Source organism: Mesoplodon mirus (assembly GCF_964341445.2).
Source record: "Mesoplodon mirus genome assembly, chromosome: 15".
In the NCBI taxonomy this organism is placed as follows: domain Eukaryota; kingdom Metazoa; phylum Chordata; class Mammalia; order Artiodactyla; family Ziphiidae; genus Mesoplodon; species Mesoplodon mirus.
In genome coordinates, this window is record NC_138991.1 from 5,403,239 (window position 1) to 5,473,208 (window position 69,970).

The 69,970-nt window shown below is 54.9% G+C and overlaps 1 protein-coding gene across 2 annotated transcripts; it reads left to right on the forward strand.

The window, feature by feature from the left end:
• The first annotated feature begins 913 nt into the window (after positions 1 to 913).
• On the forward strand, positions 914 to 59,912 carry PMEPA1 (prostate transmembrane protein, androgen induced 1). 2 transcript variants are annotated; one of them, XM_082643887.1, is made up of 4 exons: positions 914 to 1,107; positions 50,509 to 50,663; positions 55,195 to 55,248; positions 55,723 to 59,912. In XM_082643887.1, exons 2-4 carry the CDS (start codon positions 50,553 to 50,555, stop codon positions 56,269 to 56,271), a joined length of 714 nt encoding a protein of 237 aa, XP_082500013.1. In that variant the 5' UTR covers positions 914 to 1,107; positions 50,509 to 50,552; the 3' UTR covers positions 56,272 to 59,912. The 2 variants fall into 2 exon arrangements, with proteins under 2 accessions (XP_082500013.1, XP_082500012.1); XM_082643886.1 differs by lacking the exon at positions 914 to 1,107 and adding an exon at positions 1,547 to 2,082.
• Positions 59,913 to 69,970: the final 10,058 nt, after the last annotated feature.

Consider the following 69,970-nt stretch of genomic DNA (forward strand, 5'->3'; position numbering starts at 1 on the left):
CCTGCTGGTGAGATCGACCCCTCCTTAAGGTAGGGGCTGAGACTGCCCAGCCCATGGCAGGGGTGCCCTCCACCGTAGGCCCTGAGCGCTTCCCCCCTTCCTGGCCCCTGGGCTTGGCTCCCTCACCAGTCAATCACTCCTGAGCTTGAACCCTCTAGAAAAAGTTTCTGGGCCTGCCCTCCTAAGAAAGCAAGAGGCATCACTGTGCCCCGTTGGGGAAGAGGCCTCACCACTTTTTGGGCTGGCGGCTTTCAGTGAGTTCTGCAAGATACAGCTCTGGTTCCAGTCTATTAAAAGGAAATGCCAATAACTTTTAAAACCTACCCCACCCGAATGCAAAAGTTGTCTCTGCTCATTAGGAAAACTCCAGGCATTACAGGGATATGTAGATATTTAAAGAACTAAAAATATTTGGGCGGGGGCCAGGGTGGGGAACTGACCGGGGTTCAGCTTAGACTCTTCCATTGTGTGACCCTAAGCAAGTGACCCCCTTGGCCACTTTCCGTGTCCGTAAAATGGGAATAATAATATTCCTGCCCCTCAGAGTAGGCGTCAGATTGCGTTCATGTTGGTAAGTTTCTGGCGCACGGTAAATAAGTACTTGTTAAATAAATGGAGACTTCGGGCAGGGTCTAGGAGAGGACACACCGAGTTGCTGAGAGGATGTGGAGATGGGCCAGGGAGGGGGCCTCTTACGTAATATTTTAATATCTTTTTAATTCCAGGAGAATGTGTTCTTGCAGCACTTCTGTAATTAAAACTTGAAATAAAAGTACACCCCCGCACTTCCTCCCCCGTCTTTAGAACTCCCGAGCCGTGCCCCTTCCCCGCCCCCCCCCCACCCAGCCGGTGGCCCCTGGGGCAGCAGACTGTTGGGTGTGGATTTGCTCCGGGCCCCGCCGGCTGGGAAGTTACGAGTCCCGGACACGTATTTACATGACAAGGGCTCCCGGGCGTTTCTCGGAGCCGTCCTGGGCGTGCCTACGCGAGTTCCAGTTTTCCCCAGTCTACCTCCTCTCGGTCGGGTTAAAGTGCGCGGGGGGCGCAGTGGGCTTGGGGCCTCCTGGGGCTGCAGATCTGGAGTCGGGGAGCTTACTGCGAAATCAGGTAATGGGTAACCTGGAGGGCTCCCCTCTTCCCGTAATTTCCCCTGCCCCGAGTCCGAGGGACATCGTGCTTCTCTGGGGGGTGGGGGGCAAGCTTCCCCCGCAAAGCCTCGGTCAAGGACCCCGGGGGCCGGGTTGGGAGGAACGCACCCGCAATGGCTGGGACCCAATCCCGCTGCCCCGGGCCTGGTCTGTGCCGGGCAGAGCTTCCTAACTGACCCCCGTAGGGGAGGGGACGCTGCGCCCTTCCTTCGCCGCGCGGGTCCTGGGTCTACGCGGGCCGCCTTGCTCTGGCCCTTTAAGAGCCCGCCCCCTTCCCCGTCACCCCGCCCCGCGGCCCGGGGAAGGGGTGCGGGGGAACCTCGGCGGGGATTGGCGCAGCGCGCGCCCCCTCCCCGGCCCCCGCGCGGTGGGAACCGGCAGCCCCGTCTAGCGCTGACGTCAGACCGTCTGCCTGCCTCCGACCGCGGTCTCGGAGCGAAACCCGATCTCCTTGGACTTGAATGAGGAGGAGGCGGCGGCGGCGGCGGCGGAGGCGCTCGGCTGGGGGAAGCCAGCAGCGGAGGCTCAGCCCCGGCGGCAGCGCGCGCCCCGGCTGCCAGCCCATTTCCCGGACGCCACCCGCGGGCACTGCCGACGCCCCCGGGGCTGCGGAGGGGCAGCCGGGGGGCGCAGGGGAGCGCGGCCCCGAGCACTGAGTCCCGCGGCGCCCCGGGAACTTGGCGGCGCCCCGAGCCCGGCGAGCCGGGGCGCGCCTTCCCCGCCGCGCGCCTCCTGCATGCGGGGCCCGAGCGCCGGGCGCCGGCCGGAGCCCCCCCCGGCCGCCCCCGAGCCCTCTGCGCCCCGCGCCGCGCCGCCGCGCCGTCCATGCACCGCTTGATGGGGGTCAACAGCACCGCCGCAGCCGCCGCCGGGCAGCCCAATGTCTCCTGCACGTGCAACTGCAAACGCTCTTTGTTCCAGAGCATGGAGATCAGTGAGTGACCCCGAGCCCCCCTCCCCGGAAGCCCCGTCAGGCTCGGACCCCGAGTCGAGGCGCAAATGCGGGCGGGGGCCTGGGCCGTGCGCGCCCCCTCGGGCCGTGCGCCCCGCGCCCCGGCTGCGCCCGCCGCGCCCGGGGCGCGCCCTCCCGGCTCGCGGCAGCTGGCGGCCGTCCCGGCTTTGTCCCGCGGCGCTGCGAGCCTGGCACGGCCCCCGCTGCCCGCGCCCCGCCCGCCAGGACTCGGACCCGGGGCCGAGCTGCGCAGAGGGCGGCGGGGCGCCCGGCGCGGGAGGGCTGGGGCTGGTGGATCCGTGAAGTTTCCATTTTATTTCCCTAAAGGGCAGTCGCGATGGAGCAATTAGGCCGGCTCTTTATCAACTTTGGCTTGGGGGCAGGGGGGTGTCAGGCGTGTGAGACACTGTCTGGCCTGCGCGGTGCCTGGGGCTCCGGGTGTGTGTGTGGAGTGTGCGTGGCTCTGTGGGTCTCGGTCTGTGTGAGTGGGTTTCCGTACGTCTGTGGAGTGTGCGTGTCTGGGTGTCTCGGTCTAGGTCTCGGCGTCCCTCTCTCTATGTCTGTGTGTCTGGCTCGCGGGCTGCCCCAGGAGTGTGTGTGCCCGAGTCTTCTTGGGTCTCTGGGTCTCTCTGTGTCCGGGTCTGGGTGCCTCTCTTGAGGGTGTGCATCTCTCTGGGGGTCTGGGGACCATTTGTGTCCAGGTGTCTGAATCCAGGGCTCAGCGCTGGCGTGTCTGGCGAACGTGGATCCTGAGTGTGTGTCATTGTGTGATTGTCTGTGTCCCCGACGCACCTATAAATAGCCTCTGTCTGGACAGCTTGGCTCAGTCTGGCTGGGACGGTGGTTACAAATGAGTCAAAGTTTGGGGCTGTCTGTGTTTGGGACTGCCTTGCTCTGAAAGGGGGAGGTGGACCAAGGGTGGGGAAGGGAGTGTTTGAAGCTTGGCGCTGACTCGCCCTGTGCTCGGAGAAGTTGAGACAAATACGCCTGGACACCCGTCACACGTAGCCCACCCAGGTGAACACTGGGGTGGATGGGCATTTGACTGGCACCCCCCAGGGGACTGCCTTCTAGCCTATACCCCCTCCCCCAGCCCACCCTTTGGAGACCTCTTGTCTCTCGGAGCTTCAGTGTCCCCATGGTCTCCCCTAATCTCCCCAGGCGAGGGTGGCACACAGCCCTTCCCTGCTGGGGCCAGCCTTCTTCCATCTGGGACCAGGAGTCCAGAGGCAGCCGCCACCGAGCGAGGGCAGTCACTGGGTGACTCATAAGCCAGTTTCCGCAGGCGGCTGCCACAGTTTTCGACCCCATAGCCTGTACAGTGAGGCGCAAGGGGTAAAAATAACCCATGACCGGCCCTGCTGGGGCAGGCTGGCTGGCGTTGGTGGTGGGTCCTTCCATCTGCCGGTCCCCACTCCCTCCAGTCCTGGAACTGAAAGCCTTGCTCTCCCTCACCACCACCCCCACCCCCCCGCAGCTGCCTCTTGCCAGGCCAGCGAGATGCCAGGAGAACCTGCCCAGAGCCAGCGTTTGCGGAATTGAGTTGCATTAAACCAGATTGCTTCCCAAAGGCCCTCTGTGAACTCGGGAGGCTAATGAAATGCAGGAGGATATTATTAAACTATGTTCGCACATGTTTGGAGAGTCTCGCTGGTGCTAAGTGGACTGGTGCTCACGTCCTGTTGGTGCCTTATTCTCCCTCTCCTGTAAAACTGCCTTAGGGAACTCCCCGCACCCCGGTCCACATTGTCAGGCTGAACTTATCCATTATGAGGGCTGCGCGTGGCCGGACATTCTGCTCTTCTTTCTTTGTGTTCAGGACTTTTTAAAAAATTCATTTTTATTTCTGTGCCTTCTTGGGCTAATCAGCCTTGACAATATTTTGACCGACACCAAGAGGCCGTTAAGTCCGATGCCTGTTTTGACCGGTGTGCTTCAGCATCTGAGTGGGACCCTTGAGGTTATTAGTGCCTGGAACCCTGGCCTGCTCCAGCTGGCCCTGAGGTGGCCCATTAGTCATCATGCTCAGTGTATTTTTTACACACGGCCCTCTACTTCCTGGAAGAAAGCCCAGGGCAGGGAGGGAAGCGGTCTTTAAAGCGCAGGTATAATATAACAGTTTGTTGCGAGTGCTAATCAGATTTCCCGGAAACAGTCTGATGAGGACGCTTTAAAGGCCTGGAGTTTCTTTATACAAAAATAAGGAAGGAAGGAGGGAAGGGAAAATGGAAGGAAGAAAAGAAATGGGCAGTGGTCGCTGTGCATTTCTCATGATCTGAGCTGGGGGTTCCAGTAGAACATTAAAAGTTGGATTTGGAGTTGGTCTGCAGGGCAGTGTCCAGGTGGAGTTGGTCTGCAGGGCAGTGTCCAGGTGGCTCCTCTTTTAGAAAAGAAGAGATTGCCCTTGGTAGGTCCGTTAAGCCCCCTGGGCCTCAGTTTCCTCATCTGAAAAACGAGACCGTGATGGTTGAAATAAAAAACTCTACCGTCTTTCAAGACGAGACCTCTGCTCTCCAAAGCCTGGCTGGAGGCATCAGTGCCGGAAATGGCTTCCTGCCCCTTGAATAGTGCTGGGTCCTTGGTGTGGTCTTCAGTGGCCCCAAATATCAGACCTGGGTGGACCGTTGGCAAACTCGGGGTTCATACCCTCGATTTATAGATGAGGGCAAGTGGCAGTGGAAAGCCTTGTCCCAGGTCCCCAAGCGATGCTTGACTCAGACCCAGGGTTATTTCTCATGGAACGCACACACCATCTTGAAAATGGAACAGGGGCCCCAGAGTAGGTCCACCTTGAACTTGGGGGCTGGAGGAAATCAGCAACATCTCCTTTGCACCTGGAAGAATGGGAACTGGGTTGGCCCTGAGGAAGCCAGATACCTGGGATGGTCTTCACTTTGACAAGACACTGCCAAGACTCTCTAGGGGCCCCCATCTTTCCTGAGGGTCGAGGGGTGTGGGCTGCTGTCAGATGGGACTTTGCTGTTCTCAGAACTCACCCCACGGAAAAATACACCATTCTGGAAAAGAGCCAGGGTTCTGGGAATGGAAAACAACCAGCTCAAGTGACAGCCCACCGGAGATGACAGCCAGGGAGTTCGATGTGGCAACTTTTGAGGAAAGGATTCCTCTTGGCACACACATGTGCATTTTTCTTGGCATTCTTTGACCTCTTTTCAGTTCTGCTGCATCTCTTAGAAATTACCCCCTGTCTTTCTCCTTCAGCTTCTGCTTGAGACTTTTGGGGGCAGACAGATGCTAACTGTGCTTTCTGGACAGACCGAATTGTAGGGCCAGACAGCTGTTGGCTCTTGTGGCAGCATTTCTGGAGGGTCCTGGGAGGTGCCCCTGCCCTGGCTGCGCCCTGCACCTCTGCAGACAGTGTCTATGGTGGTGGCTTTGTTTTTTTAACACAACCGGAGCCACTGAGCCTCGGATTCCTCTTCTCCGACCTCTCCTCCGATTCCAAACAAATATCCCCACGCGCTAGAGACTCAGAAACTCATAGGAACCCAATTTTCTGGTGGTTTGTCTGGCACATGTGCTGTGCATGTGTAACACTGGAATCCAGGGTATGTCACCCTTGGCACTAGGACGCCTGGGCCAGATAAGTCCCTGTTGGGAGGGAAGGGAAGGTTGTCTTGTGTGTTGGCTATTTAGCAGCATCCCCGCCTCTACCCTCTAGGTGTCAGGAAGAGGGTTGTACTCCCCCCAGCAAGTTGCAACAACCAAAAATGTCTCCAGACTTTGCCAGATGCCCTCTGAGGGGCACATTGTCCCTGGCTGAGAACTACCGTTTTAATCAGTTACTGGTTTTTCCAAGGGGGTGGGAGGGGGCGGGAGGGGGCGGGAGGGCAGATCTCAGTGGAGAGAAGACGATTCTCCGTTCCTTTCCAAAATCTGTCCCTGTAAACGCCCAAGGTGACACCTGCCACTCATCCACTTAGCCTTTATTGAGCGCCTCTTGTGTGCCACGCAGGGAGGATTGGGGCTCCTTCTTGATGAAATTTCCGGGTTTCGCCTTGGATTTGCATTTATTAGGAGGAAAGACTCGGGCACCCTTGAGAGCTGATATTTCAGGTTTCCGGTTAAACGATGGACATCCAGCCGGCACCAGCGTTTACCCCCGTGGACCCTCTCAGCTGGGACTTTTAACCCACATGTTTTCTGACTGTCCGGGTTTTAGGTTGAGGTGCCGTAGGAGGCTGAGTTTTGACTGGATCTCAGGTCAGGCCGTTGGCCACAGCTTCCCAGGAAGTCTGGGTTAAGCCAGCTACACCGCCCAGCACGTCCTGCGGGCAGGGGTGAGCTTAGTGTTTGTCAAGACACAGAATAACTAATGGCTTTTGTGCACACACGCATACACAGGCACACACATGCGTGTGCACACACACCCATGCCAACACACATGCACACGTATGGGCTCACACACTCAGCTGCTACCCCTTTCTACCTTTCCGGCCAGCTTCTCTTGAGGTTGGGAATGGTTACAGCTTCTTCTGGGCATGTGAGACAAATACAAAGGAAAAAAGTACGCACACACATACTCTCTCCCCTATAAGTTGTGCAAATGTATGCACTCTCCCTTTGAAAGAGAGGAAGGGAGATGGAGCTGTGTGTGAGGCTGCCTGGGAGAGGAGGCTGGCGGGGCGGGATGGCGGGGGCTGCTTACCTTGGGGACAGTGAGATGCACTTGAGCCCCAGTAACCCCAGAGCGGCCAGCTCAGGTGTGCCCAGGTACCACCTCCACGTACCTGCCCCACCTTGTCTCAGGGTTTTTAAACATCCATGGTTTGGTCAGTTGTTAAAACATAAGGAAGTGTTGGAGAGGAGGGCACGGGTGGGGGGCCCCAAGCCAGAGGGCCCGCGTGGCCTTGTCTCCAGGTGTCATCACCCAGAGAGAAGTTGGCAGGCAGCTTGGCACCTGGGGTCCTGCGCAGAGAGAAAGAGCTCTGACGCACTGAGTCTTGGAGACTGTACTCCTGCCAGCCTTGGGCTCTTGTATGGCACACGTGCTGCGGGGAGATCAAGGCCGAGGACACGTTCTGTGCTTTTTAAAAGGTGTCGCGTGCACACCTGCGTGTGTGCGTGTGAAGATGCTTGGTTAGGGGTGGGGCTGGGCGCCACAGGTGCCACGTGCCCCCTCCTCTTTGTGTGCCTGAGGAGCAGAGAGAACGTACCCCACTGCTCCGGGCCTTCCAGAGGCCAGCAGAGCATGGTTCAGGGTGGCAAACTCAGTGTCCTCTGTTTTGGAGGAGGGGGCGATGCAGAGAATGGTGGATGGAAGTCCTGCCTAAAGGGACCACTGCCACTGGGCTTGCCGTTGTCACGTGGGCCCTGTGAGGCCAGACCGCTCAGTTTCAGGGACCTGGACAGCTAGGTTTTGTTGTAGACCTCCTGGATTTTAAGTACTGCAGTTCCTTCTTTTCTCACCTGCTCGCAGGTCCTCTCTCCCGAGGGCTGAAGTGGGTTAAGAGTGTGACCCAGGGCCAGAGGGATGGAAGCTCTTCCCCACTCCCAGACTTGCTGGCTGTGTCACCTTTCACTGTCACTTGACCCACCTGTAGGACAGCAGCTCTGGTGTGCTGGGGTGTCGGGAGGATTCAAAGATGATTCTCGGGGAGTGTGGCCTGGTGTGTGCACGGCTCTGCGTTCATGGGAGTTGGTGGTGACAGTGGGGTGGACTAGGCCCAATGACCCACTTGTCCCGTCCCCTAGCGGTCACACTCTGGCACTCTGCCTGTTGAGAAGGACTTCAGAAGAGGGTTCCTCCACCCTGGGGCTGGGGTGCCGGCACTGGTTGGGGATGTTGGAACGAACAGGCCCATGTGGGTACCATGACCTTGAAAGTGGAGGTCATTGAATATTTGTGTGAGTTTCCTTGTCCCTGGCTGGCAAACCTCCAGCACGTCCACCCTTGGCCCAGGAAGGCCCAGACGTCTCTTAGGGTCCCCCGCTGGGTCACTGGAATCCAGAGCCTGCTTTGGAGGCAGAGACTGGGCTCTGGGGGTGGAGGGTATGTGGCCGTGAAGAAGTCAGCACCACCCTGACATCAGATACCCCACTGGGTCCATTCCTAAGACGGTTGGGAACACACAGCCCAGAAACTCCGAATGGTTTGAGGCTCTCACTTTGAAAATTCATTTCCATTTTTAACAAGTGAGCGTACAAGGGTGGAGGGTGAGCCATCAAAAAGAGACCCTGATCTTTTTTCCCCGGTGGGTTTCCCTTCTCCACCTCTGAGCACCCGCATCTTCGCTCCTGCCCTTCCACCTCCCCAGGTGGGCTGGGCCCTCCATGAAGTCACGTCGACTTCACTTCTCTTTGGGTGGCACCACAAAGCCAAACCCTGACATCGCGGGGTCTTGCCAGGGCCTTGTCAGGCACTGGTAGAGGTGTCTGTCACCAAGCCGGGAAAGGTCCCAGAATGGCTTGCCGAGAGGAGCAGGGCCTTCAGCACCCTGGGGTGGGCTAAGAAAGGTTTGGGGCATCCCCAGGCTTTCCAGGAGCCACAGAACAGCTTCTGTCTTCTGTTTCCAGGGTGACTGCTGGGTTTTTGTTTCCACTCCCTTTCCTAGTTGGATATGAAGAGCTTATTATGTGCCAGGTACTAGTGACGCATTTTTCTCAATCTTCAAAACAACTCTGTGAGAGAGCTGTTGCTATCACCAATTTGCAGATGCAAAAACGGGATCAGAGAGGGCAAGACACTTGCTCCGGGTCACACAGCCAGGAACTGATGCTCTGTTGGGACTCACACCTCCGCTCCCTGACCCCACAGCCCATGCTCCCGTGATTTCTTCCCCATGACACCACACCGACTCCCATTCATCAGGGAAAAGCACTAACAACTCACAGAGCATGCAGTCGGACAGCACACTGGCTGACTTTCAGTGGAAAGGTCTCCCCCAGACATGTGTCCTCGCATCAGGCTGTCTCTGTCTCCTGCTCCTTCCTGTACCCCCAAACCGCCACCATCCGATCCTGGGGCAGGGGCTTGCTAAGTGGCCCAGGGCTGTTCCTGGAGGGACCATAGCTTAGCTTTCCTAGGATTTCCAGGCCGTCCGGGGTCTGAGCACTGCCAGCCTTCTGGCCAGGGTGAGATGATGAAGATCTGGACTTCATGGGGGACCTACGAGGGGCAGAGCATCCCCTAGGGGCTGAGTAATTCAGCACTTCATCCTGCACCGAGGGTGCTGTTCTGGGCACCGCAGAACATCAGGGGACAACTACATAGATAAACCTACCCTCCGAGGGCTGCCGTTCTAGTAAGGACGGGGACAAGAAAGTGAGTTCATTTCGGGGAGGAGGGCGGAGAGGAAACCGAAACAGGGGCGACCTCAAAGCCTCTTTCGGGGAGGCCCCCGGGCTCCCAGACTGGTCATTGTGTTTGGGCTCCAAGAGCACCCTGTGGGTCTCTTTCCAGACCTATCACGTGGCATTGAATATTGTGTAATGAGTTGTGTCGTCTCTCTTCCCTCTGGTCGCTGAGAGGTTGGGGTCCATTTTGTTCATTATATCCCCGAGCCTGGTTGGTACCTTGTGTATGAGGGGCAAGGAAGTGGGCAGGGCGGGCCGGCAGGCTCCTAGAAGACTCCAGGCAGGACAGGAGGTGGTCAGGGTATAGACTTGGAAAACCATCCTTTCGGGGGTCCCTCCTGAGCTTCCCTGCTTGCCCCTCGGCAAAACAGAGAGGACATTAACACCTGCTGCATAGCTTGTCAAGACAATTGCCCAGCAGTGAAGAGCACCTCGGGCACAAAACATTTTGAAAGCTCCAGTGCCGTTTCCACTGTTTGGGGCAGGAAGCTGTGCCTCAGCCTCCTCCCCACCTCCCCCTCGGCGGCAGGTACCGAAACCCACACAGAAGGGGGTCTCTCAGTGTCACTTTAGTGCCACTAAGAGCTTAGAAATGACACAGGTGCATCGCCGGGCCCGCCCCTCGCCCCCAAAAGGGGGATTTCTAGGGCGATTCTTTTCTTCACACAGTTGTTTCAGACTTGGAGTGTTGTTTGATTGCTCTATCCATTTGTCACCCCCAGTGGAGCTGGCGTCTGCTCGGATGTGACAGTGAGACCCACAGTTTGCAAGGAGTTAGGCAGCTACTGTGACTCACCTTCCGAGGTAACCAGGTGGTGATCGGATCTTCTTGACGTTCCGCAAAGTCTGATATGTATTCGTTTTTCACTGGAGTGGGAGGGGGGAGGAAGGGGGTGGTCACTTGGCTTAGAATCGGTGCCTCTGCAATGCACTTGTAGGATGTTGAAAGCATTGGGAAATGTGGAGTCTGATTTTCTTTACCTTCAGATGTATTTTAACTATAGTCATTTATTACTGCATTCGGTGGTTTTGGGAAGTGGTTCTCCTGGCAGAAAAGAGGATTTTAATTATTTGGTAACAAGTGTAAAATCCCAGGGGCTCTGGGATCTGAATGTTGGGTAAAGTTCGCTTCTGGCTTCCTTGAGCCACAGCTCTTAAAGTTACACTGCCCTCTGGAAACGTCTCCTGGTGCCCCACGCCTGGCACCAGCGCTGGGCTCCCCGGGGCTGGACAGATACAACTTAAACCACTGAACAGTCATATGAGTTCAGGACACCAACTTGCCTTTGATGTTTGGAGAAACGGTCCCATATCTTCTATCCCTAATATGGACTTCGGTGGTGATGGGGCTGGGGGCAGCTGTGCCAGGTTCTACTTAGGATGCGTACAACTTTTGCAGGATCTTGGCACAGAGTAGATGTTCAGTAAACAATGAAGCAGTGAGTGAAAGAGTGGATTTATGGTGTTCCTTCATCACCCCCGTGGCTGCTGGGAGCATGCACTGAGGTCCTGTAACTGCTGGCATTTGATCTGTCACCTTCTATCATCGCTGTCACGCTTCAGGGATAGGAGGGTCTCTGTAGGTCCTTAAGGTCTGCAGGAGCTGATGTTTCCATCCCTGGCTTTGCGGTTGCGGGCAAAAGTGACAGATCCAGCTGCGGATCTGTGTGGGTGTCAGTGGTTAAGAATACAGAAATATGTGCTTTAATATGTAAAACCACATATCATTGGGTATAAAAAATACATACATATGTAGACTTATATTTATAATATAAAATATGCAGAATATTTTAAGACGTGTGCATTCCACCCAAGGCTAGGAGACCTCTCTGAGGTCCCCCGACTGGAGGCCACAGCGGGAACCACATCCCCATCCCCCTGCAGGTGTGCTTTGCCCTGGGCTCCCCCAGGGAGGTGAAATCAGGGTTCCCAGGCTCTGTCCTCAGAAGCAATAGAAACGAGCAGCTCAGTCAGTTTTCCTGCATATTTTGGGCAAAGCAAACTGCCTTTTCCCAGAAGAGGTTTTCTCAGCCCCGCTGGTCTTGGGTACCTGGTTGCTGACTGCTCATCTGAAGTAGCTTCCGCAAGACGGCCCCGCCACCCCCCTTGCCTCGCTTTGCCCGAGAGGGTCCAGGCAGCTGCTGGTAAGTGGGGCTGCCCTAGAGCGTCAGCCAGGCGCGAGCTCAGTTTTGTTCTCGCTTATGTCACTTTGCCCACCAGGGTCAGACATTCCTGACGGGGATGCTTTCAGACTGTGCTAAAGCTGCCCTATAATGTTCAAATGCCTGGCCAGCAAGCGTCAGCCAAGCCCTGTGGGGTGATTCGTCCCAGAGGCCACATTTCCACTGGGGAGGCTCAGAATTTGCACGTGGCCATAGCAAGCGCTGTTTCTTCATCTGCCTAAGCTTTATAGCAGGTAGAGTAGCTTTGCTCTGATATCCCCCCAGTGGACGTCAGTTGAGAGATGGTGGAAGAGTCTGGTGGTTGTAGGTAATGTATTTCAAAATCCCGATCACAGAAGGGAGAATCTGTGTGGCCTATTATGGTTGCTGCACTTCAGGAATAAAATATAAAAGTCAATACCAAGACGTTTAGTAAAACTAAGTGCGTACATGCTCACTTCCTTTACATAGCTCACGTGGCTACACAGAAAGACTTCATCAAGGTCTTAAGTAACCCTCGAAAAGGAAGTAGAAAGTGAAGGAGGCAGGGAGGGTCCCTTCAGCCTGGGGAGCCCTGCAGGAATTTGGTATCTGCCCTTGCCCCAGTTTGCGAATTCCCAAGTCTGAGAATTCAGGCTGAGGTCCTGTAGCTGGTCACGGGTCTGATTGCCTTCCTGAAAATAATTTAGTTGGTAATAATTCTGTAAACCTATGAATCAACTTTGAGCAAACACCCTGAGTAATTTCTTTGTTCTTTTCTTTCTACTTTGTAAATTGGTGTCTGTAAAAGCCAAAGGTTTGGTCTTGTGGAAGGCATGATTCATTTATTGGTGTCTGTGCTGCCCCGTTATTGTCCAGTCATTTCAGGACCCAGTCGCGGTGAGCCAGGAATGATTCATACGGGGCTGAGTTGAGCAGCCGATGGGGGTCACAGCCACAGGGGAAACAATTTTTTCTAATCTGTTTATGGTATGGGAGAAAGAGGTGGCTGTATCGACATGATGGAAAGGGTGTCAATTACATCGGTGAGTCTAACCGATGAAATAACACCGACCAGCCCGTTGAACACCCCTCCATTTGCTGCTGTCGGTCGTCCTGATGGACCACAGCTAAATGCACTCCTGTCTCGGGTGTATCTCTCCTGTGTTTGTGGATCCCAATCTCTGAGCAGGCTGACATGTAGGGACACCCCCAGTCAAACCTAGAGCAGAGTTTCAACCCAAAAGCCACAAATGCAGAGAACACTGCCTTTTAAAAAAGTCTATCCACTAGGCTCACCACGGGATAGTTCAAATATCCAGGCTTAAGGGTCAGGGACCACTCCCGTCCCCTCTCATTTCTCTTAGATGTTTGCAGTTGTCAAGTCTCTGCATTAATCTGTAGTGTGTGGGGACTTACACGTGGAGCTGCTAATTTTGTCTAATTTTATTAGTTACTTTTCGCCCTAAATAAAATTGTCACCGTCCTCCCATCTAGAGGGTAATTAGAGTCGCCTGCTACATGGCGCAGAGGTGTAATTATGAGCCCAGCTTCCAATCATCCACATAAATCTAGGCCCTGCCTGCAAGTGCATAATCCAGAAGTTGCTTATGTTTAGTTAAGGAATATTTCTTCCTGTGGCCATTTCCCTTCTGAAGCCTCCTAGTCTGGTTGATTCTCCATCTGTGTGACTTGCTCCACTGTATCCTGTCCTCCACATCACTGAATAAGGTCCTGGCTCGGGTATCTGTGGATCCCCAGCTCCTGTAACTCTTTAGTTAGAGGAGAATTTAGCTGGTACTTATGGAGCCACTTTGTGACTTTCAAAGTGTGGATCAGGGATGAGTGCGTGGCATTTGAGCCAGCACTCCCCTTGCTGCCCGTGACAGACATTGCTAATCGATCCCAGCATGGGACAGTGGCAAGGGCTGCAGAACTCCTGGAAGGGGAGGGACTGCTCCTGCATGCAGCCACCGGGACTCCCCATCTGCTCGTCATGTCACATGGAGGCCCTTGGGCTGCCTGACAAGTCGGGGACAAGTCCCTACTATGAGTTCTAAGGCTGTGCCACCACTTTGATATGACCCAGGCCCCGGCTTCAGCTGTCAGGCCTGGGTCCCTCCCAATCCTCTGGGCTCATTCACCGTGAGATCTGGAGTAAGCCCCCTACCCATGTTACTCTCAGCCCCCCAATATTACTTCATTTGTCTTTCTTTAAAATCGGGGTCACCAACTCAAATGTCACAGAAGCCTCCATTTTTACCTGGGATGCATGTTGCGGCGTTCTTTTGCAGTCTAGTGAGAATGAGCTCTGAACCCTCTCCTGGAATAGACCCAGGTGAGTGGGGGTGGACTTCAGGAAGAAGAGGAAGAAAGGAGAGAAGCTGGGCCGTCAGTATTCGGGCAGTGAGCCCCCAGTGTCCAGCAACTTTGTCTGTTTCCTTGATGATTGCCTTAGTGGCATTGTGGCTTTTCGAACCCCGGCCATTCCTGCCAGCAGTCACAGACGCTCACCAAGCACCGTGTACGCCCTCGGGGCAACCCCGTTGGCACAGGAGGAAGCGGAGCTAAGGCACGTGCCAGGGGGCGGAGATCACCAGCCAGCAGCAGAGCAGGATTTGAACTTGGGCTGCGGGACTCCAAAGTCTGTGCTTTGCCCGCCGTCCCCCTGGCTTCAGAACCGCCTGTCACCCGTGTAAGGCGTGGCCGACTCCAGGCCTCTCCGCCTTTGCCCTCGGGCTTTCGCAGCTGGGCCTGCGTCCTGTTCAGCCCTCCTGCACACGCTCCCCTTGGAATGGTCACCGGCGACGATCCCGGGGCTCCGTGCCAGGGAGAGCAGGAATCCGTCCCGTGTCGGGTTGCAGCCGACGGGAGAAAAGGGTCATGGTGACCTATGGGGCGCTGGGCAGGGCCTGGGCTCCCCAAGAGGGTGCCTCGGGAGAGTGCGCGAGGAGAGGGTCCAGAGAGCATTAGGACTGAGGTCCCTCTCCAGCCTCCTTCTCAACGGCCTTTCTCCATCCTGCTAGACATGGAAGCCCCGGGGGATCTGCAACCCTGACCCTCAGGCGCACCCCAAGGCAGGAGTGGGGCTTCTTAAAGCTCCCCGGCTAATTCCAGGGTGCGGCTGGGGTTAAGCCCCGCTGGGCTGGCCCCCACCCCGTGCCTACAGATGGAGAAACTGAGATTCAGTCGAGGGAAAGGAGGAAATCCGGGCCAGTTTTCAGCCTGGAGCCTTTCTGTGGCTAATCAGAGCGCTGCCACCAATAACGTCGTCATCGTAAGGACAGCAGGCCGGCGGGACTCCGCGCGAGCCAGGCCGGAGCTCACGCTTGCACGCGTCACTGTGCGCTGGGCAGCAGGACCGCGGGGCCCGTGAGCCCTGGCGTCGGCCTCATCTTCCAGCGCCCGCCCTGTCCTTCCAGGCCAGGTGCTCGAGTGGCCGAGCGACCCTTGAGGCCTCTGCCAGCTGCGGTGCAGGGGGATGGCCTGGGGTCTGGTGGGTGGAGTGGCCGCCTGGGGCCTGTAAGTTACCGTCCAGTTCAGGGAATGGTAGGGGCACCCGGTTTCACCAGGATCAGGCTGGGCACCCAGCGTCCTGGCTTCCTCTTCTGCTCGCTGTGGCTGCCGGACACGCCTTAAACCCACCCTTCAGCTTGAGCTGCCCCTACCTTTGCCTTCTGGGTTCTTGGCTACCAACGTGTGGCTTTCTGCTTCACCAGGGGTGGCACGTCTCTTCTTGAAGGGTATCTTTCCAGGGGCTGGAAGGGAGAATCACACAGAGGCGGGAACAGAGGCGGGAATAGGGCACCGGTGGGCTTGCAGTTGAAGGCGGCATGTTCCAGACACAAGATTTTCTCATCACTGAAGCCCCCGATGAGCCCTGCTCCTACCTCTCCCCTGCCATTTCTTTCCTTCCCCTCCCTTCTTAATTTTTTTTTTTTTTTTTTTTTTTTGGCGGTACGCGGGCCTCACTGCTGCGGCCTCTCCCGATGCGGAGCACAGGCTCCGGACGTGCAGGCAGGCTCAGCGGCCACGGCTCACGGGCCCAGCTGCTCCGCGGCATGTGGGATCTTCCCGGACCGGGGCGCGAACCCGTGTGCCCTGCATCGGCAGGCAGACTCTCAACCACTGCGCCACCAGGGAGGCCCCTCCCTTCTTAATTCTGTTCTCTGTAAAGAGGGCTTAATTGAACCCTGAGGCCCTTGTGAGAAGGAAGGCCCGGCAAAGGCCCAGTCAGACCCCACCAGCTGTCCCTTCCCCTCCCTTCAGTCGTTAAACTTCCTCCTGGAACCTGCACTTCCCCTGCTGTGATGTGTCTATTGAGGTATAATTCATAGACAGAAAGTGCACAGACGTCAGGGTGCACTGTGATGAGTTTTGGCACGTGTCTGTGCATGTTACCAGTGCCCAGATAGAGGCAAGGGACCTTCCGTCTCAGCACCCGGCCTGCCGCCCCTCCCAGGCTGTACCTGCCCCACCCTGCCCCTCACCGAGGCAGTCACTGCAGATTCAATCACAGAATCTCAGAGACTGAAATTTAATCTCAGAGATTAAATTTTCTGAGTGGAGAACTTTGCATAAATGGAGTCACGCTGTATGTTCACTCTTTTTTTTTTTTTTTTTTTTTTTTTGCGGTACGCGGGCCTCTCACTGTTGTGGCCTCTCCCGTTGCGGAGCACAGGCTCCGGACGCGCAGGCTCAGCGGCCATGGCTCACGGGCCCAGCTGCTCGGCGGCAATGTGGGATCTTCCCAGACCGGGGCACGAACCCGTGTCCCCTGCATCGGCAGGCGGACTCTCAACCACTGTGCCACCAGGGAAGCCCCTGTATGTTCACTCTTTTTGTTTGGCTTCTTTCACTCAGCCTCCTGACTTTGAGATCCATCCGTGTTGCGTGTCTCAGTAGTGATTCCTTTTTATTTCTGAGCGGCATTCAGTTGTGTGGATGAACCACAGGGCTGCCATTCAAACAGGGAAAAGCCCCGTAAAAGGGGCAAGTGGACCCAGAGGAATGACTATCTAAGGGTGGAATTCCAGGCGCCTTCGTGGGAAAGAGGTTTTATAACCTGAATCTGAGCCCCATAAACGGGCACTTGGGGCCTGGGCATCTGTCCAGCCCTAGCCAGGGAGACTCAGGGTGGTGGCAGAGGCTTTGGAAACTCAGTAGGCTACACCTCTGCCGCCACCTGGCACGGCCCCGCCAGCCACTGATGCCAGCCCGCCAGCCCGCCTCACCTGGCCCACATTCCTTTGCAGGGAATGAGGATGTGGGTGACCCCAGACAGGTATGAATCATGTCTGGGGGAGGTGGTTACTCAAGCAGAGAGCACCCAGGCTGAGTTCCTGCCAGCTGACGGATGGCTTGGACCTCGGGATGGATCTGTATGTCCTGGGGCTTGGGGCATGCCTCACTGGAGAGTGTGGAGCTGGCAGACGGGGTGTCCGACACGGGGACTCGAGCATTCCCTGAAGAAGAAAAGGATACCCACAGAGTGGCTTCAGAGGCAGAGTGCCAGTTCAGAATCGTGGCTACGTCACTTAGCAGCTTTGTGGCCGCCAGGCCTCAGTTCTTCGTCTGTAAAATGGAGATGTTAGTAAGTGTTCTGAATTTTGGGGGCTGTGTGTGACAACACATAGCTCACTCCAGGTATTTAGTGAATGCCAGGCACCGCGCTACATGCAGTTTTGCAGGAGCTGCCGTCACTAGATCTGTTTTTCAGACGGGCAGACTGAGGCTCAGAGGACAGAAGTCACTTGCCCAACGGCACCCGCAGACAATTGGCCAAGCTGGATCTGGAACCCCTTGACACCACTTGGGTCATAACCACCTGACCTTGTAAGTTCAAAGAAATCGACAGACCCAAAGCAAACTGGCAGCCCATGAGAAAATTTTAGATGGCATGTGGATGGGTATTTCATATTTAATAGTTATATTCTTAGGTTAATGTATGTTAAATGTAAATAAGGAAGAACGGAATAAGCAAATACAGCACATCATTGATTTCATGAGTATTGTTTAAAACAAGTGTTTAAAACAAGGCTAAGTAGTAAAACTGAGTCGATTGAATTTTTTTTTTTTTTTTTTTTTTTGCGGTACGCGGGCCTCTCACTGTTGTGGCCTCTCCCGTTGCGGAGCACAGGCTCCAGATGCACAGGCTCAGCGGCCATGGCTCATGGGCTTAGCTGCTCCGTGGCATGTGGGATCTTCCCAGACTGGGGCACGAACCTGTCCCCTGCATCGGCAGGTGGACTCTCAACCACTGCGCCACCAGGGAAGCCCTGAATATTTATTTTTTAAAAATATCAAGGAATTTAAATTCCTTTAACAGGGTATTTGGAAATGGCAAAGGTCAGGAAGGCTGGTTGATGTGATGTTTAAGATGCGCGCCCCAAGGAGTCCTCAGGGGTCTTTAATAAGCAATTACAGACTCACGGCACCTCCTGCAGAGTAGAAGCACTTTGCTCTTTGCCCCTCTAAGGTCACCCGGCCGTTTGAAGGTCGGGGTCAACTCAGTTCTAATGAGATCTAGGTCACGGGGTCGTGTCATGGGCGGGAACCCGAGGGGAAGGTTCATGGGTAGAGAGTTATGGATGGAGGGGAAACTCTCATCCTTCCCCCAGACAGACAGCTCCGAGCAGCTTCCGGCAGGTGACGGGCTCCAGCTTTATCCTCAGGAAGATGCTAGTGGAGAGAAGCAAACCCATTGCCCCACCAGATCTCAGGGCCACCACGTGGTTTGCAAAGGAGTGGCCTGGGGCCGGGGTGTCCACAACCCACCCCGCACAGCTGTGTGTCATCCGGATCTCGGTGTGTGTTTGAATCAAGATTTCTAGGTTCTTTCTTTGTAATGGGAAAAATCTCCTTAACTTAATTGCCCTACGCTGCCTGAAATGATTTGATGTTTTGCAGAATAGATCTGTGATTTATTACGTAGCCTCCTAATGCACGTTTTTGGCTCTGGGGAGAGGGAGACGCAGTGGGAAGAAAGGGAAGCGCAGGGCCTGGTGGGTCCAGCTCCAGCCGGGGCCTCGTGGGGGGTGTGGGTTCCTGATGGGCCCCTGCCATCTGCTAGACACACTGCCCTCTGGCTGAGATGCCCCCAGCATCACCTGGTCACTGCTGGGACACGTCCCATCGTTGGGGGAAGTTCTGCCACCTGTCTGGCTTGGGGTTTGGCAGCGCTGTGCTTATTTCTACTATTTTCCAAAGAGTTTGCATGTGGAAATCCCCTAGCGGTCCAGTGGTTAAGACTCCGCGCTTCCACTGCAGGAGGCGTGGGTTCCATCCCTGGTCGGGGAACCAAGATCCCACCTTGCCACGTGTTGCGCGGCCAAAAAAAAAAAGAAAAAAACCCATCAATCAATCAGTGTTAAAAAAAGAAAAAAAACAGTTTGCATGTGACAGACGGTGGCGGGGGCTGTTTGAAGACCCCACGTGAGACTAGAATTGAGCCTCTTAGTGGTGTCAAGGCTCCCTGGGGGCCCGACCCCGTGAGGCTGCTCTAGCTGGGGTGTGAGCTAGGCTTCTTCCCAGAGAGCCCCTGACTCAGAGACCTTCCCGCACCCGGACCCCAGGTCTCAGATCCTGGGCCTGGGTCTGGTCCTAAAGAACTGAGAGGAAAGGGCAAGCAGGTGGCCCCTTGAACCCACTGACCCGACCCGTGGAGCAGCGGAGAGCACATGGCCCTGGTCCCTGCCTTCCCTGCTCATCTGGGGCCCGCCTCGTCCCTGACTACCTGTCTAGGAATTTTTATTGCAGCCCACAGAGGCATTGCAGCTTGGCTGGAATGTGAAGGATCCTGGCGTTCAGCGGGCGGGCATCCGTACGTCCTGGCCCCTGGGCGGGAACGCAGGGGCGGAGGCACCCGGCCCGCTCACAGGTGAGCACGGCCGGCGTGGTACCGCTGTTTCGGGCCCCATCTGGCCTTTGTGCTGCCTCTTTGGGCCCTGATTCCCCTCTGGGTAGATGTTGCTTTGACCATTTCCCCCGAGACCTCAAACCACAGCAAGGACTAAATCAACAGTTGATTATGACCAAGCGTGAAAGCGGGAAACTAGTGCTAAGAGTTACAGCACTTAGGCAGCCGCACTGTGTCCCCAGGAACGCGGCCCGGGACTCTCCCTGTGATGTGGGATCCTCCCGGCGCCCCTGGCAGGCAGGAGGACGATCATTAGTCCCCGTGTACAGACGCACACGTGCTGAGGTCGAGAGGGCACCGGGCTTCGGGCTTGTGGCTGCTGAGGGGCAGGGCCGGGACCTGAACCTCAGCAGCCTGGCTTCAGCTCCACTTATTTATCCGTGTGGGCTACGGGCTCGGCCAGGGGACAATTATGGCCCCTTGTGGATCTCATCAGCCTTGCTGGTCAGCACTAGGAAGGAGGGATGGTGGCCTGGGGCTCCCAGAGCTTGGCCTTTTCCCTCCACCCTGGAGAGTGTCCAGGTGAGGCGGCAGTGGACAGAGGGGCCCCAGACTCCAGGCTTCCGCAGGCCACCCTGCCAGTGGGTGCCGGGCTAGCGGTGCCAGCCGGCGTGGGAGAGCCGTCCTGCCTCTGCTGCATCTGGCAGCCCCAGCCCTCGAGGAATTCCTCCTGCGGCCAGGAGTGGCCATGTCATGCCCTGCCGGCCACAAGCCAGGTGGAGCCCGGGCTTCTCTGAGCGAGCAGAGGAGGGGGCTTCTGGGGGGCAGGCCCAGGCCCTTTCTCCTGGCCACCCCGTGGTTATCCGCCGCGCCCCCATGATTCCACGGGCACAGCGGATCTGCCCTGAAGCGGCAGCAGCAGCATTTGGAGTCCTCGGTGAGGCCAGGCCCAGCGTGCAGGGAGTGAGTGGTCACTGAGGACCCAGACCCAAGGAGCGGAAGGCGTGGGTCTGACCGCCGCAGCCTAGGAGAGGGTCCTCGGGGCAGCTCCCGCTCTCGGAGCTTCTGCTTCCTCCTCTGCTCGATGGGGGTGGTGAGAGTCACCCACGTTATGGGGTCGTGGTGAGGATTACAGGAGAGAAGACACGCTTAGCCGAGCGATGGGCGCCTCGTAGATGCTTCGGAAATGCAGCCTCTTCTGTGGTTTAAGACGTGGCCAGTATTGAGGGAGAGATGGCTACACCAGCCCCAGGACCTGCCTGTGAGAAGGGAGGGGAGAGTGACGTGGAAGCCCTTGGCTCCGGTGGGAAAAGTTAGACAGGACCTTGAGGCATGAGTAGGAGTTCTACCCAGGGAGAGGTTTCTCCCGTGAGGTACCAGCCCCTCCCAGGCACACTCAGGGTTGTGTTCACCCCATTCGCCAGAGGAAGGAGAGGCACAGTTGTCCGCGGCCGTGCAGTCGGGGCGGCACCAGCGAGGTGAGTCTGGGCCCCTGTGTTGTATGTGTGTCAGGACAAAACCTAGACCAGGAGACGTGGACCTGGCCCCAGCTTGCTGTGCAGCCTCGGGCCGGTTTCTTCCCTGCTCTGGGAGGGTGGAGGGTGTGGGCATCTGCCCATCTCCACTCTGACCTTGTAGTTTTCCACAGCAGAGGAGTGATTTCTTTGGGGGGAAAGTTCGCCCTTCCCCCACCCCTGAGGGGCCAGGAGAGGAGTTCTGGGGGATGGGAGGAGTTGCTGCCTCAAGGGGGGCCTCTCCAGACCCTGCCCGTGGGCCTGCCAGCCTGGGCTCCCCCAGTACCTCCTTCACCTTCGCGCCTACCGGCCCAGAGACCCGTGATGACTCAGCCCTGCAGCACCGCTGGGGACCTTGACCCTCCTGAATCCGCCCCTTCCCCTACAGAGCCTGCCCAGGGCTCCTGACCGGTGCCCCACTCAGGGCATCTGTGGGGCATCCATCTGTGGATGCAAGAGCCCTTGGCCCATCCTAGGGGTGCTGGAAGGCTGGATGGGGTGGGTGTGTCATCTGTAATTTTGTGCTCATTTAGGAACCTTACGGATGGGTAGTTTGCCTGAATATTTCATTCCTTCATTCGTGAATTCATTTGACACATTTACTGAGCACCTACTATATGTTGGGCCTAAAGCTCTGGAAGTTCACAGCCATGAAAAAGGCAGACTCACTTGAGTGGGGCAGACAGGAAGTAAGGAAACCAATGCAAGTGTAACAGCTTTTCCAAAGTCCCACAGGAAAAGGGAGAGGTGGGCCGGGGGGCCGGGACCGTCTTTCTCTGTTTCCTCTGCTTTTCCATCAGCCTTGTAAACTGGGGTTATCCCGTGGGACCAGTGCAGCCCGTTTTATCACATGCATTTGTTCTTAACTCAGATACGGAGCTGAAAAAGAGGAACTTTGCGACTTTCCCTCTGGGGCACTGATCCAGAAACCTGGGGTGGGCCAGGAATCAGCATTTTTATAGGTTTTCTTGTAGGAGATACAGATTCAAGAACGCAGAGTCCTGGATTCTTATCAGCTGGGGCCCCAGCAATGCTGGCATCCAGGGCCCATCCCCAGGGGTTCTAGTGGGTCAAGGCTGGCCTTGAAGCCTTTGTCCCCTCTCTGAGGTTTCCTAGAACAGATAGATGCCAGGCAGTGGAGTCACAGGGCTAACCTGTGTGCTTGTTTTTCAAGCTTCTGCTCGTATTTCCAGAAGGACCCCTCGGAACGCCCAGAGCAATGTATACCAGCCCTAAAGAGATAATGCTGATTTCACAGTGAAAATAGCCTGGTTCTTCTGATAGAAAAACGTGATATGTGCTCCTTATTTAAGAAAAATTCGAAGAATTTGATAAATGACAAAGACAAAAGTGTAAATGCCCGCAGCCCCATCACGTGGAGATGAGTTTACTCCGCAGGTCTGTTTCCAGGCATCTGCACTGCAGGCTGATGAGGGCAGGTAGCAGTGGTTGGAGGGATGGGTGCAGCCCCCTCCCCTGCAGCGGTTTTTGCGAGGGGGAGGGAGACGTCCCCTCCAGCTTGCCTATGCCTCGTCTCCCCCCGAGACATGGGGTCTGAGGCCCGCCTGGGGACCTCCTGCTGATGCTGGCTGCCTGGACAGCAGCCTGCACCTTCACCTCTGTAAAATGGGCTGATGGCCATTGGAGAGGCCGGGCCAGTGCCCGGTGGACCTTAGCTGCTATGGGAGATGCAGCCTCTCACCTCTGGGGCTCACATCGGCCAAATAGTGCTGCTTCTGTATCCATTCGATATCGCAAAGCTCCTGAGTCAGACTTTGATTGAACTGAAGGTCCTTGCTGGTGAAACGTGGTCTGAAAAACCACAGATCTTATTCGAGCCTCTTTTTACAGACAAGGTGTCTCAGAGGCCCAGAGAGGGTGAGCAGGAACCTGGAGTCACACAGCCAGTGTTCACCACCCAGGTGTCCAGGAACACGTCCCCTCTCCTACTCGGAGCAAGGCCTTCCAGATGCCGGAAGGTGCCAGGGTCCCTGCTGGGGACTCTCCACCCTGGTCCCCTCAGCCCAGAATACACATGAAGCTTCTAAACGGATCATGATAAACAACTGACATTTATGGCCACGCCTGGATTCAGGCACTGCTCCGAGGCCTTCCTGTGAATTAGCTCCTTGAGTGAATTAATTTTTTAGTGACAGGCTAAGGAATTCCCTGCATTTAGTTTGGAGATGGCGTGTCCAGCCTTGGCAGCCACCCAGGCTGGATCCTCGGGGCTGGGCTCTGGCCACATCTCCATCCCAGGAGGGACAGGCAGCGAACGTAGGGGACCCGAGAGGTGTCGGGCCCTCCCCACGCCCCAACCTTTCCGCCTGGGAGGCCAGGCCTCCGTCCTGGTCATACAATGCCCCCTTCTCACATTCAGACTGGCGGTCTAGACGCTCACGCTCCCTTTTGTTCTGGAGGGTCAGGGGTTGGGGAGAGGCCCCAGAGAGTGGGATTTGGGCCGAGGCAGGAAGAAATCTTCCCCGAAAGAAGAAAGGGGTGGGGGTGGGTGAAGAGACACCCATTTCAAAGGAGGCAGCCCATTGTCTCCCCTGCTCGGCCAGTGACCAGCCTCCCAGCAAAACATGCACCGATTTATAATGATGGGGGCAGCTCCCGGCAGAGACGCACCATGAAACCCGATGGAGCTACGCCCACTTGGGCCTGTGCGCCTGAAGCTGCCCAGTGGACGCTGTCTAAATAAAGCCCTGTGGCCCATGCCAGGAGATCTGGGCCAGGCTGCCAGCCAGATCCCAAGGGCAGTGCTTGGCCCGGCCTGAGCCCAAGAAACCCCGTGGGAAGAGACACAGCCATACCACATCCCCCAGCCTCCAGCCGCCACCTGCTCGGGGTGCTCCCGATGTCTGGGTGCTTCGTCAAGGGTGGGGCCGACCAAAACATCACTAAGATGGGAGCCCAAAGCCACCTTGTCCTGTGGCCTTTGGTGACAGGAAGCTCGTTGCCTGGGAGCTGGCACTGGCTGAGGAGAGATGCAGAACCTCCAGTTTGAAGCTCAGGTTCTAGGCCTGGTTCTTGGCTAGCAAAGTCTGTAACCACTTAGAGCCTCGGTTGCCTCATCTGTGAAATGGGGCCACACATGAGATAGTCTGCATTCCCTGCCTGGCACCAAGTGAGTGCCATCCCTCTTGCTGTTGGTGATTGTGACATTGTTGGAATGAGCCCCCTCCCCTGGGGAATTCAGAGGCAGGAGGCAGCCTGGGCAGAGGCCATCGCAGTTAGGAAGAGAAGCATCTTCCAGTGGAGGATGGCACTGGGAGGTAGGGGCAACCGTGGAGGCCTGGGGCTGGGGTGGGGGTGACATGCCCAGGATGGGAGTCAGGCCAGTGGGTCTTGGCTCGGGCCAGGACTTGGTGCTGTGTGATGTCGCCAGTCTCTTGCCCTCTCTGAATGGTGTGTTCTCACCAGGAGTCCCCTCCCAGCTCTCCTGTGCTGGGGAGAAGCCCCCAGAATCGGGGTGCCACATGGCGCTCATCACCTACTCAGGCCACAGTACCTGTTGGCCCAGCCTTGGGGAAGGAGAAGCAGGATTTCATCTCAGAGATGAAGATTTCCTGCTGAAGCCAGAAAAAGTGTGCAGTGCCTTTGGGACCTTCAAAGCCGCCATGGTGGCTGGAGCTGATGGGTGAAGGGGGGGCCGTTAGAGCTGGGGGGATGGGGTCTGATCTCACCTGGTTCCAGGGGAGTTTGGGTACTGGGGAGCCCTGCAAGGGTTTAGAGCAGGGGAGGGGGGCGGGTAACAGGGTCCAGTGGACGCCCATCTCCAGCTGCAGAGTGGAGAACGGGCTTGAGGCAGCGGGGGCAGCGAGGGGCGGTCCTGCCAAGGTCCATGATACCAGGGATGACGGTCGGACCGGGTGTAAAGAGAGGGAGGATGGGCTCAAGTTTATGGTGAAGACAGAGGTTACAGAAGGACCTGGACCACTAGGCTGACCTCAAGGTGCTCAGAGCTGAGGGCAAGACAGAGGGACACAGGACCCGGGTTGGTCAGGGACAGAGGCTGTCCCTGAGCCTGATGAGGAGAACTTGGTTTCCGCCCCTGGACACTTTCCTCCACTGGTGGAGAGAGCTGCTCCAGCCTCTCAGGAGCCTTCTGGGAGGCCCTGGGGGTCTGAGATGAGTTTGGGAAAGCAGAACAGCGTGGAGAGAGGCAGGCAGAGTAGGAGCCCGTGTGGGCAAAGGTGTGGAGAGAAGCTGGACACCTCTGTGGATGTTTGTGATGATCCTGGGGGCCCAGCCCATCAGTGGTCCTCCCAGCTGCCCTGGACCTGGTCCTGCAGGAGGTCTCCTAGTTCCTGCCCGTATTTTATCATTTCCTTTCAGGTCAAAGACTCCCCATGACTGTGTTTGGAAAAGAGTTGGCAGAAAACATTTCACTTACTTCCTGGGACGCTGGGGACAGGAGGCTCCCAGAGGCCTGCACTGGGCTCGGGGAATGTGCAGTCATTGATTAGTAATGTCTGCTGTGGTTGCCAGATGAGAGTGGCAGCAGGTGTGTGTAGGAGGGACGCACCAGTGCAGAAGTATCTGGGTTCTTTCAGGTCCTGGCTGGGTCACCTGGGCAAGTCGCATCCCCAGTGGCCCTGGCCTTGGGGCCCAGCTGTTAAAATGGCCGTGCTGACCCAGCCGGCCTCTGCCATCCTTCCAGAGCTTCAGCCCTGTCCCAGGCACAAGGGACCATGGGCTCCCATTTCCCATTGTCTCGGTTGAACCCCTTGACCAAAGGGAATACCGTTCTAAACCCCGGCGTCATATCCCCCGCGGCAGTGGATGTCTTGCAGAACCTCCACATCCGTGTGTCTGGGTGAAACCAGAGATTCTGCCTACAGACGGCGGAGCCTGTGGGCTGTTCACTGTGGGAGAAGCAGCCTCTGGAAAAGCAGTTATTAAAAATGAGTCTGGAAACCAAAACCAAAAAAGGGAGGAAACACTCCATTCATTAGTCCTCTGACATATAGCCCACAATCAATCCCCCCTTTATTTGAGTGGGTCGGGGTCCCTGTAAGGACCAGCGTGGGAGGCTGCTGAGGCTTTATGGCATCGGCATGCTGACCTCCCCAGTGGACAGTGTGGACAGCTTTCATTGGTGAGCATCCCAGTCCTGGCGGTGTTTTGTTTATGGACCGTGCGCCTTGTGTCCTCACTTTCTCTTCCTCCCAGCGTGTGAAGGAGGCCGGTACCCACTTCACATGTGAGGGCAGCGAAGCCCGCACCTGGGACTGGGCCTGCAGGATGCTGGGCCAGTGGCGGGGGCATTTAATCCTCACCACAGCCCTTCTGGGCAGGTGGCCAGGACCCCGCTGCACAGGTGGGGAAACAGGCTCAGAGAAGCAATCTGCTTTGGGCCCTGTAGCCTGAAAGCGGTGGAGCTGGGGTTTGCTCTGTGTCCGTCTGGCTCCTGGGTCTGGACTCCGCACGTTTGAGAGAGGGCACAGAAACCCAGCACCCTGGCAGAGAAGGCAGTGAGGGTTGGTGGAAAGAATGACCCCGTGCTGGGCACCAGTGGGCACCAGGCCTTCCTCTAGAAGTTGGCAAATCTGAATTGAAGAGACCGGAGACCCCATGTCGGGGACCCTCCCCATCTGGCCGCCCCAGGTCCTGCACACGCCCTGGGCTGGAGCCCACGAGCTTGGGTGCGGTTTCTCCTCCTTCTGACGTGACCTGGCCGAGTAGAGGCACATCCTCTGGTTTTGGGGGCGTTTGGGGTACACCGAACGTGTCCAAAGGAGGCACCCCTGAGGCCGGCCCACCCCCAACACCGTCCCTGCCTGGGAAGGGAGGACGTTTTGCCTGTTTTGCTGCGACTCTACAACAGGGGCAAGGGCCGCTCCTGCAAAATGCACGGTTGGAGGTGACACCAAATTCCTCCTCCCCATTTATTCTCGGTGTCTCCCCCCACCCAGAGGCAGGTGGAGACAAGTTCTCATCCCACCCACAGTCCCCGCCCATGCTTTTTAATGTAACCCTGCCCAGCCTGGGTGTTAGCAACATTTTAGCAGCCGGCTTCTTAGAACAGGAAGAGCGAGAATTATGTGCCGGTGGGCCACTTACCGTCCTCTTCTCCAGGCAACCTGGAGGGCGGCCCAATCACAGATGATGTGTTTTCTGTTTCTCCGGGGCGGCCAAGCCCCTCCCCGCCCCGTCCACCGGCAGACCCCCAAACAGACCATTAACTTAGCATTTTCATTGAAGTCCATCTGACAAATGGTTTCGACGGAGAAAGCAATACTGCGTCTTTAAATGGCGACTTTGTCAGCGCGTCTCTGGGCCGCCGTAAAAAGTCCTTTGTTATCTGTGTCTAGACAGCACGCCAGCGGGATATTTGGTCTGCGTGAGGGAGAGAGATCTGACAAGGTTGAATTCATTTACCGGCTTATTTAAAGCAGAATTTCCAAACACTTGCTCATAAACTGTTTTCGGCCCAGACTGCCCCGGCCTCCCCCTCGCCCACGCTGGCTCTTCTTGTTTTTATAATTTTTCTCCGGTTTGGGCAGTGAGCGGGTTGCAGCCGGTGCCCTGGAGAGGGGAGGTGAGGGGTGACGGGGGCTTGCGGCTTTTTTCTTTCTTTAATTGTCCTCTTTATGACTGTCTAGACGCCCTGCAGATGTACGTTCGCAGGGAAATGGCTTTTCCCTCTGGTTACGGGACACTGAGTAGCAAGGTTGCAGAGCTCCCTGCCCCCCACCATCTGACTGCCCTCCCCCTGCCCAGAACCTTCTCCCGCCATCTTCCCTCCCTTAACTTAAGGCACTTCGCCTTCTGGCAGCGTCTTTGTGTTTATAACACATTTACTTGACTGTGCTAATTTTATACCGCCACCAAAAAAAAAGAAAGTGACATCCAGGTTTTCTCCTCTCGGAAGGGTGGGCCGAGACCCCTCCCATCCCTTCCCCCAACTTTCCCCTCTTCTTATCACTCTTCGGCATTCCTTCCCCCGCCCCCGGGGCATAGACTAACAAAAGGAAACATATAGGCATAGACTAATAAAACGAAACACCAGAAGTTAGCTTTTTAAGGATGAAAATATCAGGGCAACTTGAATGGGGTCCTAGGTTTTAGTTATTCGAAATAGATGCATTCATTAACCTCCTTTACATAGCGACTAGGTGATTGTTGCCTCAGTGAACAGCCTGTGCAGCTGGAGGGTCCCCGGCCCCCAGACACCCATCGCCAGCCCTGCAGGACCTGAACCTGCAAACAGGCGTTGTCCTGCCAGGACGCGAGAGTGGGTGCTCTGGGCAGTTTCCCGACCCTGCAGTGCAAGTTGGGCTTGGAGGCGGGGCGCGGGGGTTGGTCCTTCTCGAACTCCCCTCTCCTTGGGGGCAGCCGCGAGGCCCTGGCGTTAGGAAGTCCGAGTTGCGTTGCAGTCCAGCTATACGTTAGGCTTCGGCCTGGAGGGAAGCAGACACCAGACCTCCCGTCTGGAGCGGGGGAATGTAAGACGGAGACGGGGCTGCGCTGCCTCCCTGCCTGCCCCCCCAGCCAAACGCCACAGCGTGCCCCCCAAAAAACTATTGTCATCGCTGTTGACCTGGCTGCAAAAGCCATAAATTTCCACCCTCCGCCCCGCGGTCATCAGTCGGCCCTCTGGGTTTTACATGGTAGGGGGCACAAAAGGTGGGGAGGGGGTGGAGGCGTCCGGCTGACCAGATGCCTCCTGGGATCCCTGAACTGCATCTCATTTCTGCCAGGCCAAGCAAATCCAGCATATCCATCTACTTCCTTGAGTGGTGGGGGGACTGGACATTTCATCCGCAGGAGATGGGAGATAAAGTACTCAAAACACTCCGGGCTTCTCGGCCCGATCCTTTCATTTCTTCCCCCAAACAGACAAAACCCACAGGCAGAGAGGCCTGTGACACTGCTACTCCCATTGTACCCCGGCACTGGTTTATTACCGGCTTTGTGCGGGCCGCTGAACGATGGGCGAAGGAGAACTGGAGTACTGGGGGCTTCCAAGCCTGTCCTGGTCATCACCTTAGCCTGAAATTCTGTTAAGTCCAGATCTATCAGTTCTGATTTGTGACTGAATTGTAATATTTTGAGTTCCACAGTCATTGGGGTCTCTCCCCGCTCCCACATTACTATAACGTACGTCTTGAAGGAGAAAAGTCCAAAGTGAAGGTCAGGGACCTTTTTTAAAACGAAAAGAGAGAGCCCAGGACACCATCGCCAGGTTTGTACTGCGTGCAGATGCACTGCTGACCCTGCTCCCTGCTCCAAGCTCCAGAGCAGGAATGGTCCTTAAGAAGGACGGGCTATTAAATATCCTCAGGCTGGCAGACGTGTCTGTGCTGTAATTGGGTCTGTCTTGGAGTAATTAAAGGAAAATGATTATATTAACCCAGTCACCAAGCCATCGTGGCATAGAGAAACGTGTGCCACCGGTATTGATGTTCACTCCAAAAATTGGCCTTTTTCAGCACATCAAAAATGCACTCTTGGCTTGAGTTTGGGGGGACTTTTTTTTTTTTTGCATTTTTTTTTATACTTGATCATATGTCTCCTGGTCTTCTTTTTCCTTTTAAAGAGCAGCGGGATCCCCATTCCCTCTAATACAAGCAGCTTCAGTTCACACAGGGAGATGTGAGCTTTGAAAGCCGAGCTTAAGGATGTGCGTGGCACAGATGCCCCAAGAGCCTGCAGCTTGAGAGATGAGATTGAAAAGAGTCTCGTGTCTCAGTCTCAAATCTGGGAGGCCTGGCCTTGTTTTTTTCTTCTTGGGGAAGCTGCAGTTTCAAGACGGCCTTGGTGTGCTGCCTTATTTAGGAGGCGATTTGCTGCTCATTTGTCAGGCAAAACAGATGTGGTAGGGAGACAACATCTATTTTCATAATTCGAAACAAATCTGGTGGCTGCCTTCCTTTTCAGTGGGGCCTGCTCATCCAGAGGGCCCAACTCCCCGGCAGCATTTAGCAGAAATATTTATAGCTCATCAATTGAACCTTTCTTCTTCCAGGAGAAGTTGGTTTCTGCTGGCGACTGGGAACACTGACTCTTGCAGGCAGTGGGTGCTTGGCAGGGATTTTTTTAATGGAGGATTGGGGGTGCCAGCCAGTCGGAGCAGCTGTGCTTCACCCCATCAGTGGGTCTTCTCAGAGTGGGCTGTTCGCTAAGGAGCCCTGCTTTCCTGTCACTGTTTGCACCTCTTTGTCAGGAGGGGCAGTTGGAGGCTGGTCTTGGGGGACCCCTCTGGGCAGGCAGCTGGCACCTCCGACACTCCAGGAAGGCCCAGGACCTGGGCCTCTATCAGTGGGGAGTTCGTGCTTAGTTTGCAGGGTAACTTGGGTATCATTTCCCCATTTTATGGATGAGAACACTGAGGCTCAGAGAGAAACAGCTTGCCCAAGATCATGTGATGCATTGATGGTGGCGCTGGTTTCCTGGCTCAGGGGCAGGGTACAGAAATGACCTGGTTTGTTCAGATTCTGCTCAAGCATTCATTCCCAACTGCAGCCTTCCAGGTACCATAACCCCCAGCTAAACATAACACGGTGTCTGCGTACATGCAGTTTATGGAGGGAAAGAGGGTGGCCCCAGGGTTTGGGGAATTGGCTGTGTGTGTTCATCCATCAGATGGTTGAGCTCCTACTGTGTGCCACTGAGGCAGCTGGTGAGGGACAGTGGTGACCAAAAAGGATCTGTGCCAGTCCTTGCGGAGCTCAGGTGCTCAGGGGGGAGCAGACAGTAGTTTCAGGCGCTGGTAATGCCAGGGTCACGTGACTGTGCCTGGGGGCGTGTGCTGGGTGGGAGCTGAGAGGCCTCTCAGAGGGGCTGACACACATGCTGAGATTTGAGGGATGAGACCCAGCCAGCAATGGGAAGATGTGGGGGGGGGCTTCCCTGGTGGCGCAGTGGTTGGGAGCCCGCCTGCCGATGCAGGGGACACGGGTTCGTGCCCTGGTCCGGGAGGATCCCACATGCCATGGAGCAGTTGGGCCCGTGAGCCATGGCCGCTGAGCCTGCGCGTCCGGAGCCTGTGCTCCGCAACGGGAGAGGCCACAACAGTGAGAGGCCCACGTACCGAAAAAAAAAAAAAATGTGGGGTCTGCTGGCCGTGGCACCTGGTGGAAGGAGAGATGGGGTTCAGTCCCCTCGCCTGAAAAACGAGCGTTGACCAAAAAGTGGGGAAGTTTCTGATTCACCTGGGAGAGCCACAGATGATGCATTTCTGCAGGATGGTAACCACTGGGGACACCTGGACGAAGGTGTAGGCAGATCTGTCTATAGTATGTGAATCTATAGTTATCTCAGAATAAAAACTGTGTTCTAAAAAGCGGAAGATCTGGCAGGACCCCTTCCCTTCTCGTTGCTGGGACCACCCTGGTGCGGCGGGTCCCTTAGTATTCTTACCATTGTAGCCCAGGAAGAGAAAACGTGGATAGCTTCTCTCTCGTGCTCACCTGCAAACTGTCGGGTGGGGGCTCTGGGCAGCTTGCACACTGCCCCTTGTTGCCCTGGCAGAAAGGAGGCCCATGCAAGGGTCAGGGTGACTTCTGGGCCTCACACAGGCAGCTGGTTTGGAGGGCATGGTGGAACCCAGTGAGGCAGGCTTTCTCGTAACCACCAGAAGTGGAAACACACACATCGCTTGTCTGTCCTGCCGGCACCTGGGGCAGACATCATTAATCACTCACAGCACCCTTTGCTGTGGGCCTGGACACAGCCTTACCCCTTTCGGTGGTAGAACCTGGGGTGGATGAGTAGGGTCTCGAGGCCCAGGAGAACTGGTCGTGAAGGTGGCCATGCACAGGGCCATCTTCCCAGCCAGTCAGAGGGCCCCGCTTTGCATCTGGAGGCTACCCCCCAGGTCACCCGGGACACTGCAGCTGCCTGTAAAGACTGAGTGAAGACACTGTGTTTCTTGGAGGCCCCTAAGCTTATGGTCTTTGTGTTTGGGCAAAAGGGCTCTCAGATAGTGACTGCTGTTAGCACGAAACTCAGAAGCCAGAAGTTGTCATACACCCCTGTTTTCCTGCAGATCAACATCCCATTCCAGAAATCCCCTTTATCACTGGTCTGGGCCCCGCCCATGGTTGGTTCCTTCTCCTTCCTGCAGAGAAGGGCCTGTAAACAACGCAGGGGCTGCTTTCCCTCATTTTCACTCATTTACTCCTTTCACAAGCATTTATGAAGCACCTACTGTGTGCCTGGGACAGGAGATGCATCTGTGACCAGGGAGCTGCTGCCGCGCCAACCTTCAGAAATTTACAATCCAAGTGTTCAGTGAACAAGTGCTTTTCCCTCATTTCTCTGCTTTCACATCAGAGGTTTAGACTGGGCTGTTGATCCTCTTTAAAACAGCCGTGTGTAACTTAAGTCCTCGCCGCTGTCTCCGTCCTGAGCCTAATGAGGACTCTCGTGTTGCCTGACTGCTGTTTAGGGAGCAGGTTTTATGTACCAGGCACCGTGCTTGACATATTACCTATCGTCCCGAGTTTCTCAACCTCGGCACGAGTGGCACTGGAGCAGGATGATCCCTTTCTGTGGGCGCTGTCCTGTGTGTTGTAGGATGTTCAGCTGCATCCCTGGTCCCTTTACCCACTAGATGCTAGCCAGGACCCCCTTCCAGGTGGGACGACCACAATGTCCGCAGGCATTACCAGGTGTCCCCCGGTGGACAAAATCGTCCCCAGGGAGAACCGCTACCTGTACCCTCAGGGCCTGCCCTTGAGGAGGCCGTGTGAGTGTGGGCAGGCTGGCAGTCCGTCTCTTCATCTGTCAGATTAGGCGCTGACAGGACATCCTGTCAGTGGCTGGTTGGGAGCCTTGAACGATAGAATGCACTTAGAGCTTGTAGCCCAGCCCAGCCCAGCCATCGTAACTGGTGTGTCTGATGGGCAGAAGTCATGCCTCCCGTTCACTCGTCCAACCAGGCTCCCTGGGGCTTTCGGTGACGGCAAGGCAGTCTCCACGCCACCTGGAAAAGACAGGCAGGGTCATGGTGCGTCGTGCTGACCCCCACCAGGTAATGCCGGTGTGGGCGGCTGGTATCCAAGGGATTGGGAGGCTGGCGCCAGGCCCTCCGGCCTTGCCCAGGTAGCTCTGTGACTCTGAGCAAGTGTCTTGCCCTCTCTGGTCCATCCTTTTTGTTTCTGACCCATGTTGGGGGTTTCCAAGCTGCTGCCTTCCCCAGAGGCCCAGCCTCTCGCAGGCTTGTTTTCTGCCCAGCCTCGTTCCTGACCCCAGTCACTTCAGGGTTCTCTGAACCCCTCAAGGTCCCAGGTGTCCACCCCTTCCTCTCCCTTTCACCTTAATTAGTTTAAATATTAGGCTCCGGCATTTGCTTTTACATCCGGGACTTGAGTGTAAGAGTTTATGTGAACAAGTGGAGCCTCCACTAAAGGAGTGAAAAGCCTGATAGAAATCGAGTAATCCACAGCAGGGTGATTGTAAAACACACCAAATCCTGCAGGTCCCTGAACGCAGCACTGGAAGATGCCAACTCCGTCGTGGACGTGGGGGCCCTGTGCTGCGTTTAAGGAGCTTCCGCGGTGATTCTGATGTGTGACCGTGTTCGGAAAATCACGCTGGAAAGTGAATCGTTTCAAAACTCACACATTCTGTGCTGCTTCTGCTTGCACGCACACACCCAGGCACCCCAGAGAGTCTCGTGTACTTTGCCAGGCCCCAGAGCAGCTCACTCCACTTCATGCCCTCACTCCGTAGCCCAGAGGCATCAGTCTTCTTTCTTCCCCTTGAATGTGGCAGACGTTCCTGCCTCAGGGCATTTGCACTGGACATTCATTAAGCCAGGAGTGTTCTTCCCCCAGCTCTCCTCATCTTTCAGGTCTTGGCTTGAAGGCCACCTCCTCAGAGATGGGTCCCTGACTCCCCATCCAAGGAGCCCCACCTTCCTGGGCACTCCCCCCATCACCCTCTCGTGCTGTCTTCCTAAACACCCTTAGCTGTTGGTGCTTATCTGCATATTTATAGCTCAGCTTTGGTCCCTCCCCAGTCGACTTGAGCCCCGTGGGAGCAGGCATTGCTTCTCCTGAGCTAGCAACAGGGCTGGCCTGGACCCCCAGATGCGGAGGGACCAGCGCTCATCACAGGTCAATTCCGGTTCCGGTCAGGTTTCCTGAGAAGACAGGTGAGCAGTATGTGAGAGGACACTCAGGTGTCTCCCAAGACGCCCGTGTTGTTTGAAGATCCCTGCGGCTCCTGACTCTTCTGTGCCCTAGATGGAGACTGGCAGCAGTTTGCAGTCACTTCGTGATCGGCGACATGTTGATACTTAACACTGATGCTTTACCTTGGGGATACCTGACGCTTTGACCTGTCGTATTGGGGTTATTGGGTTGTATTGGGGATGTGGTGATACTTTGGGGAAACCAAGCTGCTCTCTCTCCCTCTGGGACAGATGTAGGCGGTGCTTTGCTCTCTGCTGCGGGGTGGGGGAAGACAATGATTAGAGGTTACTTAAAATCTTCTTTCTTCATTTCTAAATTTTAAACGGCATGTTTAGAATTTAATCTTCAAACCTGGGAGCCAGACCTGCAAGTTGAGAGATGACAGCCGAGAGATGGTTTCGTTTGGCTGGCTGCAGCAGCCAGATGGCAGATGCTGTGAGCGGGAGACGGAGGGAGGCCGGGGCAGGAGGGCGGGGGGGCTTCTGTTTCGGCTCTTACCCTCCCCCCGAAGTAAGCCATCCTCCCAGCACCAGACCTGGGCCGTGCGTGCCCCAGGGATCGCTTGAAGCAGCTGGCATTGCCCTCTGCCAGGGTGATGTAGGGCCCCAAGAGACAGCCCCCACCATACTCCTCACTTTTCTTTTTAAACTTTTTATTTTGAGATAATCATAGATTCGCATGCAGTTGTAAGAAATGATACAGGGAGAGCTCTTATACACGTCCCCCGGCTTCCCCCAGTGCTAACATCTTCTATGGCGATGGCCCAGTATCCCAGCCAGGAATCGGCATTCAGGACCATCCATTGACCTTGCTCCCATTTTCCCCATTCTCACGCACTCATTTGAGTGAGTGTGTTTGTGCACGTGCGTTTGTGTGTACCTGTGTGCATGCTTAGTTCTATGCAATTTTATCAGATGAACCACTGGCAACCAGTAATCTGTTCATCTCTATAATTTTGTCATTTTGAGACTGTTAGATAAATGGAATCATACAGTATGTAACCTTTTGAGATTGGCTTTTTTTCACTTGACATGACTCCGAAGAGCCACCCAGGTCATTTTGTGTATCAGCAGTTCATTCCTTTCCGTTGTTTCTGTGCCACGGAGGTACCCCAGTTCGTTTGACCACTCACCTGCCGAAGAGCATCTGGGCTGCTTCCAGTTTGGGGCTGTTACAAATAAAGCCCCTGTGAACATTGACGCACAGGTTTTTGTGTGAACATAAGTTTTCGTTTCTCTGGGCTAAAAGCCCAGGAGCGTAATTGCTGGGTCGTATGGTAGTTGCATATTTCGTTTTGTGAAAGACCCTCCACTTTTCAGCAACACCCATCCATCCTCTGGCCTGTGGGGAGAGATGTGAGTCCCGGCAAGTGGACCTTGGACATGAATTCCTTCCTCCTTCAAATATTAATTGAAGGCAGTGTATGGTGCCAAGCATGGTGTTACCCTCCAGGGATTCAGTGAGGGCAGGGTAAACAAGGGCCTTTGCATGGAGCTTTCTTGCTGCTGAGGTGAAATCAGCAATAAACAGCCATCAAATCAATAAAGAAGATAGTTACTCTTACACGGTGCTATGCTACATGCCAGGCACTCTCCAGGTACATTACAGTCCTCAAGCAGGCCAGTGAGGGGGCTATCCTTTGCAACGCCCCTCACTGCAGATGCAGATAAAGAAACAGAGCCACAGAGAGCCATGGGACAGAGTGGATAATCCGGGCTCCTAACTGTGCACTACGTTGCCCCTCATGGCCAAGACAGGCCATCAGGAGATGCAGAGTGTGGTGGGAGGTGAGTGCATTGGGGATAGGATGACCGGGAGGCCTCCCTGAAGTGGGAACATGAAACATCCCAGGACAGAATTGCACATGCAAAGGTCCTGGGGTGAGAATAGGAAAAAGGCCAGCATGGCTGGAGTGTGGTGAGCACGGGAAGGAGACCAGAGGTTCAGAAATGAGGTTGAGTGGGCGTTGCGGGGCTTTAATCTGAGCGTGAGTCAGGGATTCAGTTGGTGTTTTTTAAAGATTGCTCTGGCTGCTGGGCACAGAGTAGACTGGGGAGGGGTGTCAGCGTGCAGTGGAGGAAGCAGGGAGATGAGAGAGAACCCATAGGCAAACCCTTTGCTCTTGAGGGAGGACCCCTAAGTCTCCTCCAGCCTCAGCCTGGGGAGACCCCCGCAGGCTCCCCGTGAGGGTGGTGGGCTCCCTCTGGAGCACAGGGTAGGGCGGAGTCTCCCCGTGGCTGGATCTGCATCTGATGCGCCGTGAGGGCAGGAAGAGGACCCCCGGCGGCCACCCCCTCGAGCCTCTGGACCTGGGCCTTGGGCTCCCCTGGGGGTCCGTCTCCTGGTGACTTTCCTGGTTTCGCTGTCCTTCCTGCCTTCTGCTCTCCTCCCTCTGTCCACGCTCGTTGTTGTCCCACAACGTGAACTTGTCTGCTCAGCATCCGTCACTCCGGATCGCTGACGAGCATGTGCGGACGCTCTCGTGTCCCTCACACCTGGTCAGGTGGGGCTGCCTGCTTTTTAATCTAATGACGGCCACCATTTAGTATGCACTTGCTGTGTACCGGTTCGTGTTGGGAGGGCCTGGCTCTGAATCCCCGGGGCCTGGTGCAGGGCCTGGCACATAGTAGGTCCACATCTACTAGCTCAGTTCATCCTCCGCGATCCTGGGAGGTGATACTGTTACTGATCCATGCTTTACGATGGGGAAACAGAGCGAAGGGGGCCACGTAGCCACCCAAGGCCACACCTACGGGAAGTGGTGGCTCCCGGACTCAAATCCAGAGCCGGGCCACTTGTCTCCCACGGCTTTGCTATGTCCCCATCTCGGTCCCCATCGTGAGCTCTGCTTCCCTCAGAGAACAGCTGTTCGGAACCTTGGTCTTTCCATTGTTTGGGATTTTCTGCTGCTGGAAGATGTTCAGAAGGAAATGATACCAAGTGCTGGAATAGCCTCACCCGTGGGGTGGGGACCGGGAGAGGCAGCTGGCGTCTGGGAGGCTTGTAACTGCCCTCTGGGAATTTGCTTTGCTTGTCGCCTGAAAAGGAGAGAGGAAGGGACTCAGAAGAGTCGCAGGGAAAGACTGGACAGATTTAGACCCCAGACAGTCACACACACACACGTGCGCGTGCGTGAGACACCCAGAAAGACAAACAGCCCGAGAGAAGGCCATACGAAAGCAGACAGTCAACGATGCGAGACAGACACACAGACGCCCTCAGACAGACCCAGACTCACAGGCCCTCGGAGAGAGGCGGAGACAGACGCTGGGGCTCCCACCTGCTGGGGGAAGGGGGGTCCTGCCGTGGTGACGTCACTTCCCCCACCCGAGCTCTTCCTGGCCGTGGGCCCTGCCCAGCCAGGGAATCCATGCAGTGGCCGACTGTCAGTGTGTCCAGCCTTGTTTCCTAGAGCCCCCGCCCCCGCCCCCTGAAACCTGTAAATAAACTCCTGGGCCAGGGCTCTTCCTCGGGACCCGAGGCCCACATCGAGGTGAGGCACCAGGCCAGCACGTTGGCACGCGTGTCACCTTGCAGCCCAGTCTGGCTCCTGACGGACTCGGCCTCTGCCGGCTGCCACTCTTTCTACGAGACAAGAGGAGGTGAGAGAGAGTGAGGGACCACTTCAGCCTGGGGCTGCCAGGAGGCGGCGGTGTGTGGTGTGGCTTTGTGTTGAGCTTCTTGTCGGGAGAAGGTGACGGTTAGGACACCAGTCCCCGCGTGGAAACCTGTGTGAGTGTGGGCATGTCCCTCCCTGAGCCTCAGATTCCCTGTCCCTGTAATAGGGGGACCATAAGACTAAGCCTGGAACTGCTGGGAAAGCTCCATGAGATGAAAACTCGGACCCAGGAAACACGGGGAGTGGGGGCCACACCTGTTGTATGTGTGTGTTGTTAGAACGGCCTTGGGAGAATCCAGACCATTGATTTCCTGTCCCAGAAATAAATCCACCCAGGTTTCTGAGGGCACAGGTTCGAATCCTTTCGCCACAGAGAGCAGGATTTACTTACCACCCTGGATATCCTCAGCTCCCGGGGCCTGGCTCTGAATCCCCGGGGCCTGGCGCAGGGCCTGGCACATAGTAGGTGCACAGTGAACGTGCGCCCTGGAATGAACGAGTGGGACTGAAGAGTCCCTGGGGTTGGATGTAGATGACAGAAGAGAACGTCCCTCCTGGAAAATAAAATCCCACGCGCCCTGGGGGATTGCGGGCAGGCTTCTGGCTGTGCTTCTGTCCCCGTGGGTGCACTTGTGTCTCCATAGGCCCATCCCCACCTCCCCACCCAGGGCAGGTTCCCTGCCTCCACGGCTTGTAGTTGATTTCCCTACATCAGCTCCTACTATTCAAGGTGCCAGTAAATTGGGTTCTGGTGAGGGCTTCCTTCCTTGCTGGTAGACGGGCCACCTTCTTGCTGTGTCCTCACATGGCCTTTCCTTGGTGTGTGTGTGCAGAGAGAGAAGGTGAGCTCTCTGGTGTCTCTTTTTTCTTTGGCCACACTGCACGGCTTGCAGGATCCTAGTTCCCTGGCCAGGGATTGAACCCGGGCCCCGGCAGTGAAAGCTCCGAGTCCTAACCCCTGGACCACCAGGGAATCCCCACTGGTGTGTCTTATAAGAACCCTAATCCTATAGGACCAGGGCCCCACCCGTATGGTACCATTTATCCTTAATTGCTTTTTCGGAGGCCCCATCCCCAAATATAGCCACACTTGGGGGGTTAGGACTTTAACATAGTATTTTTGGGGAACACACATTCAGTCCGTAACACAAGGTACCCTTCTGCTCCAAGCAGAGGATTTGGGAAGGCAGGTGAGAACAGCCACTCCTTGTAAGTTGATCTGTTAGCACCAGCCCCCATAGTAGCTATCACTATAGGGTTTGCTATGAGCCTCGTACATCCAGGTCTACACCTCAAGCCTCTGCACTGCTCTGGAGGTTCCAGTCTCCTTGCTTTTTGGCTATGTATTGACCAATACAAGTTTCTTTGCTGCCTGAGCACCGTGGTGGGCCAGACACCAGCGAGAGACCAGAAAAGGGGATTTCCTCTTCCTTGGAGCTGGGAATCCCACAGGGCAATGGCCTGGGCCTGGCACCATAATAGGATGTAAAAGTTGCTCTGGGACAACCACAGGTGGGCTTTGAGGGTTGAAGAGGAGTGTGCCCCCCCACCAAGACTGGGCAGAAAGGCTCCTGCTTGCCAGTCTTATGCTGGCTGTGAGGGAGCTGCAGGAAGTCATAGCGGATGTCCTGGTTGCTATTTACAAAATTAGCCACCAGTGATATGGGAGAGCTTAAAACTGCCAGAGAAAGCCAGAGAAGGAAGGGACCGCGGGGGCTGGGGTAGTTGGAACTGGGCTCAGAAGCCGGATTAGGAGGAGGAGAGGGGGCATCCCAGGAAGGTGGACCACCCTGGGCAAAGGCCCAGCAGAAGGGAAGCGGAGATTCTGCTCATAGGGCAGCAGGGATGCTGTTGGCTGAGAGGGTTTTGTAGGCAATCAGGAGGCAATTAGCAATGAAAGTAGGAGAGCCGAGCAAGTAGCCCTCGTGAATGACGACTGATGTTTATGGGCCACTTAACATGCTCCGGGCACTGGATACAGATTCAGCCACCCCATTCACCTGCATGGCTTAGGCTGGATGCTCCTGGTGCCCTGCTTCTCTAGATGAGGAAACTGAGGCACAGAAGATGAAATACGTCCTCAGGTCACATGTTTGGCCATAGGTAGAGCTGGGGTTTGGATCTAGGCAGGCCAGCTCCAGGGCTCCTGCTGATGCCACTCTAGGTGTCTGCTGAATCAAATTCAGTTCCTGGGAGCCCGAGGGTGCAGGGGAGCCTGTCCTGCTCTTATAGCTTCTCCAGCCTCTCCTGACGTCTGACCTTGGCCATCACCGCATCTCCTGCCGCTGCCCTGGTGGAGGCCCAGAATGGCTGGGCCCTTCCTGGTCCTAAAGGAAGGGGCACCCACGGCCAGCGCTGAGCTCCCTCCTGACGGAGCGGACCTCGCCGACCCCGAAGCCTCCAGCACGGGGTCGGGTTGATGGAGGAGCTATTGAGAAGCGGCTCAATACCGGCCGCATTGTGGGCTGATTCAGAGCTGAGCTCTTTGTCCGAGAGGCTTGGAAACGGAGCCGCATTCACTTCCCCTCTCCTGGCGCTGCCCTCCAAGCCCCTCGGAGCTCATGTTGGGAAACACCAGGCCCTTGAAAATTGGTAATTGAGAGAAACATCTGCTGGTTTCCAAGGAGCACACGGTGACTCCTGAGTGGTGAGGGCAAGCTTGCGTCGCGTTGTCACCGCATGCTGAAACTCACACACACACACACACACAGGCACACACGCGCCTGAGTCTCTTTCGTATGTTAATTAAGACTGATTAAATTAAATGCTTGTTGTAAAGATACAAGCAATATAGGCATACAAAAAGTAGAAAGGATAGACTCCCTCTTTCAGAAGTAGCCATCGCGAACAATTTGATTTTTATCCTCATTTTTGCTATAAGAATGGGTCCGTGTTATATATACTGTTCCAGCTTCATTATTTCTGCTCAGCAGTAATTGCAAACAGCCAGCCACCATCTGACCTATAGATCAGCCGTTCTCAGCCAGGGGTGATTCTGCCCCCCGACCCAGGGGACATTGGGCTGTGTCTGCAGACGTTTTGGTTGTCACAACTTGGCAGTGACGGTGCTACTGGTATCTAGTGGGTAGAGGCCACGGATGTGGCTAAATATCCTACAATGCACAGACCACACCACAGAGAATTATCCAGCTCAAAACGTCAGTAGTATCAAGGTTGGGAAACCCCACTATAGATTTATGTATCTTTCTAGTGGCCCCATTGTATTCGATAGTGAGATATATATGTATTTATATATTTATACACACACCAGTGTTTGTCTAGTGGGATTGGATGGTCTCTGGTTGTTCACGTTCACCAAAAACCCTGCAGCGGTGTCCTTATACGTATATGCTCTCAGGTCCTTCTGCGCATTTTTCTGTTGGATACCATCCTGGAAGTTAAGATTGCTGGGTGGAAAGGTAGTATGTATTTCAGATTTTGGTAGGCACTGCCATGGTGCCCTCTGAAGTGATTATGGCCATTGACACTGCCACCACGGACAGCTCACTCACCCACGCCTCCTCCCCTCAATTAGCAAAACGCATTTCATTTATTTCAAATAACTTTCCACTGCACCTCCTTGTCCATTGACAGAAACGGCTCTCTCTCCGCAGCTTCACTCCATCCTGCCGATAACTCGCGAACGGTGATTGCTATTTTGCTGACAGTGAGTGTTTAAAGACGTTCGATATCAGTGACAACAGAAAAAAGCAAGTCCCATTAGTTCTTTCCATTTGGATAATAGCAAGAAAGGTAAAAGGCACTGCTTTGTCTCTTCTTATTGAAGGAGCATTTAATCATGAGGTTCTAAAATGATTATACAGGCCTTCTGCTCTCCCTGGAGTTGATTTCACCACCCCGTTCCCACACGCACTTTGAGACCCGGGGCTCACCCATCGCCCAGCTACAGCCCCTTCCCAGGCCACCTCCCAAAAGGTGACTTTGGGATGTGTGGGGTGAAGCCCCAGAAATGAGTGAGGCTCCGCATGCTTCTGCCACTCGGGTACAAGAAGGCAGTTCGCCTGTAACCAGGACAAGGTGTCTTACTAGTTAAAAGGAGACACACACATAAGCAGGATATGTGGGGCTAATGATTTACCATCAACACCCTTTAAACCTGGCCCTGTATTTATTGTCTAATTAATGAACCTTGACTGTAGGGTCCCCTGGGCTTCCGGATGCTTCCACCGCCACTGGGAGAGACTAGAGTGGACCTTCTCTGTTAGGCTGCAGCTGTGAGGGGCTGTAGAGCTGCATCCGGTTCTCCCATCCCGTGATGCTCTAGACCAGAGGAGATGAGTGTAAGAGTTGAGAGACTGATGCCCACATGCTTGGGAGCTCGGGGCGGGGGGCGTGGGGGGCAAGCCCAGCAGGGAGGTGCGTGTGTGTGTGTGTGTGTGTGCATGTTCATGCATGCACGTGTGCACAGGTGCAATCCAGGTGGGGAGAGGGAAGTGGGGGAAAGGGTCAGCTGGGCGAGGAAAGGCTGGAAGTGGTCGGGCAGAGGGTGTGGCTCAGGCGGGAGCGTGGACCATCCCCTGTCGTCCCATTCGCTCTACAACACCACACACTTTCATCCCTGGAGAGGCCGTCAGTCCAGCCAGTGTTGGGGAGAGACAGGGAGCCACAGTCTCACAGGGCAAGCTGCGCATTCATCCACGTGCATCTCCCCTCTCCAGGCGAGGGGAGGCCAGGCCCGGGGACTAGATGACCACCTGGCACCTGGGTATCACCTTGGGCTCCTCAGCCAGAGCCACCTGGAGGGGCCATCAGGCCCTTCCCTGCCCCACCAAGGGCAATCTCAGTGCAGCACCTACTCTCCCAGTAACAGTCAGAGGCTACCCGATGCCTGGGCTCCACTGCCCTCAATCCCAGGCTGAGAGGCTTGACCCAGACCTGCTGCCAGACCCAGGATGACAGCACTTCTGCCAGGAGACACCTGGGAAGCCCCATTACGGGGAGCGGCTGCCTGTTTGGATACTGACAGATGCTTCTTACATCTTTTTCTCTTTTATTACGAATGTAATTACACATGCTCAACAGTGCTGAGTGTGCAGGAGTGTGCGTTACAAGGAAGGGGCCGTCCCCTCTCGGGCACCCACCAGGGTAACCACACCTGTCCCCTGGTCCGTGTAGACGCATGTAGTCATGGGCATATGTATTTATCGCAAGATTCGCTTTTGTTTTAAAATACACACGTTTGTGCTTTTGTAAACAAAGATGGGCTCATCCTATCTGGTGGCTTCTCCTCTTTCTCATGGGGCATCTTTTCGTGTCAGTGCCCACAGATCTGCTGGCCGTGCCTTCCTGGTTGCGTCGACCCCTTGGAGGGATGTTTAAGTGATTCCCAGTGATTCTCCCTTCTCGTGCAAACCTGCAGTGGGCCTTCCTGACCCGCCTCTGTTTACCTGAGAGCACTGCGATCCTTTATTCCACACATTTATTGTGCGTCGGCTCTGGGAAAGGTGCTGGGGACACAGAATGCTCACAGGGTCACTGGACACTGGAATTCGAGGAGGGAGAGGCAGGAAATAAGCGGTTAGACAGGCCGCATGTGGCCTCTGATTAGAGCTGCAGAGAAGAGTGAAGCCGGCATGGGACACGAGGTCCTGGGGACTGGGGCAGGCACTGGTTCAGACAGGATGCTCAGGGATGCTTCCTGAGGAAGTGATATTGGAACAGAGACCAGAAGGCAAGGAGGGAGCGAGCACATGGATGTGGGGAAAGATCATTCCAGGCAGAGGGAGAGGCACATGCAAAGGCCCTCAGGTGGGCTGTGCTGGGACCTTTTACAGAACACAGAACAGAACTCTTATTAGAGCAGAGAGCGAAAGGGAGAGAGTCCCAGGAGAAATGCACGTGGAGATAAATACCCAGGAAGTGATTTGCTTGCTCAAAGGTTCTCTCTTGGAAGTTCTGAGAGATTGTAATTTTGCTCTGCGGAGATGCCCCCAGCTTGCACCGTCCATCAGGTACCGCACTGGCAGAGGGGCCCACTTTGATGCGCCTTCTCCAGCTACTGTGGATTCCACAGCTCAGGTCTGCTAGGGGCAGGGGATAGGTGTGGCCCAGGGCCTGCAGTTCTTGGTCCCCCGTAATGAGGCTTCCCGGGTGGTCCTCCCGCAGAGGTGCTGTCATCCCGAGTCTGTGGCTCCGATTAACTCACGCAGTTCTCACCACAGCCACGTGAAGTGGGGACTGGGTGATCCCTCTCCCCCACCACCACCAGATGAGGACACTAGTGATATACTGAAGGTCACAGTGGTAAGTGGTAAAGTTGGGATGCGGACCCAGGAATCTTGGGGGCAGACCTCGTGTTCTGAGTCTGTACCCTAAATTCTTCCATGAGCAGCAATGCGGGGAGCCCCAGGCCCCTGTGCAAGGCCGGGTCCCCCCGCCCCAGCCAGCCTAGAACTTGTTTGCCCCTAACCCGCAACACCAGACAACAGCAGATAGTATCTCACGGTTATGTGTTCCGGTATCGGGTGCCCAGAGCCCGCCCGTGTGCTTGGCACAGAGTAGGTGCTGGGTAAGCGGTGTGGTCTGTCTTTAAAAAAGAGAAAACTGGCCTAGATTTGCTGCCCACCTCCCAAACCTTAAGAGAAAGATCCATTTTTTACTTACAGATGGTCTTACCCTAAGACATAAAGGTGCGTCAGGGGTGTTTGAAACGGCACCAGGAGCGATCAGAAAGTTATTCCTTTGACGTCTGGTTCAATTTTATTTGAAATTCCAGGGGGGGAAGGAGCTGGGTTCTTATTCAAATGCAGTGGTGGAGGAGGGGCCGCAAATGATGTGGCAGGAACCCCAGGCAGGCTAGGGCTCCTCTGAATGACAATGAGCCCTGCCCCGGCCCGTCGCATCCAGGCAGGCCTAACGAGATTAGATTTTCATAAATTTCAGACAGTGCCAATTCCTAATTCCTCGGCGTACGGCCGGGAGGCCAGACAGGGCTGCCTGCACGGGCTGCTTGTTAACCAGGAAGCACGCTGGCTGCCCCGCCGCCCGGAGCAGACGCGATGGGGGCAGGCGGCGGGGGAGGGGGGAGAGCCGTCTGGTCTGGAGACCTCCCGTGGGCTGGCAGGAGTTGGGTGGACTCTGGCCCAGCTCTCCAGCCAAGGAAGGAGAAAAGAGCTCCAGCACCGGGCTGCCGCCCCGATTATTAACTGGGAACCCAGTGACAGTCGTGCCCACATCACATGGTGAATTCTCCACCAGCCCCACTTACAGCTGGGAAGTGGCCGGACAGGGGTTTGAACCAAGGCTCCTGCGTTTGGTTCACGTTGTGGCTCCATCACCAAGAACAGGGGACCGTCAGCTTGGATGCAAAAGAACTGCATCTTTACCTTAACCAGCCCGAACAGGAACATGGACACCAAACCACAGGGCATCAGCAGCACCTGCGATGTGGTCGCCAGTGGAAACCACAGGCTGCCTATCGCATCGAAACCTGCCGGGTTATATTTAATGTGATAGTATCCCCGGGTCACACGTGTGATCCTGTATATTCTTCCTATGTCACAAGTCTGGTTGAGAGTTTGAGGACTATTTTGATACAGTTGGCTTCCTTTCAAAGCCTGACTTGAGTTTTTATTCAGTTTAATTTTATTTTAAAAATCTCATTCTAAGAGCGCGTCCTGGCTCCCCCAGGTGCCGGAGGAGGAAGCCTCGGAGTCAGGACTGTTCTCTGACTCTTGGTCTGACCGACGATGCTGCCCCTTGGGGGTTTGTGGGAATGAAGAGGGAAGGGCCTGTCCTGGGCAGGTGCTTGGCACTCAGGTAGCAGCAGAGGAGAACGCAGCTGTATCTTTATGCAGTTTCGTGGGAGGTGCCCAGAGCCGCCCTGAGTGCCTGGCACGAGGTCCTTCTAACCATCCTGTGACTCTCCTCCATGCTGGTGGGGAGGTGGTTACTGCTGGCCACGATACTGGCTTCGAGGACACATGACAAGTGATGCTCCAGCAGTCCTGATCCGGCCTGGCGACCAGGCCCACTCCACACAGGTGCCTGGCTTGAACCCACACTGTTCCCGACATTCTGGGGCCATGGCACTCAGGACCGCTGGGTGTGGGGCATCAGCCTAACCTGGCCCTGAAAGTATGGGCTTGGGGGTCTGGGCTCTCTTGGGCTGTGTGGCCTCTGACCAGTCACCTCCCCTCTCCCAGCCTCAGTTTCCCCATCTGTAAAGTTGATGGCGGGGGTCATGTTAGAATCTCCTTCACAGAATGCTGGTGAGGGTTCAGTAAGATGATGCCCGTAGGTATTCGGGCTGTGCCTGGCCTTGAGGGGGCTCTCGGCAATGCTGCCTCTCTCACTAGTGTCGCAGGGGCTGGGAGAGGATCAGAGATGCCCGTGCACACGTCTCGACGTGACTGCGTCTGTCTCTGGAGGAGAAGACAAAAGGAGGGTCAGGCCGCTCCAATGAGGCAGACGAACCTGTTAATTTGAAATTATTCACGAGGAAAGAAGACACTCAAATTAGAATGACCTTACTTTGCATGTGGAAGATGGGCTTGGCCACCTCCAAGAGCCTGCCGCATCCATCACCCACCCCAAGGGGGAGATTATGAAGAAAAATGGCAGGACCTCTCCCCCACCCCCACCCCCCAACAGCGCGCGGACTTGACGCCCAGAACAGAATGAGGGAAATGTGATGTTTCCTCCCCAAAGGCTCCTGTCCTCGGCGCAGGTCCTTGGAGCAGAGACCAGTGCCCAGAAGTCCAGCCGCCACCCTGGGTGATCTTTCTGGACTGACCCTGGGGCAGAGGCCCGTGAGGCGTGCTCAGCGTTTCCAGGGCATCGGCCTGGGTGAGGGGTGCCTGTTGTCCCCAAAGGCATGTTGGGAATTGTGACAGGATCACGTGCTGTTTTCTGCCCCATCCTGAGCTCTTGACATCTATTATTTCATCCCCCCGGGACCTCACAGGGGTGCATATGCCCAGGGTCACACAGCTAGTAGCTGGCAGATGCAGGAAGACAGGACTGGGCATCCTCAGAGGTATTCCCAGTGTGGGAAGGGGAAACTAACAGGTGCTTTGGGAACGCTGGGAGAATTTAGCAGAGTTTCCCCTTCTCGCTCCCTGAGGGACCGGCCCTGCCCTTTGATCTAGAGCAATTTCTCCCTATGCCTCGGTTTGCCCATCTGCAAAATGGCAGTGGTGATGGCTGGCACCTCACAGACTTGGGGGAGGCGGGCTCCAAGCAGGGCCGTGCGTGTGTCGTACACATTAGCATCCTGACTGTCGTCCCAGTGAGTAGTCGCCATGGCAACCGGGAGCTTGGGCTGTGGACCAGCCCGCCATCTCCTCTTGCTCTAGTCTCCCTTTGTCTGTGACCAGGCTTTGCTGTGAGTCCCATGGTCACAGGAGACTTGAGCTGAGTGGGGGGCAGTGGTTGGACCCACGCTTTCCACCACCGTGCTGGGCACTTGGCCGCATGTCCAGCAGGATCGGTGTGGCTCCACATCTTGGGGGCTCCTCTCTTGGCTGGAACTCCCGAAGCTGCCCGTCCTGCAGGCTTTGGCCTGCTCGGTACTTTCAGAACTCTAGAATGTGTTGCCGACGTTAAGGCCCAGGCAGTTCTGGGGAGATGGGGAGGTGTGGCCGCACTGGGCCAGCCTGCCTGGGGGCTGTCCTGTTTGGCCCGCTGGGCTTTCAATTAGCAGTGCCTGTCTAGAGTGCCCTGTGGACCTGGTGAGGAGGAGCTCCTGCTCGATTAGTGATGCCTGCTGTAGGAGCAGGATGGAGGAGTTGGGTACGAATGCTGAAACCCAGGCTGCCCACAGGGGCCAGGCAGATGCTGTCAAGCAGAATGGGGGCCCAGGTGGAGCTTGGGGCCAAGTGGACAGCACAGCCTGTGTAGTGAGGGTGGCTGCCTGCAGCTCTGTTCCTTTGAGTGGGGGCAGGGGACTGTGCATGCAAGTGTCCTCAGGTCCCCAGTTTGCCACCGTTCCCAGCAGGTCCTTTCCAATGCACTTCCCGGAGAGGTGGATTCCTGTCACCCGAGGCAGTGTCTCCCGGAAGGAGCACCCTGAGAGTGAAAGTTCACTGTGGTGTTGTCGGCGGGACCAGAGTCCCCTCACCCCATGGCCAAGGTCAAAACACCCAGCCCAGGGTGTTCTCTGCCTCATGGGTTGAGGTGAATCACCTGCCAACCGGGGGGACCTCTCCTGCACCCCTCAGTGCCCCCCCCCCAAGTCTGTGTCTGCACGGCCCGGAATACCCAGCTCGGTCCTGCTCGACCCTCTCTATTCAGGTTTACGGGTTTGGGCCGTCCTTGTTTTGCCATGGCTGGAGTGCTGCAGAGCCCCCCACTATCCGTGGTCACCTTGAGGGAGTGCTCCCCGCGTGCCGGGCATGTCACCCTCGCACCACCTCCTCCACACAGGGAAGTTGGGATGGATTCAGCGAGTCAGGGTCCCAGAGCCAGCCTGGGGGTCCCCTTGGGGACCTGCCGAGGGGTCTCGGGAGCCCGCAGGAGTCTCCCTCCTCCTCTGGCCAAGACCCCAGGCCTTTGGCTTCCAGAATAGAGCCTAGAAATGATTCGTGGTTTCTCTTTTTCTGAGCGTTTCCCCCTCTCTTCTCCCAGGTGGATGTGCACAAGGCTGTGGCCCAGGGACCAGGGTGGTCACATTGGCGCTTTCGGCACCCTTGGCTCCTTCCTGGGGGTGACGCTTCACTCTGGGCCCCGGCCCCCAGAAATCAGGTCCTCCTGCCCTTTTGGGGTCGGGAGAGCTGTGAGGTTTGTTCACACCCGCTCAGCCTGCTGGGGCCTCATCCACGGCTCCCCTACCAGCCCTGTTGCCTCGGCCGCTGGGCAACACCGGGAGGAGGGCAGAGGTCTGGCCAGGGCCCTGCAGGCCGCCGGGGCCGGGGACAGAGACAGAGGCAGCGCACACCTCCCTTCCTGCAGGCCCGGGCGGGCAGGGCGCCTGGAGATGGCAGGGGGAGGGGCAGAGAGGTGCCCCCCCCCAGGTCCCCGGCGGGGTGAAGAGTGCACGGCCTGGGGGGAGCGGGTGCAGGCCTCTCTGAGGGGGGCCGTGGGTGTTGCACAAAGCCAGCCTCTGTGTCTCCTGAATGGGCAGCTTTATCCCGGGCCCTAGCGGATGGGCCCTGGACCAGCCCGTCTGGGGAGGCGAGAGGTGTGGCCACAGTGATCGGGGCTGATGCCAGAGACCTGGCCTTTGCCCAACCCAGGCCCTGCCGTCCTCCTGGCAGGAAAGCGAAGGAACCCCTCAGAGGGTTTGAGGCTTGTCCGATTCCCCGCTAGGTGGGGCACGGCCTTCTGGGGCCCGGGAAGGACTCACCAAAGTCCCTGGCTACTGCATCCTCCTTCCTGGGCCCCCCAAGGCGAGGGAGGGATGCAGCTCCACACGGGCCGGAGCCAGGGCCCAGGCTCCAGATCGAATTCCCGGGTGCAGAGGCGGCCGTCCAGTGCGTGGTCGAGCGGGGGAGCCAGCAACGCTGGGCCCTGGGGCTACACGAGTCTGTCACTAGGCCTGAACCTGGGTCCCCTCACCTGCAAGACGGGATGATACCAAGTACCCGTGTGTACGCTCAGCCCCGAACAGAGGTCCTCAGCCCCGGCAACCTCTTTGTCGCGGGGTGCCCTGTGCCCTGTAGGATATTAAGCAGCACCCTGGCCCCGCCCTCTCGGTTCCAAGAGCGCCCCCAGTTGTGACAAGCCACTAGTGTCCCCAGACATCGCCACGTGTCCCCTGGGGGTTAGACTAACCCGACTCACTGATGGCCTCACGCAGACATTGGCACAGCTGGGCAAAGGCTTGACGTGGTGGAGGAAGGTGGGCGTCCTGCAGAGCCCAGGGGGAGAGAAGGGGTGGCCGGGGCGCCGGAGAGGACGTGCGGGCGGGCTGCGTGTGGAGGAGCTTCCGCGGCTGTACCAGCAGGGACGCCCACCGGGATGCACCGATCTCCCGCGGGACACCGAGGCTGGCGGCAGGAGGGCTGGCCCTCGCCGGGTTTGGCAGGGCCCCGCTTGAGCGACCCACGAGCGACACGGCCCGCCGCGCTCCGCCCGCCTTCCAGTCCCCACCTGCGGCCCGCCCCCGCCCCCCAGCTTCCTTGCGTCTCCCCGGGGGGGAAGAAGAGCTGAGTCAGTGGCCCTGAGCTTGAACCGGTGGCCCTGGGGAGCCCTCCGCTAATTGCTTGTTAGCGGGGGAGGGGGGCCTTCCGGATCGTCCGTGGGCGGCCTCAGGCTGGGGGAGGCCGGCTGCGCCCCCTCTGCCGCCCTGTCCCTGCCCAGGTCCCCGGCATCTCGCCCGCCGCTGCTGGGGACTCTGCTGGCACCGGGCACGGCCAGCTGCCGCGCCGCCCGACACGGACCCGCTCGAGTCAGCAGAAACCACCCGACTCCGGCAGGATCAAAATAACCTCCTTCCTTTTCCAGCACTTGAGGGTTTTTCCGCCTTCTGGGGGAAAAACAAAACAAACCCGAAGAGAAGAAATGAGAGCTTCAGTGTTTGCAGCCTCCCGGAATGTGGGTTTTCTGAGGCCTCTTCCCGGCGGTGGCCGGCACACACTCTGTCCCGTGGAGGGTGGTGTGTCTTTGTGCGTCTCGTGTGTATGATAGATGTGTCTGTACGTGGGTGTGTTATCTGTGTTCGTTTGTGTTGGGGTGTGTGTGGGTGTGTAGGGGTGCTGGGGGTTTTGTGTATCAGGTGTGCATGTGTGTGGGGGTGTGTGGATGCTCAGATGCCCTGAGCCTCTGCCTGCACCGGGGCCCCGAGGTCTCACGTGTCCCCTTGGTCTCACATGTCCCCTTGGTCTCACGTGTCCCCTTGGTCTTGCAGCGGAGCTGGAGTTCGTTGAGATCACCATCATCGTGGTGGTGGTGATGGTGATGGTGGTGGTGATCACGTGTCTGCTGAGCCATTACAAACTGTCCGCTCGCTCCTTCATTGGCCGGCACAGCCAGGGCAGGAGGAGGGAAGACGCCCTGTCCTCGGTGAGTGTCTGCCCTCCCTGAGCTTCCGGGGGGCCCGCGGACGCCGCTGATCAAGTGCCCACAGTGTCAGGGTCCAGTGCTCACAGGAACGGATGGCAGGGAGACAGTCTGGGGGGAGGGGGGAGGGGAAGGGCTTCTAGGTATAGGCAGTGACCCAGATGGAAGGGAGCCCGTGGACCAGTCCATGCGGTGGGGCTTTGGTCCCCAGATCCATCCATCCATCCACCCATTGGACAGACATCTACTGAGCACCCTCTGTGTGTCTAGAACCCTCCCAGGCATTGGGGGGAGATAGCTTCGAGCAGGTCGCAGGGGGTTGCTGCCTGATGGGCTGGATGTAGACAGACAGGAGTGCCGGTTGCTCCGAAGGAAGCTGAAAGGAGTCACTGGGAATCCCAGAGTGGCTGGTTTACCCAGGACAGTCGAGGTGAGCCCCTGAGGCCGAGCTCTGAAGGGAGAAACAAGGGTGGGGTGCAGAGGGGGTGAGTGCAGAAGGGTGAGAACGACAGAGGCGGCACGGTCCTTGCTGTCCCTACAAAACTGCAGTTTGATGTGTTACTAGAATTGTGTGCCCTGTTGGCCATTCTGGAAACCCAGGAATCTCCCCACAAAACTCCACAAACTGGGGCAGATGGAGCAGCTCCCAGCGGTTTGGGACCTCGCCCTCCTCCGGACCCGAGCACCCACGTTCCCCTCATTCACCTGCACCTTCGGTGCCACCCCTGCCCGCCGCTCCGTGTTCCTCAGCAGATGGACCAGGGGGCGGTGCAGAGTCCAGCACTAAACAGTTTCCATCTCCACGCCTGTGAGGTGTAATTTAACAACCTGGACAGGAGTAGCTGTCTGAGGGACGGGCTGCAGATGACATGGAGAGGGGGACCCGTGGGCGGCCCCGGGGCTGTGCAGGGAGCACATCTCTGAGCCCGTGTTCACCGGGCGCTGGGGGGAAGCGGCAGCGGGCATGGCCTCCCGGCTCTGGGGGACGCCTGGGGCCGGCGCTGGTGCCCAGATTCTGTGGGACTGAGCTGAGTCAGGCTGGCAGGCCTGTCCCTAGCAAATTTGGGCATCTCCGCTTGCGTCAGGCCTCAGTATGTCACCAGGTTGCCAGGGCAAGGAGCATCCGCTCTGGTCCCTGTAACGGGAACACTGGGTGCCCCAAATCCGAGGCCCGGTGTGTCCGGAGGACACTTGGCAGCTTCCTGCAGGGCTTACCTGCGTGTTTATTTGCTGTCGCTGTTGCCTGAGTGACAGTGCCACCAGCGGCACTGCCACATCCACGCTCAGTAATCCCTCCCACATTTTACAGAGGAGAAACTGGGGCTCAGAGAGGTGGGAACATTTGCCTAGGGCCACACAGCTTCTAAGAGACAGCTTGAAGAGCCCATGACCCGTTTTGTCCCACCTCGGATGCTGGGGCAAGCTTTGGACAAATGAGAAGACATCAGCCCGGTAGCCGTGCTCCAGGGTGGGGCATCCTACCCCCTCTGAGCCTCAGTGTGTGCATCTGTAAAATGGGTGGAGCGAGGCTTTCTCCTTCTTACCCTGCATGGTCACAGGGAGGGTGAAGTTAGCGGAGGGAGCTGGGGAGATGGCAGAGGTTCCAGCGTGAAGGACCCTTGCCACCATAGGGGGCACAGCCCTGTGGGCAGCACTGGGACTTCATGCCCAGATGAAGGTCAGGATTCGGGCTCTGGTTCCTGAACATCTGAGGTTAAAAGAAAGTCCCCCCTGCCCCCCTGCCCCCAGCCGACTTCTACCAGCCACCTGCACGGGCCTCCGGGGATGCCCAGCTGGGTAAACATGGAGGCTTGTTAGACCTGAAGTACGTGTGGCGGCTCCCCTGGGGCCCCTGCCAGACAGGGCGTGTCTGAGGAGTCTCGGGCGCCCATGACCTCCCAGAGAGACCCAAACGCAGCAGCCGCCCTCTGCTTGGGGCTGGGCCCGCCCCTGGCATGGCTGTCCTGCCGTGGCCCCTTTTCAGGGAGAACCTCTGGGAGTTCATTTCCTCATCTGTCAGAGGGTGGGGCTCAGGTGCAGGTAAAGCCCTGTGGCCCTGGGACCTCACTTCCCCGCCTAATGCTGCTCCCAGAGAAGCTAGAAAATACTGCAGGGGTTCAGACTGTGGCTCGGCGTCTGCAGCTGAAGGCAGGGCGGGAGTCATCCAGGTCTAGATAGACCAGGGCTGGGTGCCCACTCTGTGAATCAGGTTTCTGGTCTCATTCCCATGGTCTCTTCCGTGGCTGCAGTTGCCCTGCAGCAGCCTTCTGGGTGGTGTCACGGACCGTCTGGCCCTTTATGGAGCCAGTTTGCATACCCCTGATCTAGATGGGGAAGCCATGGGCAGCTGGACGAACTCTCCAAGGAAGCTTTTAGAAAGAGAAGGAGGTGTCGGGGAGTGGAGTGGGGGTGAGAGAAGGAGCTGCCAGGAACAGCCCTGTGGGCACTGGCACCTGGAAAGGCGTCAGGGCCATTCACTGAATTAGAGAACAAGGTGAGTTAAGACAAGGCCTGTGGGCAGGTGCAGTGCAGCCAGCTGGAGTGCGGGTTCCTCACAGCAGGGCCAGGCTGATACAGGAGCTGAGATGCTGTGGGAGCCTGGGGAGGGGCATCCGGCAGGTGGGAGGGTCCTGGAGGCCTCCCTGGAGGAGGAGGTGACCTCCAGGTGCACAAGTTAGGGGTAGTCAGGTGACAAGGATGGAAGTGATTCTGGGGTCTACGGCGGGGCCTCCCAAGCAGTGACTGGTATATTTTCCTAAGCACTGTGGGTGGAGATTCCCCGGGCTAGGGCTCGACGGAGGGCTGGGGGGTGGGCAGTGGTGGGAAGACGTTGTGGGGACCTCGAACAGAGGGCCTCCTAGGGGGGTTTTAGGCAGGGGCCCGTCTGGGTCACATGTATCCAAGCTGACCTTGGCTGCTTGCACCCCTCCCCAGGACTCCCGACTTGAATGGGGAGCAGGTGGATGTCCCCCCATCTGCTTCCTGGTGCTCACATGGACTGTGCCAGGGGCGCGACTGGGGGCCACAGAGCCTGCCAGGGTCGGCTTGAGCCCGAATGATTCTGGAGGCGGTGGGTGAGGTTTGGATCCCAGCACTGCCCCCTACCAGCTGGACCAGCTCGGCTTAGCCACCCGACCTCAGCCTTGCAGGTTTTGTCAGAAGAGTTGAATTAGTGCTTTAAAGAGCGTAGCACAGTGCCTGGCACCAAGGCGTTCCTAATATCAGTAACAGAATGGCCCTTGATGACCATTTTAACAGTAATAGTGTATGTCTGCCCGCTGTATCCCCACGCCTGGAATAAACTAGACCCCAGTGAGTCTTTGTGGGGTTAAGTGCTTTCCTGATGGAACAGTTTTGAGAGACACAGAGCTCCCCTAGTGGCCATGTAGGAAATTACAGCCCTCCAGGCAATTCCTCCCCAGACTGCTGGTGAGAATCACCTTACAAGGGAGCCCTCAAGAAAACATGTCCCCCAAAAAACTCTGGGGTGATAGATATGTTCATTATCTTGATTGTGGTGATGGACTCCTGCTATATACCTATGCCGAAACAACCAAATTGTATGCTTTGAATATGTACAGTTGATTATATGTCAGTTACATCTCAACAAAATTATAAAGTTGAAGGAAGGAAGGCATCCCTCCCCATAGGCCCGGGCCTATCCATGCGTATCACCGGAACAGAAGTGGTGCTGCCTGACTGCATGATTAACTCTCCTGTATTTCTTCATCTATAAACTGGGCCCCCAATAACGGGGGCAAGACAGACTATAGCAAGTGCTAAGTAAATACACGGACAAGGTGATTACAGATACGACAGACGCGTTGAAGGAAATAAGCAGGTGACGGGATGTTTAATGGGAGAAGGCCCTTTAGATAATGGTGCTAGAGAAAGCCTGCGGTGGGCGCTGGAATTGAAAAGCGAGGAGCCAGCTGTGCAGTGGGGCAGCCAGTGCAAAGGCCCTGTGGTACACAGCACTCCCACGCACTAAATTGCGGGCCAGCGTGACAGGAGGGAGAGTGGTGGTGGCACCCAGCACTGTCCTAGGCTCACCGAGGGTCGCGTGCACCCCAGGGGCTTTGCATGCTCGCCTCCTTCAGTTCTTCGACAGATACTGCAGTTATGCACGTTTTCAGATGCAGTAACTTGACCGAGGTCGCACAGCAAGTACCTAGGCTTTCTTAGGAGCCGGTTCACCAGTTCATTTGGATGTGTTCTAAGGCCCACGGAAGCCTGCTGGAGGGTTTTGAGAAGGAGGGACCCACGAATCAGATGTATGTTTTGGAAAGTGTGAGTTCGGAGGATGCATTTTCGGGGGGCAGCCTCGGGAGCCGGGAGATCAGCGACTAGGCGATTGTGTCATGTCCGAGAGAAACGTCCAGGCCCGGGCTGGGGTCACTGCAGTGGGGCTGAAGAGGGGGATGGGTGCAGCATCTCATGCCGAGTGGAGGCTCTCAGAGTCCACGCCAGGCCGCCCCTCTGCTCTCCCACCTCTGCCCGTCCCGCTGACCCTGTCCTCTTCCTCCCCATACAGGAAGGATGCCTCTGGCCCTCGGAGAGCACGGTGTCAGGCAGTGGAATCCCGGAGGTGAGACCCAGCGCCACTTCCCCTCCACCACTACCCTCCCCTCCACCACTACCCTCCCCCCACCCGCCTGCCCCCGCAAGGCTGCTGTAGTGGACGCCGAAGGCCCCCTGCCCAGTATCTCCCCTAATCCGGACCGGAGGCACCTCCCCTGCCAGTAGAGTGGCTACAGGAGGCCCACACCTTCCCTTCTCTGAAGAATCCTCCTTGGTTGCTGGGATCGTCCCTACTGGGACATCATACGCTCCCCACCCCCAGGGAACAGCCCTCAGTATCTGCGACACCGAAGGACAAAGGCTGCCCTCTTCCAACTGTGTGACGATGTTCACACACCAGGGCTCGCCAGTCATCAGGGGGCTGAACCCTGGGCTTGGCTCCTTCCCCCCGCCACCCGGCGGCCGTCTCTCCCTTTCCCCAGAGAGCAGAGTCACAAGGGCCCTGCCGCTGGGGGACCCTCACTCTGCTCTTCCCCTCCAGCCGCAGGTCTACGCCCCGCCCCGGCCCACCGACCGCCTGGCCGTGCCCGCCTTCGCCCAGCGGGACCGCTTCCACCGCTTCCAGCCCACCTACCCATACCTGCAGCACGAGATCGACCTGCCGCCCACCATCTCGCTGTCGGACGGGGAGGAGCCCCCGCCCTACCAGGGTCCCTGCACGCTCCAGCTGCGGGACCCCGAGCAGCAGCTGGAGCTGAACCGGGAGTCGGTGCGCGCGCCCCCAAACAGAACCATCTTCGACAGCGACCTGATGGACAGTGCCATGCTGGGCGGCCCCTGCCCTCCCAGCAGTAACTCGGGCATCAGCGCCACGTGCTACGGGGGCGGTGGGCGCATGGAGGGGCCGCCCCCCACCTACAGCGAGGTCATCGGCCACTACCCCGGGGCCTCCACCTTCCAGCACCAGCAGAGCAGCGGGCCGGCCTCCTTGCTGGACGGGACCCGGCTGCACCCCGCACACATCGCCCCCCTGGAGAGCACAGCGGCCTGGGGCAAAGAGAAGGATAGACAGAAGGGACACCCCCTCTAGGAGTCCCGGGGGGCCAGGGCCGGGGCCGCAGTAGGTAAAACAGCAAAACACTCCGCACTTCTTGAAAGAAAAGAGAGAGGAGGATGGGGCGACACACAGGAAACTGCGACGCATGACCATCCTCGCCCCACCTCTCTGTGTATAAATATTTACATGTTCTGTCTGGTCTGAATGCACAAGCTAAGAAAGCTTGCAAAAAAAACCATGTTTCTTTGTTGAGCTGTGTCTTGAAGGCAAAAGAGGGAAAAAAATTCTACACTAGTCTTTTCTGTTTCTAGTTGAGCTGCGTGCGTGAATGCTTACTTTCTTTTGTTTGTTTATGATGATTTCACTTAACTTTAAAGACATATTTGCACAAAACCTTTGTTTAAAGATCTGCAATATTATATAAATATAAATATATATAAAATAAGAGAAACTGTATGTGCGAGGGCAGGAGTATTTTTGTATTAGAAGAGGCCTATTACAAAAAAAAAAAAGTTGTTTTCTGAACTAGAAGAGAAAAAAAAATGGCCATTTTTGAGTGCCAACTCAGAAAGTGTGTTATTACCTTGTAAAGAAAAAAAACTACAAAGCAGGGGTTTAGAGTTATTTATATAAATGTTGAGCTTTTGCACTATTTTTTAATATAAATATGTCAGTGCTTGTTTGATGGAAACTTCTATCAACGTCTGTCGAGACTTTTAAGGGAGAAATGTTGGAATTTCACGGTGGACGTCAGGCAGAGGGTGGGCTCCACGCTGAGTCTGGAGAGAGGCTCCCAGAGGGGCTGATTTCCTGCAGAGTGGAAGCTTCTGTCTAGTGATAGGTTATTACCTCGTTATACATTCCCTCCCGAAGGAGACGCATTTTTTCCCCTCTGGGCCAGGACAGCCTTTGGATCGCAAAGAAAATAGGAAAGTTACTCGAGGCCCCAAGTTCCAGGAGGTGGGCTTTGCTCTTCCCAAAATGAAGATAAACTGTTACTGAAGGAATCTTAGTATTTTCTCCTCTTTTCTGAACCACGAAGGTCCCTGTAGGAAGGGGCTCGCTAAGGTGCTCCCTGCCCCCTGCCTGCCTTGCCAGGGCCACGCCAGAGGCGGTTAGGTGGCTCGTGCGTGCAGGATGCTTTGGTGATTCAGCTGGCTCCAGGCTCTACCGGCTGAGGTGGGTGCAGCCCACTGGCATATAGGAAAGGCCCAAAGGACTAGCAATGTGACCTCATCCCTGTCTTTATGTATTGATTCTCACGTAACAGGCCCATAACCAGAAGACCAGAGATGAAAAAGTGACATGCCCAGGTTTCTCCCAGGACACTGCAAAAGGGTTAAAACAAGAAAGACAGTCAAACCAACGCGAACTCGAGCTTTAGGTTGTAGAAGCAGAATTCTTTCCCTTCTCCTCTCTTTCGCATTTCATTCCCTTCCCCGTGGAAACCATCGTTTTTGATGTGTTTATGTATCTGTGTTTTCATAAGCGTCTTCATCAGACACAACTCTTGTTTACCAGGGATTTACTGAGTAGATGTCGGCGGGACCCCTTGCTGGTGGCGTGTGTGTGTGCAAGTAGAGAAGGCGGGGAGAGAGTGGAGTCGGAGTCCTCCCTCCCACCAAGGGTGGGCTAATACTCCATGGGGTGACGCCCTTAGCAGGAGAGCAGGCCACCCTGCCCCTTGCATCCCACGGAGGTGTCTTTTCATCTTCGGCAGAATGCCAACTAGCCGGTTAACATAAGAGAAAGGTATAAGAGGCAATAAGTATTGATTTTAAACAACTTTTTTATTACTTGAAAAAAACTCGAGAACAGTTTTGAAGTTCTGATCATTTGAACTCTATTTCTATACGTACCTTTTAAGACCATGGTGACCAATAGATGACCGAGGTGTCTTGAGTGTCCGCTCACCAGCCTGGCAGGAAGTTCTGGTACCTTGACAATAAAACCTGCCTCTCCGTGGGGTCTTCAGCCTAACCTTTGCCTAACCTTTGCTTCTCTCTCAAAGATCCTTTGAAAAGGTCATTCATGCAGAGACATCCATAGAGTTTGTCCTGAAAGGTACAGGGACACATTTATAGATAAAGTTTAAAAAAAAAAAAAAAAGTTCGTTCCTTTATGTGAAACGTCTCCCTAGTGCCTTACTGAGAAAGTGGTTGACCCCTTTTGTCCCCCGGCAGCGGCGTTCCTGGACAGCGCCCTGCTCACCCGGGCCCGGCCTTCCCGCTCGTGGTGGACAGAGGGCTACTGCTTCTTTAAAAACATCCCTATCGCCTCGTGCCGTGTCCCGCCCACCGCCCTCCACCCTGGATGTGCCTCCCTTGGGTCAGGCCACCCCTCCTGCCCCTCCAGCCTCTTGTCAGTACTCGTTTATCTCCCACCTGAGTCACAAACCTAGACGTGGACCTTGTTTGTGTGAGTAGCGTAGCAGCAGACGAAAGCCAGGCCGAAGTGTTCCCGGGGTCCTCGAACCAAACCTTGAGTCTCATTGCTGGGTGGTGCGGTCTGCCGTTGCCATATGAGCAGCGAGGTAGAAGAAGGAAGCAGGTGAGGGGGTTACTGACCTCAGCTGGCTTGAGGGCAGAGCATGCTCCCCACGCCCCCATTACGCCCCAGGGTGGCAGTCCAGGCCTCAAGGCCGCCGCATCGTCCCTGCGTTCCTTGCCTAGCGGATGACGGTTGCAGAAGTCCATGGTGGAGCAGCTCGTCAAGGCCAGGGCACCTCCCAAGAAAACCATGGGGTGTGTCTCTGCAAAGCTCTTGGTTTCTCTGCTGGACCCAGAGCCCTGAGGGTACACTCCTTCCTCTAGGTGTTGGCTGTCGTGTCCTTACCTTCGAAAAGCCTTTGAGCATCCCTCGGGAGGCCCCCTTTCTTCAGTAGAAAGTTGGTTGGTGGGGGCGGCCCTTGGCAGTGGCTGGTTGGAGGGGGACCAGGCTGGGCTCAGAGGAGGTGGCAGAGCTTGGCTTCCTCGAAGCCTCTCATTGTTCCCCTGCTTGTCCATCATCACATTTCCTCCGGAGGAAAACTCCTTCCCCCGCCAAGCCCAGGTCTACACAGGCGGACTTAGTAAAGTGCCCTAAGAGCCGTCCACGTCCCCGTGTTTTGGCCAGGAGCTGAGAGCGACACCTCCCCACGGCTAGCAAACACGGGGGCAGGGCGAGGACCGAACCATTCCCAGTCCTTGTCTGTCTGCTCTGTGAATTGTACTTTTCAGAGAATTTTCTTTTCGACATGCAACACCAAGCTTCCAGATCCATAAAACATCCTGATGACAAAGGAGAGAAAATGTTTCGTTTTGTTTGGTTTTCCGGAAACTGCGCTTCAAATTCTGCTGTACTATAGAGCTCAGAAGGACCTGCTGCGTTCTCGTTTGCCTGCCTGGTTCCATGGTGGTTGTGCTGATGGTGACGCTTTCACGTTGCTCCCTTGGCGTTGGAACCGCTCTCTTTCGCAGCCCTGTTTCCCAAGTTTTGTTCAAGTTACACGTATGTAAACTCTCCGTGGCACGCTGGGTGCGGCGCCCGCGTTGCTGCTGCATAAGACTCTGTATTTGGATGCCAATCCACAGGCCTGATGAAATCGCTTGTTGTGTATCAATAATCATTAGTGGCAATGATGACATTCTGAAAAGCTGCAATACTTATACAATAAATTTTACAATTCTTTGGAACGAGGCTCTTTCGCTTTCTTGGGCTGCATTGCTTTCCCCCTACCACCCCATCGCCCTCAGCACCAACACTTGGATGCCTTTAGTGGGAAGGAAGCAATCCCTCGGAGCTGCTGTGTGGCTTTGAGCAATTCCATCAACCTCTCTGTTTTAATTTAGGCAGCATTCAGGGAGCCCAGTGAAAACACTTGCACAGGCAGGGGGTGCATTGGGTGACATTGGGGTAAAAGAGTTTGCAAAATACTGCATACTTTTCCCCCCACTTGGGATGTCATCCACCGTGGTATGATGAAAGCTCTGGTAAGGGCTGCAAGAAAGAAACTGTCTTAAATGGGGCTCTTCCAGAGACGTGGACTTGTGTGAAGGGATGTATCAAAGTTCTGCTCCCAGGGGAGACAGTGAAGGGAGCTGGGAAAAGGACAGAGGAGGAGAAGTGCGAGGGGGACTGTTTTAGGCCAAGTCCCAGCCTCAGGCTGATCCGCAGGGAGTCTGTGGGAAGCTCTGGGATGCAGATTGCACCCGGGAGAGGCAGGCTCTCAGATGTTCCTGGCTCTTCCTGCCTGAGAGTGGGGCAGAGAGGGGTTCCCCAGGCCCCAGGGTGTCCCTCTGAAAACATCCCCAGATGCCAGCCCTTAGCAGTGACCCACACGGAAGCAGGGAACGGGATCCCGAGGGTCTGGGTGGGACACTCACAGTGCCCGCTACAGAAATTCTTGTTTATTTCTCTAAATTGAACCATTTTTCATGTCTGGTCAAGGATTTTTTTTTTTTTTTTTTTCAAATCAGCCAAAACAGAGCTGATGCCCAGGGATGAACACTGTTTGGCCTCATTCCTGGGTCTTGTAAGCTTCTGGACCACAGAGCCCTGTGATTGGGGCAGAACCCGACACACGTCTGCCTTACCTGCTCCCCTCTCTGGTGAAAAGGTTACAGAGAACTGGGGAGACACCAGAAGAGCTCATTGCTCTTGGCTGGTGAGAGCAGGGACCGTGGTGTTCTGCCCTGGCCTGGCTCCAGGACCCGAGTGCCTCTTACTGGCAGTCACTCCCCTTGCTGACCCTCAGTCACCTGGTCTGTAGAATGGGTTGACAGCAGTGCCTGTGAGGTGGTGTCTGATTCAATAATGCCAAAGGGTGCCTGGCAGACACAAATATTAGCCACTCTCATTAGTAATAGGCTCCCTGGGACAGTTTCCATATAATTGAATGTCCCTCGAAGATTCTGGATGAGTTTGCAGGTCCTGGGCTGAGCACACAGACTACACCACCTCCCCAGGTGGTGGGGTCAGTCGGAACAGAGCTTTTCCCCACTGGAGAGGGGAGTTGCGGTTCTCACCAAAAAGATGACACCCCTGCCCCACTTTGAGTTTAGCTCAAGCAGAAATCGCCATATGGGTCCAGAATAACAACTGACATCGCTACAGCTAATACTTATTGAGCATCTACTAGGTTCCAAGCACAATGCTAAATTCTGAATGAAGGTGGCATCTCCTTTCAGGAGGCCTCACTTTGCACTCACTCCCCCGACATTTTCTGAGCCTTGCTGAGGGATGCTGGCACATCAGACCCAACCCTGACCTCAAAGAACTCATCTTCTGGTTCTAGAGACAGACTCGCAGCCTGGGACCACAGCCCAGTATGGTGAGAGCAAGGAGAGTGTGCTGTCAGGAGCTGGGAGAGGTTTGTGAAGGCTGGATTTGGAGCTCAAGGTTGTGAGGAAGGAAGGAGAGAACAGCAGAGACCGAACCAGGTGCTTGCGTGAGCAGAGGCCGCGAGGGCGCTCGGCAGGGCACCTGCGCAGCCTGGCAAAACCATGCCCTGGAGGGGAGGTTGAGCCCCTGGCTGGGGGGGAGTGGGAGCACGGAGAAGCCCAGCGCGGTTAGAAACACCAGGAAGATAATCATGTGACCAAGAGAAGGGCGTAAGTTTCCTTTAGAGCCGATCTGATGAGCAGGTATTTCACATCCTCTGTACGCCCGTGTCAGGGACACAGGATGACAGGAAAGACCCCGTCCTCCCTCCGCAGCCTCCAGGCTGGTGTGTGCTGCAGGTGATGGGAAGAGCCCCTGACTGGCCTCCCACAGGTCTGACATTGAGATGGAGTAGCGGGGGGCAGCCTTAGGTAGCTCTTTGTGAGCCCAGGGCCCCAGCAGTTACCTAAAACTCAACAGGCCAACTGGTCTTCCCCGTCATCCCCATCAGCCAGAGCCAGTGCCTCCCCTACTCTCCTAGGACCCATGGACCAAATCCCCAGCTGTCTGGTTTTGTAAATAAAGTTTTATTGGCACAGAGCCCCACCAGCTTAGTTACACATCATCTACGGCTACTTTTGTGCAATAACGATAAAGTTGAGCAGTTGCGACAGAGACCAAATGGTCCACGAAGCCTAAAATATTTACTATTTGGCCCATTACAGAAAAGTTTTCTGATCTCTGCTTTAGAACCCCACGTGGCTGCAAGATGGCTGCTGCAGCTCCAGGCATCACACTCAAAGATAAAAAAGAATCCCATTCTTCTTTGTATCTTTTTTTTAAAAAAATAAACCTTAAAAAATAAGCTTTAGTTTTAGAACATTTTTATGTTTATGGAAAAATTGAGAAAATAGTGGGCTTTCCATCCACCCAGTTTCACCCATTATTAACATCTTATACCAGTGTGATATATTTGTTACAATTAATTAATCAATGTTGATATATTATCATTAACTAAAGTCTAAACTTTATTCAGATTTCCTTAGCTTTTCCCTAACATCCTTTTCCTGGTCCAGGACCCCATCCAGGACACCACATGACATTTAGTCATCACAACTCCTGAGGCTTCTCTGGGCTCTGACAGTTCCTCAGACTTTCCTTGTTTTTGATGACCTTGACAGTTGGGAGTCCTAGTCAGGTATCTATTTTGTAAGATGTCCCTGTATTGGAATTTGTCTGAGGTTTTTCTCATAGTTTAGACTGGGGTGATGGGTTTTGGGGAGAAGAACCCAGAGGTAAAGTGCCCTTCTCATCACATCATATCAAGGGTCATATATTTCCAAAGATATTTAGGTCAGCACCCTTTCCCCCAACCCCTTTCCCTGAGGCAGTGACACACGTTTGTAAGACAGTTACAGTGTCTTGTCACATTCTGCCTTCCATCCTGGGATCCTCTGACCTCCTAAATGTTTTTTAATTTACATACACCAAGGTTCATCCTTTGTGTTGTAAAGTTTTGACAAATGCATAGTGTCATGTATCCACCATTACAGTGTCATACACAAGAGATTCATTGTCCTGAAAAACTCCCCTGGGCTTCACCTGTTCCACCTCCCCTCCCTTCAAGGTCCTGCAAACATGGATTGTTTTAACAACCTGAGTCCTGGTTTCTTCCGGGAAACAGGTCTGGGAGGTGAGTCCTGCCCCATGGTTCTTGCTGAGAGGCCCACTAAGATCAGCAGGACGCTGTCCCTCATAGTCTGTAACAGGCTGGGATGTGGTTGTTTTTTTGTTTTTTTTGTTTTTTTATTGTGTATATTTTACATTCTTATCAAAGTAAAACAGCAGGTCCAAAGCAACAGCCTCCTGCCCCGTCTTTTCCAAACCCACAGCCCAGTCCTTGGAGGCAACAACCATTCTTATACCTCTTCCTTCTGAGAATGACTACTTCATCTCCAAAACAATAATCTTCTACCTCTAGCCTGCGGTTTCCCAAAGTCAAGATGTTACCTACTGACTTCCTGCTTTGACAGACAAGGATTTAGCACATTGACACACCTCCCTACTTCCCAATAAAGAAATGTTCTTACTTGGGTTCCTTTTATGATTGTCTTTATGACTTCAAGTACTGTTATCTACACCTCTGTTTTGTGTTCCCTCTATGGGGACAGTGTTTCTGGACTCCCCACCTGGCAAGTTGAGGAGACTGTACCCCTGGCCTGGCTGGTCTTCAGCCCACCCCCTCTTCCCAACCTCCTTTCACTTCCTTTCTACCTGTGTTCTCTCCGTTTTTACTTCCAACTTATCAAGGTGAGTGACATTTCTATTCTGCCCATAGCATAATTCAGTCCTCTGTGCTTTATCTGTGAGTTGATCCTAAAACTGAAATTCAGTAAATGCTGTTTACATTGTTGTGACTATGTGGATATTGTTCATTGCATGCAAAGTCCCGTTCAATATAAAGAACTGAGTTTTGTTATTATTTTTTATTACACTGTGCTATGGACTGAATTGTCCCCCAAATTCATATGTTGAATCTCTAACCCCCAATGTGTTGGTATTTGGAGATGGGGCCTTTGAGAGGTAATTAAGTTTAGGTGAGATCATGAGGGTGCAGCCCCCATGATGGGATTAGTGCCCTTAGAAGAAGAGATACCAGAGAACTCTCCCAAGCCCCCACCCCATGCTCTGTCTCCCTCTTTCTCTCTCTCTTTCTCTCTCTCAACCATCAGAGGACACAGTTGAAAATCAGCCATGTGTAAGTCAAGAAGAGAGTTCCCACCAGAACCCAACCAGGTTGGTATACTGATCTCAGACTTCCAGCCTCCAGAACTGTGACAAAATTAGTTTCTGTTCTTTAAACCCCCAGCCCCCTGTCTTCTGTGGTATTTTGTTATGGCAGCCCCATCAGACAAGATACACAGGTAATCTACATTTATTGTAGAAAATGTAGAAAATTATAGAATACAAGTTATACAAATTATATTGTAGAAAATATAGAATACAAATCACCTGTGTATTGCTAAGAGATAATCCATACTCTCTCTAGGCATTTTTCTATGTTATAGGTAATCACATATGTTTAAAAATGGAATGATCCTCTAGCTTTATAAACATCTTTCCTTAATATACTATAAACACTTTTCTTTATCCATAAATACAGTTCTATATGGCATTTTTTTTCATAGCTTCAGAGAATTCTATTGTACAGATTTCCTAATTTACTTAACTGGTCCCCTTTGGTTGGACATCTAGGTTGTTTATAATTCCTTCACCTTTATAAACTATCTTGTGATGAACAGCTCAGGCATATGTCTCAGTACACAGGTGATATTATTTCATCAGGATAAAAGAAAGAAGCTCCTAACATTAATGTTTTTACAGAACACAGTGGTTCAAACTGAGGGTGAAAAAACAGAGGCCACATGCCAAGCACATGGCAAAAGGATTCTCTCCCTCTCTATCCTCCTCAAAAATGCTTTCCATTCCTAGATGTCCACCAAGTAGCCTTGAATCAATTCATCCAGTATTTTAGTCTTTTGTCTGATAAAAGCGTATGTTCTTGTTAATTCTTTATATAATAAATGACCCAAACCAACTGAGACTCACTTCAGCAGAAAAGGGAATCATTGACTCTTGTAACTGGTTGGGAGCTGGGCTAGATCACATGCCCTCCAGGTCCAGATGTGCACACCATGATGTTAGGAAGGTGTCTGTCTCCGTCAAACTGCTCATCTCTACTGACTTCCCTTTCAAGCAGATCCTCCTCTCCCGCCACCTTTTCTCCAGGTTCATTTCCTGACAGCTCTAAGTCAAGTGGGAAGAAATTAGCTCTCAATCTTCTATCACAAGTCCCAGAATAGAATCCCTTTGGCTGGCTCAGGTCAGGTGCCCATCCCTGAGCCAATCACTACGGCCAAAAGAAGAGAGTGCTCTGATTGGCCTGGTTTGAGTCTCATGCCCTGCTCTGGACCTAGAGGTGGGGTCAGCTTCCTCCCATCCATGTGGATTGAGAAGAGGGTGAGGTGGCTCACCAAAGGAAAATTGGAGTGATTGTGCCAGAAGAAGGGGGCTGGGTGCTGGACAGCCAAAACCAGAAGGTGCCAATACACTGGACAATAAAGGCATTAATAATGAAAACAGAAAGCTTTTTATAAACACAGCAACACTTTTGCCACGTGTAGTCTGCGCCGCCTCCTTTGCACCAAGCTGGGGAAGGCCGTGGTGCCTGAACCAGCCCTGCCATTTTGACTACTTTAAGTTGGTTTAAAGTTGATATTTGTTGAAATTATTTCAGCATGTGTGTCTGGCTTCCTGTCTCAGTTGCGGGCATAGATGGAACGTTCAGAGTGAGGAAGGATGTGTGAGCCAAACGGGGGAGACAGAACACACAGGAAGTCTGTGCCAAATCAGCATCGCATTTTCTTTAACACGTTGTACAGTTGTCTCGAAGTAAAAGAACTGTTTCTAAAAATAAAACAAAATATTATAAAATCTTCACAATTAAACGATTTGGAATAAATGATGGGTTTAAATGTGCAAATAAAAGTTTAAAATCAATATCCACCCATGCATGTGTGTGTGTGAGTATGTGTGTGTTCATGCCCATGTGTGGGGGCTGGGATAATTTGCCCCTCCCCCTGCCGCACGCCCCCCACCCCCACTCTCCCTTCCCCTTTGTGGCCCCTCCTTGCCATGACTGATAACCCTGAAAGCAAAACACTGAAACCATGATGTTCAGCTTATTAAAAGGCTTTTATTGAGCTCAAAATAATTAAATTTGCCTTTAAAAGCATCTAATTTGATTGAGTGAGCAAATGTAAAACTGAATTTTTAAAATTCATGGAGTTAAACTTCTGCCTGCTCTTTACAGGTGTGGGCAAATGCAGGGGAAGCTGCAAAGGATGGACTCAGGGCCCAGCTCTGTGATCATTTGATCTGGATTCAAATCCACCCCTTGTCCCTCTCCAGCTAGTTAACCCTTGGGCCTCAGTCCCAAGAGAAATTACTTGTGCAGAGAACTGTAGCAAATGCCATCGCTATCCCCATCACATCTCCTTGGCCTTTTCCATTTCTTTCATGTGGGTCCAGCTGCCCACCGTGCTGCAGGCCAGAGAGGCTGGGGGATTGACACAGTTGGGAACAGCCTCCTTCAGTGATGGGAGTGGAGGGTAAGCACCCCAGCTCCCTCAGCCTCGGTGGGGAGCCCTGAGAAGATGTTCCCCATGCTCCCAGCATTCCGAGCGCTCCCTGCGGCACTGAACCCCAGGTGCCGCCAGGGGGCTTGCTTGATGGCGAAGCCCTCGATTAGCCCATCCTTCCCCTGTCCCAGGTCCCCACCCCACCCCAGGGTTTCCTAGCATCACCTCCCAAATAACTACTTGCACTCAACTCTGTGCCTCAGAGTGTGCTTCTGGGGCACCCAGCCAAACAAACTCTAAAGTGGTGGTGGGTGAAGTGAGAGATCAGAGCACCTTGGAGAGAAGAGCTCCCTGTGAGGAAGGCATGGAGGGGCTCCTGTGTGTCTGCTCAGGTGTGGACATACAGTCACCAAGTCTGTTTTTAACTCAATATAGCCAAAATATAATTTCAATCAATATAAAAATTGTTAATGAGAACAAAAATCTTAAACATTGGACTCTTTTCTACTAACTTAGGTTTCTGTGTCTCAGAGGACTTAGGACAGGGCTCTGCTCATACGGACACTGTTAGGAGCTGAATATTTGGGTCCCCCCGCCAGCAAATTCAGTGTTGAAACCCTACCCCACAACGAGACGGTGTTAGGAGGTGGGGCCTTTGGGAGGTGATTAGGATTAAATGAGGTCGTGAGGGTGGAGCCACCGTGATGGGATTAGTGCCCTTATAAGAGTCATGAGAGAACTCGCTCCCCCTCACCCCCACCATCTGAGGACACAGAGAGAAGACAGGCATCTAAGAACCAGGAGGTGGATCTCACCAGACACCAAATCTTCCAATGACCTTGGACTTCCAGCCTCCAGAACTGAGAGATACATATTTGTTGTTTAAGCCACTTGGTCTATGGTATTTTGTTACAGCAGCTAAGCTGACTAAGACAGGCACACTCAGTCAAAGAAACTTTAGAAAAAAGAATAAAATATCAACCTTTTCCCTGCTAGATCTGATATGTCACAGCAGGCAGCACTAAGTTCTCCAGCATAGAAAGCGCTGCTCCTTATCCTGTGGCAGGATGACAACATACCTGTTCATAACAATAGAAATAATTGCTAAGAGCTTGGCTTCTAGAGCTTGATAGCGTGGGTTTCAACTCCATCAATTTCACCCACTGGCTCCATGATCTTGCCCAGTTTACTTAGTAATCTTTCTGTACCTCAGTTTTCTTCAGATTTAATATTAAAATGTAGATTTAATATTACTTGTCGGATTGTTGGAAGAATTGAATAAAATAATGTAAAGCACTGGAATTAGGGTCCATAGTAAGCTCTAAATAAAACAGTTGCTATCCAGTTGATAAGTCTTTTAAGAAACATCTTCGGGTCAAATTTTAGAGGACATTACCCATTTAAAATTAAAAGAAATCACGAATTAACTCATAAAAGTATTCTGCTGGTGCCCCATCTTCTACCCCATACTTGACAACACCCTGGCCACAACTCACCTTGGGCCACGATCCCCAAAAGACCAGGAATCCTGCCCTCGCAATCTGTCTCTCTTCCTTTCCCCATTTTATCTTCTAGGTGTAGATAGTCTTAGCACCTCAGGCCTACAGATGCTTCAAGAGCTTTTGAAAATGAACTCCAAAATATGGGGGAAAAACCTTGCAAAATCAGAATCCATAAATGTTTAATTAAACATCTAGAAGACATAACATTATGTCAAGTTCATTAACTGTTCCATTTAGTCGTCAAAATTTTTTCGTTATACTTCATTATATTTGAAACAAATTTATAGGTGAGATCTCTTCATTGTGCAAGAATTCCCAAGAATACTGGACCCTCGGTGGAGGAATTGTGGCCAATTGTAATTAAATGAATTTCTTGTAGGCAAAGAATTTTGGAAGCAGCATTATCAAAAAATCTTTTGATTATAAAAATAAAAGTTAGTTGTGAATTCATTTCCATCTATTTTGGGGGATGTGGGGAAGGACTTCTAAAAAGAGTTAGTGGGGGAAGGAAGGGTGTGAAAGCAGCCTGATGCTGGCCACAGGTCCCTCCCCTGGACTCCACACAGCCTCCTTGTGGCCACAGCCCCTCTCCCCCGTCAACCTCCTGCCAACGCTCTCTGGCACCCCTGGTGACCTCTCCCAGTCCCCAACCCACCTTGGGTGAAAATCTTCCAGGAACTCTTCCTTTGCCCCGAGGGAAGATCACAAGTTTCAATCACGGCCTTCGATGCCCTGGCCCCTGCCCAACTCCCTGACTCATGTGACCCCTGCCCAGCTCCCCTTTACCAGCCAGCACTGCTGGGAGTTGGGGGAGGGGATCCAGGACTTGGCCTGAGTCACCCGTCAATCCCTCGACTGGGTAGTGTGGCCTTTTCTGCAGCCGACAGAAAAGGAACTAGCGGGGGGTCGAGGCTTTCTCCCCCCAGCGCCCTCACCCCACCCCGCCCCCCCACTGGCTCCAGCACTTCGCCTGGGATAAAGGAGCACAAGGAATGAGTTAGTGCAAGACCAGATGAGTGAATGGGACTGCTTGTCACTCAGAGAGGGGCAGGTGGGTCACACCATGAAGATACGAGAGCTCCTGTTTATTGAGCACATGCTACGTGCGCGGTGCTCTGCTGGGACCTTCCGGAGCAAGATCTCGGATTAGCTTTGCCACAAACCCAGGGTGGAGCTGCTGTGATCCCCTTTTACAAAAGGAGAAAGGGAGGCTCAGAAAGAGTAGTGACCGGCTCAAGGCTCAGAGGTACGAGATCGGGGCCCAGGGATCAGAACCCCAGGTCTATCCGACGTGATGACCCAAGGAGGCTCACTGAGCTCTGCCTTGGTCAGTGAACGGAGCCCAAGCAGATGCCTTTGGGGGCTGCACTGAGAACCCGCTGCCCACTGCAGCCCCTGGTTGGGTCTTTGCCCCTCGCCCTCCGCTGGTAGCTCTTGTGATCTTGTGCAGTCCCTGTCTCTGGCCACCTGTGGTTCTCTGCCCTTTGCCCCTGGCCAAAGACACATCCCCATTTGGTGCCTTCAGACCTTTCCACTCCCTCCCCCCGAGGTGAATTCACAGAGGAACCGTAATCATAACATCCAGGCTGCCGGGTAGAAAGGAGACTGGGTTTTGCCAACACAATGTGCAGTAAAAATATCTCTCTTTTAAAAGAGAGAGAGAGAGAAATTTAAAGACTAGAGATCAGTAACGTGTAATTATCATCTGGTTTGGGCGGAGAGTTCTAA

Coding starts and splice junctions, on each gene's coding strand:
- PMEPA1 (XM_082643886.1), top strand. CDS start 1,974: ATGCACCGCTTGATGGGGGTCAACAGCACCGCCGCAGCCGCCGCCGGG. Junction 50,664..55,194: donor GGGAAGACGCCCTGTCCTCG/GTGAGTGTCTGC, acceptor CTCCCCATACAG/GAAGGATGCCTCTGGCCCTC. Junction 55,249..55,722: donor CAGGCAGTGGAATCCCGGAG/GTGAGACCCAGC, acceptor CTTCCCCTCCAG/CCGCAGGTCTACGCCCCGCC.